The 72,089-nt window shown below is 40.2% G+C and overlaps 3 protein-coding genes across 7 annotated transcripts in view; 2 read left to right on the forward strand and 1 right to left on the reverse strand.

Moving 5' to 3' along the window:
• Positions 1-316: 316 nt before the first annotated feature.
• On the reverse strand, positions 317-45,679 carry Ap3s1 (adaptor related protein complex 3 subunit sigma 1). Of its 4 annotated transcripts, XR_012910292.1 has the most exons (8): positions 45,467-45,676; positions 35,233-35,324; positions 31,616-31,727; positions 11,952-12,023; positions 9,875-9,982; positions 7,020-7,060; positions 2,175-2,222; positions 907-1,023 (listed from the first exon to the last, which is right to left on the reverse strand). XR_012910292.1 is itself a non-coding variant. In XM_075968705.1 (7 exons), the coding sequence occupies exons 1-7, from the start codon at positions 45,533-45,535 to the stop codon at positions 895-897; spliced, it is 630 nt and encodes a 209-aa protein (XP_075824820.1). In that variant the 5' UTR covers positions 45,536-45,679; the 3' UTR covers positions 317-894. The 4 variants fall into 4 exon arrangements, 3 of the variants coding, with proteins under 3 accessions (XP_075824820.1, XP_075824818.1, XP_075824817.1); XM_075968705.1 differs by lacking the exon at positions 7,020-7,060 and having other exon boundaries at positions 317-1,023; positions 45,467-45,679; XM_075968703.1 differs by lacking the exon at positions 2,175-2,222 and having other exon boundaries at positions 317-1,023.
• A 293-nt stretch (positions 45,680-45,972) lies between these two features.
• On the forward strand, positions 45,973-55,672 carry Atg12 (autophagy related 12). Of its 2 annotated transcripts, XM_075968700.1 has the most exons (4): positions 45,976-46,178; positions 50,349-50,485; positions 52,643-52,705; positions 53,261-55,672. In XM_075968700.1, the coding sequence occupies exons 1-4, from the start codon at positions 46,013-46,015 to the stop codon at positions 53,318-53,320; spliced, it is 426 nt and encodes a 141-aa protein (XP_075824815.1). In that variant the 5' UTR covers positions 45,976-46,012; the 3' UTR covers positions 53,321-55,672. The 2 variants fall into 2 exon arrangements, with proteins under 2 accessions (XP_075824816.1, XP_075824815.1); XM_075968701.1 differs by lacking the exons at positions 50,349-50,485; positions 53,261-55,672 and having other exon boundaries at positions 45,973-46,178; positions 52,643-52,704.
• Positions 55,673-60,315: 4,643 nt separating this feature from the next.
• The window catches only part of Cdo1 (cysteine dioxygenase type 1), a 13,847-nt gene continuing 2,073 nt past the window's right edge, over positions 60,316-72,089 (forward strand). Inside the window, exons 1-3 of the mRNA XM_075968706.1 lie at positions 60,316-60,751; positions 64,762-64,839; positions 67,654-67,808. Coding sequence (XP_075824821.1) covers positions 60,582-60,751; positions 64,762-64,839; positions 67,654-67,808 — 403 coding nt within the window. The 5' untranslated portion in view covers positions 60,316-60,581. The remainder of the gene's footprint in view (positions 60,752-64,761; positions 64,840-67,653; positions 67,809-72,089) is intronic.

Here is a 72,089-nt window from a genome sequence, read left to right on the forward strand (position 1 = left end):
CAGCAGTTCCTTCGGCTGTAATTTTACAGCAGGAACTGGAATCCTCACCAACAGGTGCCAGCTGACATCATTGGGCATCATCTGGGCAAGAATGGGAGGCAAAGAGCTTAAGGCAAAGCTATTTATAGGAAAACAAAACAGTTCTTTAACATTTTTGAAAAAGATAATGTCCTCTCGCACTGCAAGCCTCATCGCACAGAACAAACACGCTGAGATACAGTCCTCAGTCTGTGCCACGGCAGCTTCCCAACGACTCAGTGAGCTTCTGAGGAATAAAAACATGAGTGTGAATTGAAAAAGTCAACACTGACAGGTGTTTAACAGTGGTAAAATATACTTTTATTTACTTTGTTGAGTCAGAAGGTTGTAAAAAAAATTATTGCTAAAGTAGATACCAAGCAAAACAGAAAGGTACTTTAGAAGTCCAGCTACCTTGGAGTTTATTTAAACTAAGGAAAAGGTCATGTTTTCATGCAATACATACTTGGTTCTTTAAATAACAATTGTGACAAACAGCAGAAAGAATTAGAGAATGCTGCACTTGTGATCCATACAAAACATCAACATTTTGGGTTGTACATAATTAAAGAAACATCTCACTTTTCGAAATACTGTAATAGCCAATATATAGAGGCATGCCTTTATGTGGGCATAGGAATGCAATTTAGAAAAGAAAAAATAATCACACTGGAACCACTCAATTTCTTTAAAATCACTGAGCAAGAAAAGCAACATTGAACTTCCATACTGATTTTATGCAGCTTCTATACAGTACCTTGACTTAAATCCAAGAGCAAAGTTAAGACTCCTCTCCTCTATTTTTGGTAAACAACTGCATGGTAAACTTAGATGACTTTCCCTCTGGATTTACCTGGGAGTGGCCTTTTTAATATTTTATTTAAAAGAGGGCAGGTTTGGCACTTTTATACTGATGTCACCAATGTTAATATTTCTTGGGATCTCAGGAAGATTCATATTCTTTACAGCTGATACAGCACGGGCTGGAGCTCCTGCTAAGCCAGCCTGTATACAGAAGCAAATAAAAGAAAAAGAAAATGTACAACTCAGGTGTAGCTCTTTACAAACAAACTCAGCAATGGAGGACAATGGTAAAAGGTTTTCACATAACAAGCTTAGAGACCAGATGGCAGTTTGAATCAGTATGAGATGGTTACTTTGAAATACTAATCTATAAAGAGAAAACAGCTGACACATTAGAAAATACAATGAATACATGCAATAACAATGTAAAGAAAGATTTAAGTACAAGTTATGTGTGCTACCCAGATACCACACAGTGTTCAAATAAAAGCTAAATTTTAGCTACAATTTAACAGACATCAGTTTTGAGGAATGATTTAGATTAATTTCCTTATTAAACATCTTTTGAAACAAACATGATAGGTTTGTTTTTATTTTAAAATGGAAATAATATATGTTTATATACAAAAGTAATAGTAATTATTTAGCTTCTTCATTCAGGGCTAAATCCTTACATTTTAAAACAATGAAATTGGTCTTATTACTGTTGGGGCTTTTCCAAAGTTTCTAAGAAAGGTCTAAAACATTAAAAAAATATTACATCTTTAGGGAAGCCTTAATCCAAAAAGAATAATTCTTCCTAAGACTGAAACTGCATGGAGCAAGCCATTAGTGGGAATCAAATGAGTAAGCATGCTTTGTCCTCTGATTAGACTCAACAACGTATGCTGAGTTTCAACCACACAAACTTAGAGAAAGAATAGTCTATATAAAGAAATGAAGTTTAAATTTCACTTATCACTAATGCATATACTTGGATTCCTCTAGAAGGAACCTGTATAATTTGTCAGATAATTTGTTAGAAACTATGATTTAAAATGAGAGAAAACTACATGTATATATTTTTTGAGTTAAATAGGCTTCACTGTCAAGATTTAACATACACCAATAAGATTTCACTGTCTTTAAAAATTCAGACTATATAAAAAGCAAAGCCAACAAATCCATCTGAGTTAAGTGGCACTGTTTTACACAAAACAAACACTTCCCCTTTGCTCAATTACATATATGAAAAGACAATATCCATGAAATTAGAAGCAATAGTTTTAAAGTCCCTTTTCATAATTTACATTTTTCTTCTGTAATCCTACCTCTTTTAATTAAAATAATAGTAATAATAAAGCTGTTGTTACCTGAGATAAATCTTGACTGATACAAAATAGGCCAGTGTAAACTATGTGCTGAATAAAGGATACAAACATTGTTAAGCAATAAAATAAAAGCCACGGATTATCAATTTAGGGTTGGAAATAGAGAAATTCGTTAAACTGTATGACTACTAGAGATGGTCTACACAGGCAATGATATGGTGATAATGGATGAAAGCTCTATGTCCAAGTCCAGACAGAGTGGGAGAATTCAATTTCCATAATTTAATGGAGGCTGTTTTTGATATAAAATTAAAAGTTTGACTGACTTCTTCATTTGTACCTACCTGAAACAAGGAAGTTTATCGTGTACCCTACTTCTTTCCCACCCACCAAAGGTGTTAAAGATAAAACTGAGTGTCATAACTTCAGAATAATAGAGCTGAAAATATATCATATTCAAAAGGATCTTTAATTTGATAGTTTCAAGTAAAAGTCCTAGCTATCAAAATTTGGAATGACTCAGGAGCAAAGAAGATTCCAGTTCAAAGGAATTTACTACCCTGTAAATTTTCTTTTCCCAAAAGTATGTTGGATGCAAGGGAACAGAAATTATTTTAAAGTTGTAGAGATCTGGAACTATCATAACTTTTCCAGGCAAAGGAGGACTTGGTAAAATTTCAAATTCCAAGGTCAATTCATTACTATTTTAGCCATGGAATTTACATTAAGGATTACAAATGAAAAGTTGACAGGAAAGCATTTTAATGCAAATATTTTTAAGGATATAAATTATTAAAAGATTTTATTATTGTAAAAAATACATGTCTTATTTTATTGGTTTTATATTTTACCTTTATAAACAGGAAATCTATTTTTTCAGTATTATCTACCATGAAGCCTTGTTTTCTGTAATACCAGGTGTACAGCTAACTAAGCTCAGGCAAAGGAAAAGAAAACCATCCTGTCATTCACTAAACCATTTCTGTGAGCAAAGATGTTGTCAACTCTTAGCTGCTCATGAAAATATATAAAGGCACAACAGAAAATGATCGCAATGGCATTTACGTGCCATATTCTTACTGTGCAAAACCAGAAGTTTCTAAGTACAACCATCTACATCTCTTCTAAACATATGCAGCAAGCTGTACATGCAGAGGATGGGGGTTATTTAGAACACGCAGATGAATTAGAGAATCAAATTATTTCTCAAGCATGTTCAATGCTTTTGTGTAGTATGTATATCAGGAAAGTAAGTGGTAGTAAACAATGAAATGTATGTTTTAATTTTAATTAAGCCAATATTTAAGGAGCACAGATTCTGCAGAATGTATGAAGAAAAATGGGACTACTGGTCACTACACAAAGCTGGCATGAGCTATAGATGTTTTAATATAAACTATGATTTAAACAGAAGGACTGTTACTCATATAACATCAAAACAGAAAATAAATTTCATTTTCAGACGTCCATGACTGTCAAGTCTGAAACTTTTTTTGCTAAAAAGTAAAATATGGAAAAGGCAATTTCCCATCAGGAAATCAGTTTTCTGACACAGGTGAAAGTAATTTTCATCTTAGTGAAGATTTTTTTTTTCTTTTGGAAAGATGTACCCAAAGTATATGGATAACTTTTACTAACAACTTTTTCCAACAGCAACATTTACAGAAATAAATTTTACCTCAGTTTTTAGTAACATATATATAAAATTTTAAAATGGAAAAATAAGCTATTCTTGGCAGTACAGTATAGCTCGTAAAGGTTTAAGATTGCATAGTGGGCACAAAGCAAAAATACGAAGACTGAAGTTCTACTAGAGAAATAACTTGTTTCCATCTGTTACACTAGCGCACCGCCATGGCGGCTGAGCAGCGGCCACTGCACTAACAGAAACAAATATATGGATCCAAAGCAGCTAAGAGTGTGAACTGGATGACAGAATGAAGTACCGTAGAGAAAAGGATGGTCATGTTTTCTCTCCCATGAGATTAAATAAATTAACAGAATTAAGAGAAAGAAAACAAAATGAAGTCTGCAGGTATACCAAAATGAGGCCAAACAGATAGAGACTTGTACAGACATACTCTTGGAAATTTCAAGCACCTGAATCACAAAGATAGTAATGGATGGATATGATTCGTTTTTGGTTTTGTTTTTAAATTGCCAGACCCAAAAATAAACAAAATATGTGCAAGCAAAACTGAAAAAAAGCAGCATTGCTAAAATATATTTGAAAGAGCCTGAAAATTTCCTTTCCTTCATCCAGTTATCAATTTTCTTGGGAAAATTATGTACTTATTATTTCACAATGTATAAAATACCATACTACCATCTTAAAATATTTTCTTCAAGCTTGAAATATAGCATTATAAGATGGTAGTTGGAATAATCTATACAAACTAAAGTCTTTCTTCACCCTTCCTTCTGGAAACTGCTATGTGAACATTCATAACTTTGATCTAAGAGCCAAATCAAATAAGACCAACATTAACAAACATGGTACTAAATGGTTTCAGACTCAAAATCATTAACAAAATAATGACATGTTTTAAGTTAATGTTTTTCAGTAAAACAGAAAATCCCAAATCTTTTAATTTCTTAATGGAGGCAGTTTAATTTTTAATTTGGGAATTTGTATAGCCTTGTCCTTGCAGGGCACAATGGCACACACCTGTAGTTCCAGAACTCAGTTAAAAGCCAGCCTGAGCCATGCAGCCAGACTGTGTCTCAAAAAAAAAAAAAAAAACAACAACAACAACAAAAAACCCTACACAAACAAGCCAGACAAAACAGGCTTGTTTCTTGTTTTGGAGGCAGTGCTTAACATCACAACTACAAGCACATTAGCAACTGATGACAACTACTGAGTCAGACCTATAGTATTTTATAAACAATTTTAGCAAATTCTCAATGTTCAAAACTTTTCAACCCTAAAAAAAAATTAACTTATATATCATCTTTAGTTTCAGTTTTAACTTCTCTTTGTTCTTACTCTCTTGGTGAGACAGGATCTCACTAAGTAGCCCTGGCTGGCCAGGGATTCTCTATTTAGAGCAGGCTTGTCCTGAACTCCACCTGCTTCTGCCTCCCAAGTGCTAGGACTAAGGTGTGTGCTAAACTTCTGGCCCCACAGTTTTAATATCTGACACAGGATTTGCCTGAGTGAAATAAATACAGCAGACTAATAACCTTTAGGGGTTGATTATAGGTAGTTTTGACAATAACACGTGACCTCAAAGGTCCGCATGGTAATTTTGTAAAAATACAAATGTCCCTATCAAGGTATTGACTCATGTGTTGGCCTTCCCACATCTGTATCTTAGGGCCACTTTTCCTATTCTCTACTCTTTTGAAACAGATACCTAATTTTCTTTTCCTTTTTTTGGTTTTTTGAGACAGGGTTTCTCTGTAGCTTTGGAGTCTGTCCTGGAACTAGCTCTTGTAGACCAGGTTGGCCTCAAACTCACAGAGATTGGCCTGTCTCTGCTTCCCAAGTGCTGGGATTAAAGGCATGTGCCATCACCACCCAGCCAGATATCTAATTCTCTTTAAACTCAATTACAGTTGTAGGGATAGAAGTTAAAAGATCTAAGTGGTTATTGCCTCTTTTGTTAGAAAATAGTTTAATACAAGTAATTATTAGAATATAGAAATTGCTGGTGATATCAATCAATAAAGTGAATGAGGTCACATATTTTCCATACCAGAAAATAATACTTAGATACAGGGACTGAAAGTTGTTTCTGAGCTTCATGAAAATAGCCCCTAGTTTCAGAATAAGACATAAATTGTAAGTATTATAACTCTATTACTGTGCATCACGACTTCTCAGACCCTGCAGATTAAAACACTGTGATTGCTGGGCTCTCAGGAAGGCGTTCGAGTTCTTCAGGGCAGGCAATGGCTGTCAGCTTGGAGAGCATCTTATCTACCGTAGGGCTCAGGAAATTATTTTGATTCAGAAATTTTCAATTGGAAATTTATAACCATCTTAGTTTTTTCCTAACATGGTTTTGTTCAAAAAAGATTGCTTATCATCAGCATTATAAAACTTTTTAAACAGTAATTCACTGTTAATTTATGGTGTGAAACAAGAACAATCAAAGGTGTTTGTATGTGTGTGTTTTAGAGTGTGGGGTGAGTGTGGAGGTTTTTACATGTATAGCATAAACAAGAAAAATTAGTTTTATAAGACATAATAATGCATTTCAATGTCTGGATTTTGGTATATATTTATTTTTCGAGCACTTCGTTCATCTTTTTAAAATTTGGTCTTTTTGTTGGCCACTGTTCTGTTAAGACTTTGGAACTGAAAACCATTTTTGGAGGAAAGGACTCTATTTAGCAGTCATAACTCTACACATTCACTGCTTCCCACTTCATACAGAAAACACAAGGTTTGGCTTTTGGTTTTCAAATTCATAGCTTCCAAAACCCAGTAGGTAATTTTATATTAGGAAATTAATGTAGAATTTAAAAAAAATACAGGCATATCTATATATACTGCCAGAATTAACTGAGATTGGTTCTAGGGGATGCTAAAAATTAACTTTACATATAAAGTAAATTGTTATTTCTACAAATGGAAGTTTTCAATTAAATGACCATGTTTTTACAAAAAAAGCAAACAAACAAACAATTTAAAATTTCCTTTTACAATGCAGGCAGACAAAACAGAACAAACATGACGCCAATGATATACTAGTAAAATACACTACATCCAATAAAAGATGAAGAAACTACAAGGATAAACTAGAATGGAAAATAGGCTACAGGGACTATATGGGTTCATCAACACAAAGAATTTTTGAGTCTGGCCTAAAAAATAATTGCCTTCGACATCATTTTGCTTTCCCTTTGTTAAGTACGTTTTCTCAAAGTCAGCAATACCTTGTCTACCTGTCCTGTCTGGGAGACTGAAAGATAAAGGTCTGTAAGAGAGAAGAATGGAAAGAGCTAGAAAGATCAGGATGTTCAGGAAAAAAGGAGGACTGACTTAAAAAGTAGTAACTAAATCCAGACCCATTTATCCACCTTAAGAATAACCAGAATACATAATTCCAACAAGTCTCCCACCCCACCCCTCTACCACCCCCAGAATTCCTTTTATTCCCTGGCAGATTGCTCAGTGCCTCTCAAATTTCCCCAGTCCCCACCAATATCCCATCTTAAACCCGTCTCTCCCAAAATCCCCCAAAGAAAATAAACCATCTTTTCTCTCACACCACACAGGTGAAACACATCGTCGTGCCTTTGCCTTTCTCCTTGGGACCAGGCAGACCTGTCCTACTTGTCTGGAGGCTGGGAATTAAACTGGAAATGGACTACCTTTAAGTCCCTATATTTGATTTCTGACAGATAACCTAAATAAATTAATAAATTAATATTTTAAAAGCCATATCTTAATTATATTCAGGATGATTTTCAAAAGCTAGAAGATAATCCTAAAATAGTTCATATTTTTAAAATATGATCAGTTCTTTTTACGAATCTGAATTTTATTTAAGTCTTCCTTGTTATTTTTGTGTTATAATTGAAATTTACTAACAATTAATACTTTACTCTCTAAATAATTTTAAATTCATCAGTAGAGCCACCTGGCTGGTTAGGTCTAAATACATGAAGTTAACTTAAAAAATTAAAGCATATGAAAACTTGAATTTTACTGTGTGGTCTTCCAAACATTGAAAAATATAGTTAATGACAACTTGCATGAAGTCAATATAATTTTAATATAATTTCAATAAATAAAATGTCAAATGTAAAGAAACACATGATAACATAATTTGGTGGCTTATTCCTTATCTGATTAAAATATACATTCTTGCAAAGTACACATGCAGAAAAAAAATAATTTGGCAGCAGATAACAGCTGAGTATACTTATTAGAACACAGCCAGTGGATAACCATTATAAACAAGCACCAATATTCTAAACTTTTTAAATAAGATCATGCCGTAAAAAAAAAATCTCTGCATAGCAATTTTATAAAACCACAGCATTCCCATCAAAAAATGTGAATTCTGTATCTTGCCACTCTCCAAAGCTTAAAAAAAAACTGTCTTATTAATATAGTCTACTGAAAAACCAAATATGCAAAATGTACTTCTTATTGATGACTATATATAAAACACTATATAGAACAAAAGTAAACAGGAAACAAAAAAGAAAGAAAAAAGAGGAAAAGGAGGGACTGCCACTAACAGGAGATGAGTCCCTACAATATGAAACAAACCAGTCACATGACCAGTGTATGATTAGAGATTATTACAGAGTTTACAAATTAACCCTTCACTTTAGAGCAATCAGTGAGGCACTGTAACCGTGTCCTTGCATTTAAACCCTACTTTAAAACTACTTTCGCAGTTTTTTGAAGCAATGTTGAACAATTTGCATACATTTCAAGCCAATATTTTAATAGTTTTTTTACTGTACTAAATAATATTACAAATAAATATACTAAATAAAACTGTTCTTTTCCTTGACCTAAAACAAAATTGTCTGTTGCATATTTTCTGCTTTCAAAACTCAGTAATGCACAAAGAGGCGGCAGAACATGCACGATACAGTTCCGAGTCCTGACTTCACACTCTGCACCACTAAAGTCTCCCCTTTGGAAAGCCAACAGGCATGGCAGATTGAGAGAAGGAGACCTGGAAGGCTACTTTTACTTTAAAATACAGGAAAGTGGTTTTATAAGGAGCTTCATCTGTTTCTCATTCAAACCCTGTGTATCCTTCAATTAAAATGAGCATAAAACTGTATCAAACTGAACTTCAAATATCACCAACCAAATATCATATTTTTGGAACTCACCTGTTATAAATTTATTTAGTAACAGTAATCCCACTCTTTTTACAGCAATATGCGTTTGAACTTCCACTAATAATTCTTTTTGTTTTGTTTTGTTTTTCAATCTGAGTTATAAAATGCAAGAATAATCCTTAAAGGCTGGGCATGGTAAACATGCCTTGAGATCCCAGTGCCCACGAGAAAGACACAGGTGAATCTCTGTGAGCGCCAGGCCAGCCAGGGAAACGCAGTGAGACTCTGTCTCAAAAAAATAAACAAAAGAGAGTCTTTAAATAAGGGAAATGCTGAGTACGTTATCAAGACTGCTCATCTTTCTCACTTGTATCAGAAGCAACATCCCAAGATAATGTGAACTTGAGTGGGCCAGGCACAGCACCTGCCGCTCACCTGCAGCCCAGTTCTTGAGAAGAGCAACTAAAACTCTAAAGGAGGGTCCCGCAGCACGGAAGTGTAAATGTTCTTACTCATCCTGTTCAGTTAGCCACAAGTAACAGGTTTCCATCATAGAATACAGTACAATGTATGCATTAATGAATAAAATATACAACTAACTTGTTATTTAGCTTTGGGAAGGGCCTAAAAAAGAATAAAGTACTGAATCTATTTTTCTCAATGTGCAGACTGACTAAACACCTATTACAAAACACGACTTCCTCAAGAATTCTACTTCCTCTCCTCTTCCTCCCTCCAGAAATAGTTTAAAATAGTATTTGAAGGCACACGCCCACTGTGGTTAAAAGAATACATAAGCTTTTTGGAGGTTGGCAGTCTTGGGACATTCTGACATAAAATGTGCTCACTCTGAAACTGAAGGGTACTCCAGGTGTACCTAAAGGTTCTGCTGAAGGACACACAGTGAAGGCTGCAGAGTCAGGCATGAGCTCTGGGGCATGCTCAGAACCTTCACTAACTAAAGCATTTTCCAGCCTTACCTCAGATTTCTCCAGTTTATTTTGTGCATCAATTTGTGTAACAATCTCATTCATGTTGGTCTCCAATACCATTCCCCCCATCACCATTTCTGCAAGAATATTGTGAACCTAAAAGGAAAAAATAATATAAACACAGACAATTCACTACAAAGAGTTTAACTATTTTGTCATTTTTGTTTTAAAATCTGCTGTAAGGGCTGGAGAGATGGCTCAGAGGTGAAGAGCATTGCCTGCTCTTCCAAAGGTCCTGAGTTCAATTCCCTGCAACCACATAATGGCTCACAACCATCTGTAATGGGGTCTGGTGCCCTCTTCTGGCCTTCTGGCATACACACAGACAGAATATTGTATACATAATAAATAAATAAATATTTATAAAATCTGCTGTAATAAACTGTAATCAGATTCCACTTTCATCAGTACTATGAAACTTCAGGTTTCATACAGTCTATGTAGGTATTAAGTTTAATGAGTTGAAAACAGCATTAGTTCTCCATAAGATTACTGAAATGATTTAATTAGACAATCTATAAAAGTAATCAAACTAAATAAGTGATAAATATTAATTACAGAATTCCCTCTCATCTGCATTTTTAATTTTTTGAAAGTTTCATTTACCTGTATTCAATTTTGATCCAAAAATTTAAGGTGGAAAACTCATAGAAATACACAGTTCATAAGCTTTAAATGCATGTTTTACTCCTTTCTAACCAGAATGTTGTGAATTACTGTAAGGTCTTCCTTCCAGACTTCTCTACAGGAAACAACTAACCCAGCCCCTCAGGGCAAAAAAATGGCCAGGCCCTGCTCAACAGGGGAAAAAAAAGGCCCAAGATCAGAGCACCCTGGAAAGCTCTTCCTGCCCAAGAAATCTGTATGAAGTCTGCTTCCTGCTCAGTTATTTCTGTTTCTCACCGGAGCAGAGGCGGCCACCTCCTAGTGTCTTTCCCAATAAATCTCTTGTGTAAAGGTTCGTTGTGCTGTGTGACTTTGTGGTATCCCGTGGTTCACAAACGCCAGGATTTTCCCTTCAGAACTGCAACACTGGGGAAACCTTTCCCCTCAGAGTTGAGACATTTACAACTTACAACCCCCCTTCCTCAAAAATAGCAACAGGGGCTAGAGACATGGCTCTGATTAAGAGCCCTGGCTGCTCTTAATCCAGATTCAACCCCCAGCTCCCACATCTCAGCTCACAACTGTCAGTAACTCCAGCTCGGGGAGATCCATCAGACACCCTCTTCTGGCTCCTGCAGGTACCACATATGCATGGAGTGCACAAACATACATGCAGACAAAAGATATGCAAAATAACAAATAAGTAACTGAAAAATTGAAAAGCTAACAACAAGAAAACACAAAACAAACAAACCAAAAGAAAGCCCCAAGCCATCAGATTACTTACTTAGGACAGTAACCAGTCTGCATTCTTTGGGAGCTCTTCCTCTTAGGACCATCACCTCCAAACACGCAGCAACTGTGGCCAGAAACCCAGTCTCCTCCCCACCTTTAGCTTTAGGAGCCATCGACACTGACCCAATCTTTCCTTAGTCTCCCTTGGTGGAAATTTCCTTCTGACTATTCCAACAAGCTCTTAACTCACTTGTTTTAAATCTCAACGCATACAAAACTAATTTCCATGCTTCAGGGGAAAAAAATGTCCTCCAAACACACACAAACAAAACAACAGCACTGCCAAGAGAAACTTAATTAAACTGCTTCAGAATAAAATCCCAAATTCAAGGCAGTAAAAGCTCTTCAAAACCAGTTCTCTTGATTAATACCAATCCCTATTTACAGAACAGCCTGTATTTTACTTTTGCCAGTATGGTTCTCTCCTTTTCTAGAATCCTTTTCCATTTATTCATTCTTATAATCCAATTTAAATGCAAGTTCCTCCAACCACAGACCCAGGCAGAGGCAACCATGTCCACCAATCCCTGCCCATGTCATTTCCTTTCCTAGGTAGGAATTCTTCTAGCTTTGTTCATTAAATGGCATTTCACTCTAACAAGCACAAATCAAGGCTTTTCCTAAATAAAAAGCTTAAAATATTTGACAATATGGTAAACAGTACCTTGTCTACATGGAATATTAAATCCAGTTCACAGACATTTTCAAAACATTTATCTAATGTTTCCACAAATACCTAAGGAAAAAGAAAAGAAAAAAGATATTTTGAAAAGTATGTACATTCATTCAAACTTCTTATATATGAGGCAGACAATCCTTACTATATAAAAACTTCTATTATCAGAACCTCTTTTGAAAATTCAAGACCATAATAAAAAGCAAATGCCAGTTTCAGATAAACTAAATTTTAGTATTCAAAACAAACTTCTGTAAATTACTAAAATTAAATAGGATCAACACAATTACTTAAAATTTTTAAAAATTCAAATATTCAAATAAGTTTTCTTCAGTAAAGTATTTGAGTAAAAATTCATCAGAGAGTTCTAATGGATAGAGTCCAGTCATTTTTAATTACAAAATTACTCTAACTAACCCCTAGACATTACTTAGTGAAAGAACAAGACCTCATCATCAGATTGAACTCAGTAACTTGTATGACTTTTTGAAGAGTTACCTCAGTAGTCATAGGTTCAAACCTGCACACATATACCCCAAATGACCTCTTTTAGGACTTGTCTTTGGTCAGCTCCTAAGAACTAAGCTCTGACTTTCTAGAATACTCTGTCTGATAATAAGTGTTTTTGAACACAAATGATAATTGGGCCTTACTTTACTCACCTGATCAATCTAAGCAGATATCAATGTAATATGCTTTATGGCCGACACTTTTCTTTCTGGGGGGGGTCTTTAGCTTACATAACCAGTCAGTCACACAGGCACTATACACTTATGTGACTGACCCCTAGGAAAAGTCAATACCCAACTAATAACAGCATACTGACTGGTGGGGGAGTTATATATACACTGTTTTATTCTCTAAGTACATATAGCAAATGTATAAGTGAACACACACACTGCCACCACCACCAAAACAACTTCTGACCTCACTTTCCAAAAGGAAGAACATTATCTTAGTATAAATTTCTTATTACCAGGATGCTGAGATTTTAATATTCAACATTGTCACTATCAAGAAACAAAAGCAGATGAAAAGTTCTGAAAAGATGAACTAACACGAACAACAGCCAAGATGAGATTTTATACTCATTAACTAAAATATCCAGCTATCAATCCATTCTAATAATTCTTCCACTATACATTATGGAAGTTTCTATGGATAACATCTACACCCCACTCTGTAAAAGTGCATCTTCCAAGTGATATTAGCTAGTGACCTTTAATTTCTCGGCTCTACTGTTTACGTGAGGAATATATTACTCAGGTAACAGCTCCAATAGATCTGCTTGTTTTAATTAATACAAAGTTCATTCTTGGCTGCACGGTGGTGGTCACACCTTTAATCAGGAGGCAGAATCAGGCAGATATCTGAGATCGCATACAGCCTGGTCTATGGAGTGAGTTTCAGGACAGCCAGGGCTATAAAGAGAAACCCTGTCTTGACATACAAGCAAACAAACAAACAAACAAACAAAAAAAGTTCATTCTTCAACAATATTGCTAGTATTTTCTAAACCTCAAAATAATTAAAAGGAATAATTCTCTTTTTAACATCTAAAATTGGTGTGTTGAAGAAAAGGAAGAACAAATCAGAACATGAAAGTCGGGGAACTGCAAAAGATTAGCAGTAAGTTTTTCCAGCCAGCGTTGCCTGTGAAGGAAGTTTCACTAATTTCCCTTAAGTCTTCTGTGGGAGAATGTGCACATGGTCAAAGTCCAGTTTCTCCCTTTCCTTGTGACACAACTGGGGCCGTTCTCCACGCACTGACACTGCAATGCTGCAGACTACTAGAAAAGTAAGCACACCCACAAAATTAGAACTCAGACTTGAGGACTGGCCCATAATCGTAGCTTCTCTGCATGTCTTTTCAAATATACTAAGAAAGTGAAACTGAGGGCCAGTTTTTGCTTAGTGCTGATAGAGGCATGGCATTTACTTGTAAGTATAACATTTTTTTTTTACTAAAGATATCTCTAAGGAAAGCTTTTAATTAAATTTTGAGATGTTAATTCTTTTAAAATATGTTTATAAAATAAATAGCATCATCTTTGCCTCCTTTCCAATAAAAGCTTGACTTTTACTGTATTGACTATGAACAAGGTTATTAAATGTATAATACCATGTATCTGGGATGTGTGTGCCTGAAGGTGTTCTTACTTCTCACATCACTAAACCTATTTTCTTAACCCAATCTTTACAGTTTGTGAGTGGTATGTACAAAATGAAATGTATTAATTTTATTTGCTAAATCTGTTGTTTTCATTTTTCATCTAGACCCCAACCCAGTTCTAACAGTATATGAAACCATCTCACAGGATGAGACTGAAATTCAGACAAGAATGGGTTAACATGGGCAGGAGCGCACCTTAACTAAAGTTGCTTAGATGAGCATATCCTTTGCCCTCTGTTTAAACCCTGGTCTATTTCAGGACTCTGACTTGGACCAATGTAACCACATTGAATACATTCTTCTCTACTTTCCACCTTTAATTGCTTTCTGAGAACAGTCCAGACCTAATTTGGGGCATAGATTGGATTATGACTCTCATGTTTGATAAAAGTATCGGCTCAGAAAAATCTCAGGAAATAGATGAACCACAAGATAAAAACAACGAAGACTATAACTATACAGTCTTAGTTTATAAAACTAATTCTTAAGATTTACATATAATCCAGTCAAAACATTAAGTGTGGCTGAAAACATTCAGACCGTCTTCAAAAAACAATTCAGCAATTCTCTTTCCATTCAGCAAATATTATTTAATATTAGAAAACCCAGAGGACACACGTTATATTCTTAGGGTTAATCGATCTGCAAAAAAGTACACAAAGATTTTTTTTATTTATTTAAAGGACCTTAGAGGTTCTGGATCACAAATAATATTAAAGTGCCATCCTATTATAATTTCTCAAGGAGAATGATTTTTAAAAAAGTTAAGACCTAGAAGTGATATGATAAATAGCACCCCCTTGTGTCTCACTTAAAAAAAATCAATATAAAGTTTAGAGTCAGTGTCTTACATGGCAAGAATATAAAATCAAAGACTTAACCTCTGGTTAAGGAATTCAAAGGCTAGTAGGAGATAAATTGTTTTTACTTTACTGTATGATATTTTAACTTCTTTCACTTCAAAAAAACTCCCAGAAAATTAGTATTCAGTTTAATGATGATAGACATAATAAGGAAGGTGACACATCCACATATAAACAGGTCCCACTTCCCTCATTACAAGAAAACCCTTGTGCTGTGGGAACTCCTTCAGCCAACAGCCTTTAAGATACCAGCCCACTTTGGGCATGGTCTCATGTACTATAAATGCAGAAGAAAAGCTCTGGTGAATGAACAATTTAAGATTAGGGGCTGAGAGCATAGCTCAGTTAGTAGAGGGCTTGCTTAGCATGCACAACGCCCTGGGTTTGACTTACATACAGCACTGCATACACTGGGTGTGGGAGACAGAAGCAGAAAATCAAAGTCCAGGGTCATCCTTGGCTTTACAGTGAATGCAAAATAGCCTGGGATACATGAGACCCAGTTAAAACAGAAAATCCAGTAGAACAAAGTCCCCTAAGATTAAGTTAGGCAGAAAAGAAAATGATGCAATTAAAGGGCATAGTAAGTGCTAAGCATATAAGGTTGGTGCTGATAGGACACAGTACACTGTCTTAGGGTAAGCTCACAAAAGAAATAGATAGAGGTGGACTGTAAAACAATAAAAAGGTATGGTGTGATATGCTCAGTCTATCATACAGTTGTCAGTGTCCTAGTTAGCTTTGTGAACTTGACAGTCGAGTCATCTGAGAAGAGACTCTCAATTCAGGAACTGCTTAGATCAGACTGGCCTGTGGGCATGTCTGTGGGGGAATTTTGATTGTTAAGTGATACAGAAAGGCCCAGTCTCAGTCTGTTGTTGTAGGCAGGACCATTCTCTGAGAAGGTGGGAAAAGGAACTAAGCACAAACATGTGGGAAGACAGCAAGCAGTAGTGGCCATGGTTTCTAATTCAAGTTTCTGCTCGAGTTCCCTCTGTGATGGACTGTAACTTGTAAGCTAATATAAACCTTAACCTCCCTTAGTTGTTTTTGCTTTTGGTCAGAGTGCTTCAGCAACAGAGAGAAAATTGCAACACTTACTATTGGGCATTCATTCATATTTCTCTCCCTCTCTCTCTCTCAGGTTTTTCAATCTGTAGCCTTGGCAGTCCTAGAACTCACACTGTAGACCAGGTCAGTCTCAAATTCAGAGACCCGCCTGCCTCTGCGTCCTGAGTACTGGAATCAAAGGTGTTCAACACCACTGCCCAGCACTGTCAGGTATCTTTATACCTGTGTGCTACACACAGGCAGCCCAGGCAGCCCATTACAGCAGCAGCACTGCAAACATGATAAAGGTTACGATTTCACTAGATGATAGTGATTTTTTAAAATCCACTATAGGACAACCGTCATGCATTCGGCTGGAATGATGATGTGTGGCTCGTAACTGCACTTAAGAACACAAGCATCCGTCTATCTAAACTCAAAACTCAGAAATTTGGAGCAGCTACTTACCACCATCAAGTCTGTTTCTTCATCTAGGTATAACAATGATTCCTATATTATAAGGTTGTCATAATAATAAAATAAGTAGCTATAAAAGTGCTCAGAACGGTATCTCATAAGAGAAGGCACCACATCACACCTTGGCTACTGCTAAAATACACACACAGATGGGTAAATAAAAATGTGCTCGAGGAGCTGTAAAAACAAATGTCATAAAAAAAAAAAAAACCCAAGCAATAGCACTATGCGGCAAACCTCTTAGGGTCTCTAGGTTAAGGAAGGATTTTCTGTCTGCATTTAGGAACTTCTGTTAAAATTCATGAGAAATGAATCCTATTAGTTTGGATCTATAAATAATGAAGTAAAAAGTAAAACTGACATGGTATACGGTGAAAAGGGCTAGGTGTTAGCACATGCCTGTAACCATAGCACTCAGGAGGCTGAGGAAGAGAACTATCAGGAGTTCAAGACCAGTACGAAATACATGGTGAATTCCAGACTAGTTGGTAACTGTGAGACCCTGCTCTAAAACAGCACAAAACAAATTATCAGACCTAGAGGCGTACAGCTACAACCACAGCACTACTGAGGCCTGAGGGAGGAGGGCTATAAATCCACGGCCAGCCTGGGCTACGTGCAGAGTTTCAAGCCCTAAACTCAAATAGTCTCTTTTTGTCTATGTGTCTGCTCCTCTTTGAATCCTCAGTGGAAGAACAGGAGATAAAAATCTAAGAATTCTGGGTTAAAGTCAGGGTCTTCTATTCGATTCCATTGGTCGACTTCTCTGTTTTTATGCCAATACCAAGCTGTTTTCAATACTGTAGCTCTGTAATAGAGTTTGAAGTCAGGGATGGTAATGCCTCCAGACGATCCTTTATTGTATAAGATTGTTTTGGCTATCCTGGGATTTTGTTTTTCCATATAAAGTTGATTATTGTCCTCTCAAGATCTGTGAAGAATTTTGATGGGATCTTGATGGGGAATGCATTGAATCTATAAATTGCCTTTGGTAGAACTGCCATTTTTACTATGTTGATCCTCCCAGTCCAAGAGCAAGGGAGATCCTTCCATTTTCTGGTATCCTCTTCAATTTCTTTCTTCAATGCCTTAAAGTTCTTGTCAAATAGATCTTTCAATGTCCCAATGAGGAGCAGAAAGAGGGAGAACATGAGCAAAGAAGTCAGGACCACAAGGGGTGCACCCACCCACTGAGACAGTGGGGCTGATCGATTGGGAGCTCACCAAGGCCAGCTGGACTGTGACTGAAAAAGCATGGGATAAAACCGGACTCTCTGAATATGGCGGACAATGAGGGCTGCTGAGAAGCCAAGGACAATGGCACTGGGTTTTGATCCTACTTCAGGTTCTGGCTTTGTGGGAGCCTAGCCAGTTTGGATGTTCACCTTCCTAGATCAGGATGGAGGGGGGAGGACTTTGGACTTTCCACAGGGCAGGGAACCCTGACTGCTCTTCAGACTGGAGAGGGAGGTGGAGAGGAGTGGGGAGAGGGGGAGAGGAGTGGGGAGAGGGGGAGAGGAGTGGGAGGAGGGGGAGGAAAATGGGAGGCGGGGAGGAGGCGGAAATTTTTTTTTCAAAAAAAAATAAAATAAATCTAAGAATTCTGATACTATTCCAAGTGATATAAACATTCTTTAGTCATATTTTTGTTGTTGTTCTGGGTTTGATTTGGTTTTTCAAGACAAGCTTACTCCATGTAGTTCTGGCTGTCTTAGAACTTGCAATGTAAACCAGGCTGGCCTTGAACTCACAGAGATCCACCTGTCTCTGCCTTTCAAATGCTGGGATTAAAGGCCTGGGCCACCACTGCCTGGCTCAGATATCCTTAAAAAATATATTTTGGTTTAGGTTTAGCCCAAGCCAATAATTATCACTAAATACTGAATGTCTAAAAAAACCAAGGACGACGGAGTATGATGAAGGAGAGCTATCATCTACACACTCTCCAGTACACACCACTGCTGCAGATGCTGGTCACAATCTTCTCAAAACGGGTTAAGGTGTGCAGGTAGCACTTACCTCAGCGATGGTGGACACCAGAGATGATGAATGTGCACTTAACACAACTCAATGAAAAGGAAAGGAAAGCCTGACTAAGACATTAGCTTTTATAATTGAATTAAGGAAAAAAAGAGTCTGAGAAAGTCTAAATATTTAAATGTTTAAATGTAAGATATATTAAACATAAATTCAGTTTAAGATCCAGTTACTCCTTTTTCTCCATGGTACTGTGTTAGTGGAGCTGAGCTAATTAATACCCGCCTGTGCAAAGTGCTGCCCCGAGTTTCTGGGATGCTGTCTGTGTACAACAATGGCTGCTTGTGCTACAGGACTTGCATTATGTTACAGTCTTTGCATTTACATATGGTTTATACTCTGACTTCAGAAGTTAAGGAAGAACTAGTTGCAATTTATAAGTAATAAATCAACTATTAATTTAAAAATGAAGTCTCTAAATACTTAGTATAAAACCTACTCATAAGAACGTTTTTTAAAAATTTGTATTGCCCAGCACCACAAAAACAAAACTTATATTGACACAAATTGTGAAACTATTTTTAAGCTTCTAAACAGTTAATTTTTAAAATGATATTTTGCCTTGAAAAATACTCTTCCATTTGTAACTAAATACAGTACAACTAATTTCTTGATTAAAAAAGAAAGCAGAAAAATGACTAACAAGTATTTATAATCTTTTCCCAATAATAGGATTCAACCTGGAAAAAATACAGAAAGCATGATGTAAAAAAAAAAACTACTTGGGTAAACATCACAAGTAAGTGTTTTAGGGAAAAAATGTTAATGGATGCTAAAACTAATGAACAAATACATACAGAGTAAAAGCTTATATAATTATATAACCTTAAATATTTCTGTAAGATAATTATGAGCACAAAGGAAAACAGAATTTATGGTGGACAAACCTGGTAGGCCCATCTTAACCAAGTGGCTGGAATAAATGCCCTAATGAAAAGGAATGAACTGGCGCCCCTTTCGTCCTGACAGGAAGCACTAAGAAAGAAGTACATGACACCAAGCAGACCGTGTGGGTGGCCATCCACAAACTAACTGGCCAGCACTCCAAAGGACAGGTATGAAAAACAGGAAGGGCAGGACAGACAGGAACCTTTAGAGTAGAGAGACTAAGGAAGCATGAAGACTAAAGACACAGCTTGTGTCCATCCTGGAGGGAAAACTACATTAAAAATACAACTGGCAAATTTTAAACAAGGTATATAGATTTCACAAAGTGTATTTATATCCATTTCCTTATTTTGTGGCAGTTTCTTTTTACTTTTTGAGACATTTTCTGCTATATAGACAAGTTCTTGTCCTAGAACTCAGATATTCCACTTGGTCTCCAGAGAATCAGGATTTCAGGAACAAGCTAAGCCCCCCAGGTCCTAATTTTAATAATTATACTATGTTTATGGAAGATGTTAAATTCAGGGAGGTCGGAATAAATATACATGTGGTATATAAGAATTTTTTGTACTGTGTAGATCATTTTTTTTGCAAGTATAAAATAATTCCAACTTTTAAAAAAAATCTTTAAAAGGTCAGCAAGATGGCTCAGGGGTACGGATGCTTATCATAAACGATGCCCTGAGCTCAACCCTGGGAAGGACACGGCAGGGAGAGAGAGCCCCGGGAAGTGGTCTCTGACCTCCACACACGCCACAGCACGCACACATCTGCTACTATGTGTACTGTCAATCAATAGTGTAAGAATACCTAAATTTTTAGAAGTTTTTTTTAAATTACACAAAGGGCACTTTCCTCTATGTTCAATTCTTTACCTTAAAAACCAACCATTCTATACCAGGAAGCAATACATTTATCTTATGTCCAAATCAACAACAAAAAGTAACAATAGCTCATGTTTCTCTGAAATTTTCATTGAATACAAGAGAATAAACTTTTGTGGTTTCCAGCCCCAAATGTGTGGCCTAACTGCTTCAGTTACTGGGAGTACTAATGATGGACGTGTTATAGTCTATACTACATGCAGGCTGCTTAGATTGTAGAATAAAATACAGCTGGGAGATATGTGCTTAGACAGTTACAGGAAAGAAATCTGTAAAATAAAAATTGAAGCTAAATAATTTCCCCAAAGTTAGCCAATTGTTCCATTAGCTAAGCCCTGAGCCATACTGCTGTGACCCTAAATATCAACCTGATGTTGATATTCCAAGGAACTGAGGCAGCAACACAGTGTGTAAACCAGGGAAGTAGACATCACCAAATTTGAACAGGCGAAATATAAAGTCTAAATGATCATAACATTTCTAATTACTGAAAAATAGCCACTTCAACCATGGAAACAAGATACGGAAGAGATTAAGGAATACGAGCAATTCTAATTTAAAGTGTTTATAAAAACATTTTCTGGTTTATATACAAACACATACGTGCATGCATACATACATGCATGCATACATACATACATACATACATATTTTTTCACTAAAAAGAGAAGGCTTAAAACATTTTGATTAACAATACAGGAGGCAAAATTATCCTGAAATGATTCCTGAAACATTCCCTCTAGACTGCTCATAATGGAAACCCACAGGCCAGCATTCCTTTCATCATAAGGAAATGCATGGGAACTTACCTTCCCATGTGACCAGAGGTTGATTTCATCTCAACGGAGGAATGCAACTATCCACAGTCCTTTGATACTAACTAGGTTGGTATCCCAATCTTTTAAAAACAAGTGGATTCTAAACTTAGATAGCCCCAGCTTTAAACAACGTATCTATCATCCACTAACAAGAATGCTTTCAAGCCACCCTCACTGTAGAAGAGGAAAATGACAGAGGTGGGGACATCTCCATTAGCACATGGCAACAGGCAATAGGCAATTCCACAGAGAAGGAACATCCACCTCAGCATAATTTTCTATAGGTTAAGGGGAGATCATTTTCAGCTCAGTATTCTTTGCTTATCAGTTGCCCCAATTAAGCTTACTATTTTTTTAAAAAAAATATTTATTTTTAATTGTGTGTGTGTACACACATGTGAGTATGCAAGATGTGGGATCCCCCTCTGCATGCTGTGAATGTTTTTTGTTAATGAAAGAGCTGCTTTGGTCCTGTGGCATGGCAGAATAGAGTAAGGTGGGAATTTCAAGCAGAAATAGATGAGAAAGTAGGCAAGTCAGGAAGACATCATGTAGCCGCTGAAGAAGACAGATGCCCAGAAACCTTATGGGTAAACCATGAGCCTCGTGGTAAAGAAAACAAAATAATGAAAATGAATTAATTTAAGATACAGGAGCTAGCTAGCAATATGCTTAAGTGATTGGCCAAGCATGTTGCAGTTAATATAGTTTCCGTGTGATTATTTCGGGTCTAAGTGGCCAGGAACAAGTGAGCAGGCTCCACCATCATGAGCGTGTAAGAACAGTGCCTGAAGAGGCCAGAAGACAGTGTCCAGTACTTTGGAGCTGAAGTCACAGGCAGTTTGGGCCACTCTGATGTGTGCACTGAGAACTGAACTTGAGTCCTCTGTAAGAATAGTACATATTTTTAACCACTAAACCATCTCTTCAGTTAAGCCCTTCTTAGGATATATGTCACCCTGTAAAACTCATCCCAAGACATTATATAGCATATAGAAGAAAAGATGTATAGATACTTCTAAAAATAAGACAATAAAAAAAATACCAATTCAAGTTGTGTACTAAGTCAGTCTTTATGTTCCTTTCTTATAAATATATGATTTGATGATAAGTGTTATACAGGATGTCTTTTCAATGTTCACACCTATTTGGTATTATTTCCCCACTAGAAGAAAATTAGGGTCAAAAGTTGTACACCTAGTACATAGCAAAGTCTGAACACTTTTAATATGAGATCCTATACTGCTTGAATTCATTGACCTTTTTAACAAGCCTATCAACTCTATAAGCAGCATCTTCAAAAGAAGTACATTTAAAGACAAAAAAAAAAATCCCCAGGTCTGTAGAGATTAAGTAACTCCATGAATATTATATTAATTTAGCACAGCATCCATAAATGAAATAATCTCATAAAAGCTTGGCTAGCAGCGCTGTAACTGTGGCAATATTACACATGGAACTTTAAATTGAAAATATATCCCAACGCCACAGTTCTTCCTAACTATACTCAGTGTTTCCACTACAAATGAACCAGGTCAATGCTGTGGTAACTACTAAATGTAGTACAGAAAACCACAGCAGAAATTTAGAATTATCCATTATCAAGCTTCCATTATCTGTGTGGCAATATACAAATTGAGGATAGTGTGACGGCTTATAAATAACTCAAACGACCCAACATTAATATTTAATGAACTTCTGTTCTTACTGTGTAAATATTTTAACATTTCCAATGTACACATGCAGCAATAGAAAAGACTCTTAAGGCCGGCTATTACATATGCTCACTCATCACATTAAAACAGTGCATATCAGGAACAAAAAAGAGACCTGGTGTGTGTGTGTGGGAGGGGGGTACGCCTTTAATCCCATCACTCAGGAGGTGGAGGAAGGAGGAACTCTGTGAGTTTGAGGCATGTCCAGTCTACACAGTGTGTTCCAGGACAACCAGGACTATATAGAAACTGTCTCAAAAACAAAGATTTTGCAAAAAGGAATAAAAAAGGCTATTCTTTCTAGTAACTTATGAGCAATTAAAGAACAGAAGTTCCCGTTCCAGTGAGTGACACAATAGCATAAGTCCCACAGAGTGTGCTTAAATGCTTCTTCCAGACTTAACACAACGCGGAAAGTCAAACCAGGAGACACAAGCACACTGTGAGAACACCAAATCTTTGCAAAGAATATGTGTTTTTCAATGATTATTTGAATAGTACTTTTTTTTAATGCTTGAAGCAAGAAAATTACAAGTATATACTTAGAGCTAGGTTGACATTTTCTTTATTCTCTATGGAACATGCAAGAACAAGTTTTTCATTTTCCACTTTTAATTTTTTACATTAGAGTTGTAGTCTCACAACCAGAGGGTGAAAACAATCAAGAAAATCAGCTCCGAATAAGCTCTGAATAGCTGTTTGATGAAACAGAAGCAAAAATGATGAGCTCCTCAATCATCTTTGTCCACTCGGCCGTGTTTTCATGGCAACTGGCTCACACAGTTAGCACTCCCTCTTAAGCAATAAAACAACTGGTGACCAAGAGCAAAGACACGAACATGTTCAAGGTAATGACAGACTTACTACCTGTTAGGTAAATTACAAACCTTTTCTTTTTTGGTAACACAGTAAGTTGATGCGTAATATGCTAAAAGTCTTATAAAAATAGCTCTAGGTTTTTTATAGAATTTTATTTTTATTTTTGTACATTCATGGGTATCTGTATGAGTGTGTATCTCCTGTGTGGGTGCCTCAGGAAGCAAAAAGAGGGTGTTGGACCCCTTTGAGGTAGAATTACCTGCTGTGGGATAATTCTCTTGTACACTGTAAACATTTGTCACTTGGATAGGTTTAATAAAATGCTGACTGGTCAGTAGCCAGGTTGGCAGGGTGACCAGACTAAAGACGATGGGAAGGAGAAGAGCTGGAGTTAGGAGTCACAATCCATATTCAGAGGGAGCAAGAGATGAATGTGCCATGCTAATAAAGGTACCTCCACCACATGACAGTGTAAATAAGGAATATGGGTTAACTTAAAAAGTGTGAGCTGGTTAGTAATAAGCCTGAGCTATTGGTTAAGCATTTATAATTTATGGTAAGCCTCCACTGTGTGGTAATTTGGGAAGCAGCCACCAGGTATTTGGAAACAGCTGGCTGGGTTAAGAAAGTTCCATTTACAGCTACAGGCAGGTGTGTGACAGTGAAGGTAGGTGCTAGGAACTGAACTGAAAACTCTGCAAGAGTGCCTTTTAACTACTAAGCCATCTCACCAGCTCCTCTAAGTCTGCTTTTATAGTAAGCAAAATGATATAACTCTCCTGAAATGCTCTTTTCTGCATTTTATATAATATCAAAACAAATTATCAGAGTGGAACATGTAAGGCTCTGAGTTTAATCACACACACACACACACACACACACACATACAACTACTACCACCACTAAAGTTACTATTGTTTGAGAAATAAAGTCAAAAACATTAGTAAAACACAGTAGACATTTTCCTTTTCCAAAAGCACATGACAGAATTACTTCAGTTCTGATGCACGATTCTTGTTCTTTGGCAGTTCCTCCTCTAACTCCCTTCCGAGATGTAACAGCTGTCCTGTAGATGTGTCACAACATCGAAAACCAAAGCCTAAGGCTAGAGCACGGAGTACTTTACTGCTAAGTAAATTCAAATCATTTTAATCTTTCTCAGTAAAGCAGACTGAATTTTAAAAGAGTTCTTTCTCTTTTTTTTTTAACTCTAGAGACTCTAATGAATGGCTACTATAGCCATTCATTAAAAATCAGAACTTTAATGTAGCACGTCTCTACCATTCTCTTCAGTCATGGACAGCCAATAAAGAAACAGAAAATTACTTTCTTCAGAGACACAAAGTTTTAAAATAAAGCTATAACTGTATATCAAATAGATTAGTAAGTGTCATAATGAATTCAGAAGGCAATGCAATATATAGTCCGGGTCATTCCTTCTCTGTTACAAGCCATATAAAACAAAATACTGTCTCTTCTTTCTTTTCAAGGAAAGTATACAGGGAAACAAAATAGTGACTCTTTAGTGGTTCTCAGAGATTAAAGGACAAATAACCAAAACTTTAAGTCAGTTATTGCAGGCTCAAACTTTCTTTAAAGTCTCTGCTTAAAGCTTTAAATATTATTTTTAAATTAAATTCAACCTTATCTGCTGTGGGATGTCTTTCTGTACACTGTAAATATGTGTTGCTCTTATTGATTGATAAATAAAGCTGTGTTGGCCTATGGCAAGGCAGGATAGAGCTAGGCAGGAAATCCAAGCAGAGATACAAGAGAAAGGCAGAGTCTGGGAGATGCTATTTAGATACCCAAGGTACAACATGCCAGACTGGTAACATTATGGACATGTGAAAATACTTAGATTAATAGAAATGGGTTAATTTAAATATAAAAGCTAGCTACTAATAAGCCTGAGCCATTGGCCAATGATTTATAATTAATATTAAGCCTCTGAGTGGTTATTCAGGAACTGGTGGGCAGGAGAGAAATGTCGGGTTACAAATGGTGCCCAACGTGGGACTTGAACCCATGACCCTGAGATTAAGAGTCTCAGGCTCTAATCTGTGTATGTTTGTATATAGTTATTATACTTATTACACATAGTTTTTCTATGTTAGTTATAACCCCTTTTTATTTTAGACAAAAAAGGGGGAAATGTGATATTTTGTTTGTGTTCTGACAAATAAAGCTTGCCCGAAAATTAGAGGGTGGAGCTAGCCACAAGTTAACCATAGAAGTCTGGAGGTCTGTACAGACAGGAGACAGAAAGTGATTTGATGAAGCAGAGAGAGGAAGTGATAAGGCAGGGTGTAGACAGGAGCTCGGCCTTTTCAGTCTGAGGAGTCAGAAGTGAGAGGTGATTGTGGCCGCTCCTTTACTTCTCTGATCTTTCAGCTTTTACCCCAATATCTGACTCTGGGTTTTTATTATTAAGACTAATTAGGATTGCACCTCATTTATTCTATGTTTATCTTAAAATTATCATTTTTCAACAACAACAACAATTTAGGAAGAAAGGAATGAGGAAAGAAAGAATAAACAGACATATAGCAAATGCTTACCACGATTACTTTGTGCTTTCGTGTAACTGATACCTGCCAAGATACTCAAAAACCAGTGTAAGAAATTATAGACTTGGGAGCCAGAGCGATAGATCAGCAGTTAAGAACACTTAAGGCTCTCTCAGAATCCACATTAGGCAGATCACAACTGCCTGTGACTCCAGTTCCAGGTGCTCCAACACTTTCTTGGCTTCCTTGGGTACTCATAAGCACATGCATAGACATATACATAAAAATAAAATACATCTCAGGACAAACAAAAAAGAATTACACACTTGTCAAGTATGGTAGTACACACTTTTAATCTCAGCACTCATGAGGCAAAGGCAGATGGCTCTCTGTGAGTTCAATACCAGCCTGACCTACCTACTAAGCATGAAGCCAGCCAGGACTACATGAGATCCTGTCTTTAAAAAAACAAACAGACAAACAAAAAAAACCAACCAAAAAAACAAACAGAACAGAACAGAATTCCAGGTTTAAGAGGAAAGTGATACACCAATACCTCCACCATCATTTATTGTTTTTACTTATTAACAATTACACCAAAAGCTTTAGTCTTACCACTTATATTTCTAAGCGTGGTCATTTAGAATTTATTACTTAAGTTTTCTTCCTAGTAATTTCTCATTTAAAATCAAGAATATTTCCTTCCTATAGACTTAAAAACCATAACTCGATTGACAAAGAAATCTTTTTACATGTAGCTTTCCCCAGCTTTCAATTTACTGATGCCACATCTATGTGTACTATTCAGATAGGAAACAAACAATTATGTGTATTTCCTCTTGATAATCTTCACCCAAGACAATTACTTGTAACAATTACATTTACATTTTTTTTTCAAGACAGGGTTTCTCCGTAGCTTTTGGTTCCTGTCCTGGAACTAGCTCTTGTAGACCAGGCTGGTCTCAGACACACAGAGATCCGCCTGCCTCTGCCTCCCGAGTGCTGGGATTAAAGGCGTGCGCCACCACCGCCCGGCTACATTTATATTTTTAAGAATTATTTACTAGTGTGTGTCAGCCTGCGTGCCCACACGGGTATGTGGGGTTAGAGGACAATTTGATGGAGATGGATCTTGCTACTGTGTGGGTTCTGTCCAGCAGGCCTGCATGGAAAGTGCTTTTATCCACTCTCTGGCCCACAACTACATTTTTAAAGGTAGTTTGCTTTTCTTCTTCTTCTTTCTTTAGTTTTTAGAGATGGGATTGCATATGAATTGAAAATACATATGTGTGTGTGTGTCTTAATGATTCTCATAAATTAACACAGCAAGCAAAACTCAGATAAGAAAATATCAATAATATGTAGTCATAGCTATATTTTATTTTGGTAATTTTCAGTATAACTATTCTAATTAAACTTTAGGCTTTATTGTCAATTATTTTATATTGTATACTGGACATGGACATTAAATCCATTCATCAAACAATTATTTCTTGAAGACCTTGTATGAGATAAATCAACAATAATAATGCAATGCAATATACAGTTCTGGTAGATAAGTCAATAAATAACATAACCTCTAGGCTTCCATAGAGCTTTTATTCTATTTGCAGTAAATGATTAACAAAATATGTCAACCATATGGCATATAAAATGGTAACGTGTGCTAAGGAAAAGAAAAATACAGATGTATGTTAGAAATGTAGAGGGGAATTTTAGAAAGCATAGCCAGAGATTTCCATACTGAAAAGGTAGTATTTGGGTCAAAACCTGGAAGAATGATATAGAGCCAGTCAAGTGGGTACCAAATGAAAGAACATTCCAGGCACAGAAGCCAGCAAGTACGAACTCTGAAGTAGAAGTCTGCTTGTTAGATCAGTAAGAGGCTAAGCACGTGAGACGGAGACAGAAGGAAGATAAGCAAGCAATGGGGGGCGGGGTAGAACACACAGGCCCCTGGGTAGCCAATGACAGATGTGCAAATGTGGCACATTTCTCCAGGAAGTTATTATGGAGAGTCTAGGATAAAAGGTATGAGATGTGGCATACTGCAATGGCTTCTGACTGATGCACCAAGTGAGGACCCAAAACAGCAGAAGCAGGGAGAACAGCCAGGAAACTGCCAGAATACAGATTAATTGTGGAGGCCTGGACCAAGTGGTAACAGCCAAGAAGGTAGTAAGTGGTCAGGCAAGGATTCGCCTAAGATGGAGGCAGGGTGCAAAGAGTGAGACCTAAGGACAGTGAGACCTAAGGACCTAAGGACCTCAGGTTCCGACTACAGCACTGGAAGAGTAAAGTTGTTGCTAACAATAAGACAAAATCCATAGGAAATACAGATGTCAGATCTACCTCAGAGTGGTACACAGGAAGTTTGAGATCTTTATATAATACCCAAAAGGAGAAGTCCAGAAAGAAATTGGGCTTCAAAGTTATTTACTCAAAGAAAAGCTCTGGGCTAAAGATTAAATTTGGTACCACATAGATAATAATATTTGGATAAAATAACTTAGCAAAGGAATAAACCAACAAAAAGAGAAGATACTCAAGACAGAACCCTAAGACATTATCAACAACTACAGTTAGGTGAGGTGATGAGGCCACGATGAAGTAACTAAAGATGCAGGACAAAAACCAGGGAAGAACACTACCCTCAAAATCAAGTAGAGAAAGTACTCATCACGAGTGAGCAAACTGAATCAGGCAGAGGAAGACTGCTAAGAACCTTGCAATTCAGCAACAATGGTGCAAGAGAGCAAAAAGGGTTCCAGATATATTTTTATAACTACGTATTTTGTTGTCAAAGGAGAGAAAGAAATAATGTCAGTGACAGAAGGGGAGCAGAGGTGGGAGAGCACGGTGCTGGCTGCGGGGATGATTTAGAAGAGGTGTGCGGGTGCTGGAGAAGAGGAAGTGAAGACTACAACAGCCTGGTCCTCAGCTAGGAGCACCGTGAGTGCAGCCTCCACAGAACAAATAACAGACAGGCAGGTGGACAGCAAGAGCTGGCCAACGCTCTCTTCTGACTGCTTCTTCTTGTTAGTGCTCTAGGAAGTGAGGTCTTGCTAGTTTAGAGGAAGTGATGTCAGGGTGAAAAAGTGGGCCACATATGAACTATGACTAGTGGACAGTACTAAGGACTTCCCGAGATCAGTAGTCTAAAGTGAGCAGTAAATAGCATTGTGCTTTTCTTCAACATCTTCCAAGTGGGGGGCTGGAGAGATGGCTCAGAGGTTAAGAGCACTGGCAGCTCTTCCAGAGGTCCTGAGTTCAATTCCCAGTAACCACATGGTGGCTCACAACCATCTGTACTGAGATCTGGCGCCCTCTTCTGGCGTGCGGGCATACATCGAGGCAGAATGTTGTATACATAATAAATGAATAAATAAATAAATCTTTAAAAAAAATCTTCCAAGTGTATTAGCACAGGCTGGGAATGAAGTGCACAGAAGGCTATGCGTACTGTGACTCTCCTTGGAATCTAAACTGAATAAAGACAAGCAAGACCCAGGATTAGGGAAAGTGAAGAACACGCCAGATGTTAAAACCAGAGGGAACAGAAACATGGAAAGATACGAAAGCAGCTGAGAGAAGAAACCGAGACTGAGAGGACAGACTGATTTGCAGTTGTCTAAAAACGAGGCCTACACATGAACAGGAAGCTGGGGCAGAAGGCACTCTGAAGATAGAAGGCCATGGAATGTTGTACGTGAAAACCCCAAAGTCCAGGTATGAAGATAGAAGGCCATGGAATGTTGTACGTGAAAACCCCAAAGTCCTACACATGAACAGAAAGCTGGGGCAGAAGGCACTCTGAAGATAGAAGGCCATGGAATGTTGTACGTGAAAACCCCAAAGTCCTACACATGAACAGAAAGCTGGGGCAGAAGGCACTCTGAAGATAGAAGGCCATGGAATGTTGTACGTGAAAACCCCAAAGTCCCCAAGAGCTTTCACACATGCAGCCCTGTACTGAATACTAGTGAGGAAGAAGCAATTTGAAAAGTCTACAGATTTTAGGTTTGTACAATCCTGTGAACAAAGGTGATTGCTATCTGTGTCTAGGACTATCTTTTCAAATCTGTCACACTGACAAACAGTCTTGGAAAAATAGTGTCTTCCTTTACAGCAAAGGATACGTTTACTTTTTCCCTTAAGGAGAACCTCGTTCTCCCCAGAGCAGACATGATTTCCCCATTATAAAGAAAGTCAGCTCCCAAGTCTGGGGTTCCCCACCCATGTGATGAGTTACTGGGGTGCAGGCATCGCCTGGCTCCTTCACAGCATCCTCTGAGACGAGAACTAGTGCAGGCAATTGTTAGTGTGGATCGGGGTGTTTTCCGGATAATGCTTCTGCTGTTAGTAATGCAAGAAGTCTACGTCTCATCCTTTGCTGCCATTCTTTATACCGTAGGTCAACTTAGCAACTTAGCTTGCAAATGGAGGACAATCTCAAAGCCTTGACAGTTGCTGACAAAATCCCCAAGGCATGGGAGGTAGAAAGAGATGAAAACGACTAAATTCAGGCTAGTCTAATAATAGGAGATGAAATCTAGAGAAGGAAAGATGCTGGAAGAAACAAATACATCTCTAGGCTCAATAAAATGAAAAAGCACACATGCACACACACAGGCACACACACACACACAAGCACACACATACAACCTGTTGAAAGTTGAAGGCAGTAATAAAAAAGCAAGATTTAATTTAAAGCATCAAAGAAGTATTAACAGATGAGGTTCAAAACATCAGTTTTCTTATGAATGACCTTCAGTTCTATGGACACACTTCAAAAGCTTTTCAGAAGCCTGGGAGAGTTAAGTCTTCAGGGTCAGATTTGGACATATGCAGAAAGACTCAGAGTCTTGGGCTCCTTGTAGTAACTCACACGAACAGAAAAGGCATGACGAAATTAGTTGTAATTAGTCCTAAATAGATTAGTTTCTCCATCCTTTAATATGGTTTGAACTGGATCATGAGGGTACTGTTTTTCTAGATAAAATAATCTACTTCCAAGTTCATAACTAAACAGTCTACCAAGAGGCGGAACCTAGCTGGAGGAAAGGGGCCACTGGAGGTGTCTTTGAAATGTTCGTCTTGTCCCTGGCCCTTTTGCTTCCCAACGGCCACGAGGACAGCAGCACTCCTCTGCCATGCTCTTCCGCTGCGCTACTGCTTTGCCATGACATAATGCAATGGGATGGAGCAGCTGACAGACTGAAACTTCAGAACTCTGAGCCAAAATAAATATTTCCCCTAAAATGATTTATGCCAGGTAATATGTGACAGCGTACCCACCTGATAACTATGGAACACTTATCAAGCAAACCATCATTTTATAAAGTTTGAATCTTAAATTTACAAAAATATAATCAAAATAACTAATTAAAGGTAGTTAAGATCTAACTGTTAACTTACTTGAATTAGGTCTAAAATGCCAAGTTCACTTTCTGAGGAATCCACACAGAAGACAAAATATAGTGTTGCATAATGTCTATAAATCAGCTTGTTGTCAGAGCCTCCGATTAATCTAAATGACAAAACAAAGTAATTAAAATGGTGAACAAAATGCAGAACATTTCATTAGTTCAAGCAAAATGGCATTTGTTAAGACCTTTTGTAAAACAGAATGTAACAGTGGCATAGCGTTCAAGTAAACTTCAGAAGCTAAGTAGATTAAGACAGCAATTTTCTTCAGAAATGTCAAGTAAAAAAAAAAGCCAGCACTTAATTTTAGTTAATTATTCATTAAAGTATTCACTGAGTTAAGTGTGGTGTGTCAGGCACTGATAGCAGGTAAAGAGACGAGAAAGTCAACAGGTAGGGGAAGGTGCCACACAGAGAACCAGGGCAGGTCTAGCACATCCATGAGCTTCCCACTTCAGAATGAACAGGGAGAGACAGACAGACAGACAGACAGACAGACAGAGAGAGAGAGAGAGAGAGAGAGAGAGAGAGAGAGAAACAGAGAGAAACAGAGAGAAACACACACACAGAGAGAGAGAGAGAGAGAGAGAGAGAGAGAGAGAGAGAGAGAGAGAGAGACATTTAGACTGACATCTAACTAATAGGGTGACCCACGGAACAATGAAGAGAGGAGCACCTTGGAGTCAGGTAGCAATGGCTGAAAAGGGCTTTTTGTCATGACAATATGCACTTTCAGGGAGACATGAGGCCAGTAGACAAGAATAGGTTAGTAAACAATGAGGCTGAAGGAACAGGCAATCCAGATCACAAAGCATGTGCAAATGCTTACAAGATATAACTTCATAGGTCACAGTAAAATACACAGCTTAAGACTGATTATCAGCTAGGGGGGAAAAAAAAGAGTATTTCTTAAGTTTTAGACAGACTTAGCATCAAGATGCTCTCCAAAAACACTGCTCTTAAATCTAAATGTAAGAACACTGGGCTAATGAATGCTCAACTCTTTCATTAAATTCTTTTATTCATATGACTAGAATTTAGCATTTTTAAAAGAATAATTTAGGAATTATCTGAGGCATCTTCTATTTTTCCAAATACACTTTAGCTGTATAATAGTCAAGTTTATAATACCAAATTCACCTTCTCAAGACCACTTCCACATTAACATGATTTAAAACAAGATTATACACAATCAAAATTAAGAGAGTATCCACAAATATGGTACGACATTTTTATCAGTCCATAAATATAACACTAAACTTGCAAGCTCTATAGAAACAACTTCTAAGTACATTCTACTTCCTTGTCCTGTAAGAGCAAAAACAAATTATATGGGGGGGGGGGGGGTTCCAGGGAGGATTCTTAATATGCTAGGTTACTTGTCCAGAGAGGATTTAATTTAAAAGTCTGTATGTACACTTTGAACATTCTGACACTGGTTATGACAACAGTTACAAATTATTCCCTGAAAGGGAAAATAAACACATCAGCTATTTTACTGTAAGTTGTCTTTTGTTTTGCTTTAAAAGACCATGCTTCTGAAAATGTGTTACAAATTAGATTAATGCTCAGAGAAACTAAGGACCTGTGCAAAGCAAGAACATAATTGGCCTTGAAAAACATAATTTCACTTTAAACCAATCTAATACTATATAAGTTATTGTATAAGTTGTCTTAGTCAGGGTTTCTATCGCTATGATGAAACACCATGACCAAAAGTCAAGCTAGGGAAGAAAAGGTTAACTTGGCTTACATTTCCACATAGAAGTCCATCACTGAAGGAAATCAGGACAGGAACTCAAACAGGGTAAGATCCTGGAGGCAGGAGCTGGTACAGGGGCCTTGGCTGCTTACTGGTTTGCGGCAAAAGGCCTGCTCAGGCTGATGTGTTATAGAGTCCAGGACCACAGCCCAGAGATGGCACCACCCACAGTGGGCTGGGCCTCCCACACTGATCACTAATGAAAAAAAATGACTTTCTGCTCAATCTTATGGAGGCATTTTCTCAATATCTCCTCTCTGATGACTCTAGTTTGTGTCAAGCGGACTAAAAAGTATACAGTACAGAGGTGAAATGCAGAATGTAAAATTTTATAAACATAAGTTTCTAATTTTTGACATCTTCTTAGACCTAATATTTCATTTTAGAGGAAAAAACGAAGTTCCAAGAATTTGAACAATCTGACCAAGAGAACTGGCTAACCAGGATCAAAACTAGAATGAGGATGGATGAACAGCTTCATCTTTGGCACAGTAAGTAACTGCCTCCCATTTTTATATGGTTAGGGAAGAATGTCAATTTCAAAGCCTAATTTCCGTCCAAACAGGGTCCTCTTTCTATCTACCATGTGAAACACCCTGCGCCTGCGGGAGGTGAGATGCCTGTGAGATGGTAATAAGCTAAGAGAGAAGCAATGGCTATGGCAAAGACGACCAGATTCCCACAGAGGTTAAACAAAAGCAGAACAAGTGGCTGCCCTGCTCATTAAGTTAGAGTCTGGGGGAGCTTAACACCAAATCTACACATCATAAACATGCATTACATGTTTAAGTACAGTATGATATAACTTTTTAAAATGCAAATAAACTTTCCACATGATTAAAAAAATATGGCCAGACAAAAATGGGTTCTGTTGCCCTGATTTTTTTTACAATATGCATCTTATCATTCATGTGACTTTGCTGATACTTAGTTTTAATTCTCAATAAGAACATATTAAGTGTACTAGTTACATAACTGGGGAAGAAAACATTTTGAGGTAAACTGCTGCCAATAGAACCCATTCATTTTAAAGGATTTACTTAGAGCTTGGGATGAACATGAGTAGGAAAGCACTTGCCTAGCAAGCACAAAGCCTTGGGTCTAATTTACAGTGCTGCAGACAATGAAAAAGAAAAAATAAATATCTACAGTATTTATTTAGTTTTCAAGCTAATTTTTTCATTTTAAAAACAGAAACATCTACTAGTTGAATTTATATAGGGATATATTAGACTCATAGATATTTGAAAAGTAGACTTTGACTTTGTTTATAATAAAATAAAGCATATGATCTGAAATTTTATGTGCATTCAAACTAGGAATACTACACCCATTAGAAAGAATGATCTCCCAGAATTTTTAAAAATGTATTACACTTATTTGTGTATGTGGATGCACATATGACAAATGACAACTTGTGGGAACAAGTTCCTTCCTATGTGGGCCCTAAAGATCACATTCAGGTCATCAGGGCTGGCAGTCAGCACCTTTGCTAGGTAAGTTCTATTTCTCCAGATGAATTTACAGGCAAAAGTTTACAAAGTATTAAGCAAAAAAAGGCAACATGCAAGTAAACACTGTGATCTCATAAGTAAAATATTTTAAGGCTATATTTTTATGTCAGTAAATATAAAATGCACAAGAAACTGGGTGAAAGGACTAAGGCTGGGAGGGGAAAATTTTTAGAAAGACTGAGTATCTTAAAAAGTCTATAAATTAGAGTTATGCCTAACAGTGATAGCAATTAATTCACCAAATTTAATGAATTACGATGAAGGATTTTCATCAAGTACATACTTTCACCACACACTGGAAATCAGAAATACCCACGAAAAGCTCTACTTACAATCCTCCTTCTAGGAAATTACACACATTCTCATCTCGCTTCGACACCAAATGGAAAGTCTCCCTGATGATCTGCTGTTGCGTATCTTCACTCTGAGAAAGAATAATTCACACGCATTAGGATCGAGTTTGCAGGTTTAACAGCATTGCAAGATATTTTGAAAATAAAAGATAGTAATTGTAATCTGGAAACAAAAAGGGGGAAAGGTCTTTGGGAATTAGATTCAAACTACAAAGGCAAAACCCAACACTGTTAGATAAAAGTGTGGGTAGGGAGCCTTATTATAGTTTACCACTACAATGAAAGTAACTTATTTCGACCTTCAAAACTGAATGAGAAACAGAACACTCAGACACACTGGTGAAAAAGGAAAGTAGATATCAGCTATTCAAAGACGCTGCTTTTCAAATGGCTAAAGTAAGCAGGGAAGTAACGTTAGGTAACTCATGGAGCTATAGTAAGTAATATTTAGTGCAGGGACAATAGAGAAACTTGAGTTTACAGGTAAATTGAACCTTGGTAGAATACAGATTGAGGTTATGAGTCCACCTTATTCATCTTTATGTAGACCAGATCCCAAACCAAGAATTGGCTCCATAGATATTTTCTAAACTTAACCAAGCAATTCCTATCCCAGTAAAAAAGAGCTACTTTCCCAAGTCATTCAAAATGTAAGCAAAATCATGAGCAGAAACTTCACAAGAAAGGAAGTAAGATGGTTCATAAACAATATAAAGATGTTAAGCCTCAAAGTAATCCAGTGACATTCAGTTAAAGTAACAATGGCAACACTCCAAGGAGCCACAGTAGAATAGGCATGAAATAGCACAAAAATTCAAAGCACAGAAACTCTCAGCCCACCAGTGTGGGGGTAAAGGGCACTAGCATTTCACAAGTTTCATTCATCAACACTTTTACTCCTTATACTCTTCTAACCCCTGTGAAATCAACCTTTGAGATCAGAAACAACTATCAGCAATGGCATACATATAAAACTCTTAATATGTCCAACAGGAAAGCACTTATAAAATGACTTTTTTAAAAGCTGAAATAATCCAAATATCCTCCATTCACAGAACAAATTTAACATGTTCTTATCCTTAAACATTTAAATTTCCAAATCATAATGGGAAAAATAAAAGAGCCTTGATTCAATCTGTCGCAACAGCAAGGGGCAGACTGGATAGCCTACGTACAACTGTTTATTTTTGACAGGTCTGGGGCTACAAGTCCAAAATCAAGATACCAGCAGTTCTCTCTGTCCTCATGCAGCAAAGAAAGAGGGCAGAAGCTCGCTCTCCAGCCCCTTAGGAAGACACTAGCCCCACAAGAGGGTACACGGACCCACTCTCATGCCCTCATCTAAACTCAATACTTTTCCAATCTGCAGAAACCATTCCACTGGAGTTGGAGCTCCAGCACGGGAACCTGGAAGAGACACACTTCAGTCCCCAGCTGAAATAGAAAGGGCAAGTAGCACAAGGACACACAATCATTCCATTAGCATAAAATTCAACTAAGCAACACTAAACATTGCTTAATACCATATATTACAGGAAACAGAAACAAAACCATTGCCAGAAATACTAGCACATGTCTGCAATGCAAGGATGTAGGAGGCTGAAGCAAGAGCGCTCAATTTCAAGACAACGCTGGTCTACATGGACAGTCAGATGATAACCTGATTACACAGCGAGACTTCATGTCAAAGAAAAACATAATTAAACTATAAGAAAATCAAAAAGATGAGTAACAAATACTAGAGGATTGGTTTCACAAAAATTATATTCTATAATCACATTACAACTAGGTAGAAAAAATCAACAATTAAATGCAAGTTATTTTAGTTTTCAATCAAACTTTTTTTTTAATTCTTGGAAGTTTTTATTTATTTATGACACACACACATACTGGGATTTTTGTGTGTGTGTGTGTGTGTTTCTTTTTTTATGTTTCTTTTTTTTAATTTATTTATTTATTAAGGATTTCTGCCTCCTCCCCGCCACCGCCTCCCATTTCCCTCCCCCTCCCCCATCAAGTCCCCCTCCCTCATCAGCTCTAAGAGCAATCAGGGTTCCCTGCCCTGTGGGAAGTCCAAGGACCGCCCACCTCCATCCAGGTCTAGTAAGGTGAGCATCCAAACTGCCTAGGCTCCCCCAAAGCCAGTAAGTGCAGTAGGATCAAAAACCCACTGCCATTGTTCTTGAGTTCTCAGTAGTCCTCATTGTCAGCTATGTTCAGCAAGTCCGGTTTTATCCCATGCTTTTTCAGACCCAGGCCAGCTGGCCTTGGTGAGTTCCCGATAGAACATCCCCATTGTCTCAGTGTGTGGGTGCACCCCTCGTGGTCCTGAGTTCCTTGCTCGTGCTCCCTCTCCTTCTGCTCCTGATTTGGACCATGAGATTTCTGTCCGGTGCTCTTATGTGGGTCTCTGTCTCTGTCTCCTTACATCGCCTGATGAAGGTTAATATTCAGGAGGATATCTATATGTTTGTCTTTGGATTCACCTTCTTATTTAGCTTCTCTAGGATTGCGAATTATAAGCTCAATGTCCTTTATTTATGGCTAGAAACCAAATATGAGTGAGTACATCCCATGTTCCTCTTTTTGGGTCTGGCTTACCTCACTCAGGATTCAATCAAACGTTTAATGAATAGATAATAACACAATAGTTTCTCATCTCTGTATATAAAGACTGCAAGCTTCTGAACTGAGAGGTCAGTCCTAGGTAATGACTCCTCTGTGACACCGAAGGCTGCTCAGCAGCAGCTTCAACCTCAACACTCAAACTAGAGAAGTGAGCTCAATGTGCCCGCACCCTCCCCTGCTCTGGGAAAGGTGGAAAAGTAGGGCAAGATCCCTCTTCCAACTCCAATTAAATGAAATAGATATGCTTCTGGAGGTACTTGCAGATGGGATGGAACCCAACCTGTGGCCCCTGGAGAAAGAGATAGGCAGGATACAAGGAGGCTCCCCTCAGTACCTGGCCCCACAGGGCTCCTTCAGGTGGAGGAGGGGAGCTCTAGGATCTCTCTTTGACCCAAGAGAAGTCTGTTATGCAGTATTTTAAGATCAATAAATTACAGCAATAAAAAGCAAGGTAGGATAAAGGGATTTCCTATTTGAAAGTTTAAGTGGGGTGACATCTCCACTTCCTAGAGAGCATCCTAGGAAGGGGGTTTGGGGCATCCTTAGCTGCCACAGCTTCCAACCACCTCCAGTTGGTGATGTCAGACTGAGGCTTGGGTCAGATCCTTCTCCATCCCACATTCCTGGTCTCCACTTCACAGGTTCAGCAGTGCTAACCCCATCACGGCTGGGAAAAAGGAAGACCTTGGACACTGGAGCACAAAAGAACTTCAGAGCATATCTGCTCTAAAACCAGGTTCTTAAAAAAAGAGAAATTAAAAAGCACTAATATAAACCCAAACGAGAGAAAGACCTAAAAAACTATTCCTTTTCAGTCTTTTCAGAGATGGTTCATGTGTGTGTGTGTGTGTGTGTGTGTGCGTGTGTGTGTGTGTAAGCTACCAAATTCAGCAAAGTGGAAACATATACAATTAATACACAAAAATTCCTTCCATACCATAAACATTTTCCAAATTTACTTTTGAACTACCTATGGAGTTTTCTCACCTGCTGTTTCTCCCCACCCACGCACATCAGCCACAGTGAATGCTCACTGCTCTCTTGAGTTCCCTGCCTCTGTCTCAAAACACAGTGTTCACCCCACTTAATAAAGCTGTTCCGGCCAATGGCTTAGCAGAGGAAAGCCAGGCAGAGACATAGAAAGAGAGAAGGCAGACTACAGGGAAGCTGTGGGACTGCCCAATGAGAAAGACACCACTAGAACCTTACTGGTAAGCCACAGCCTCGTGGTGATATATACTCAGATTAGTAGAAATGGGTTAATTTAAGATTCAAGAGTTAGCTAGGAATATGCCGGAGCCTTTGGCCAAACAGTGTTGTAATTAATATAGTTTTGTGTGATTATTCAGGTCTGGTGACAGGGAAACAAAAGCAGTCTCTGCTTACACCTTGGTATCATTCCCACTCCTGTTACACACTTAAAATAACATATTTGAACTTCCTTTGTAGATTCCAACAGGATCTGAGCTCTGTATCTGAAACACTCGGGAGAGATGTAACCTACGAAACAAGTACAATTCAGAAATTAAGAAGGATATCATGAAAATTATAACACAAGAAATTTTCAAATTCCTGATATAAACTAGAAAAAAAGCTTGAGGAAAATGCCTACAGAAGAGATTGGAGGCATAGAAGAAAAGAAAACATTTTAAGAATTTACAATAGTCTAGAAGAATCAAGAATTAAAGACTCAGAATAGAGAGAAGGACCAAGGATATAGCTAACTCTGTGATAGCCCTTGCCTAGCACACTCAAGGGCCCTAGGTTTAATCCCTGCATCAAAACAGAACACAAAGAAACCAAGAAATGCTTCCAGTAGACAATTAGAGCTTCCAGAATAATAATACCTGATGGAGTATCCCACGCTATGGACGTGAACAGTCTCACAGCAAGGAACTCTAAGACTTTAGAAACAGAAGTCTACGCATTCCTAGTAAGTCATAAAGTCATCATACACAGAAAGGGAGCAGCCAGAATTACTACAGACTTTTGAAAACCAACAATGGAAACAGAAAGATGGCACAGCATGCAATCATGAAGATTAGAATTCTAGATCTCAATGTACTTATTAATAAGACTTTCAGAACAGCAAGCTCTCATAAAATCTACTTCTTGTTACACTTTACTCAAGAAGTCACTGGCTCTACCATGATAAGACAACAGACAAAGAATCAAGCAATTGAAGATCTAACATAGAAAACAGCCAAGAGGAATCTCGCAGATAAAGTCCAAACATGACTGCCAGGCAACTGGCAGAGACTGATCCTAGCCAAGAGGTTCCAGAAGAGATTTCTTAATGAACAGGAAACTGACAGACACATGCTGGCAGAAACATAAATTAGAAATAAGTAAATAAAAAAAAACTAGCTCAAAGGAAAAGCGATTATCTTCGAGGAAGATAAAATGTCAGAAGGAAAAAAAAAAACTAAACAAAATTTACAACCTGGCTCAGCTGAGGATGATTTACATAAAAAACTAATATGGACACTGAGGACGGACATAGTCTGAAGTATAAAGTAGCTTTGAGGGACTGAGACTCTGATACTGTAAGTCAGAACTAAGTGATTATTTCCAATAAGAGAATAGGTCATGTCTACAAATGAAAACTTAGCCAAATGCACATTATTTACACAATGCCATGATAACCAGATAAAAGTAGTCACCGTGGGAAAGGAGATATAAGGAAAGGCTTTTTATTTTTATTTTTGAGATATTAATTTGATTTCAACATTTCTTCCTTCCTTTCCTCCCTCTGAACCTTCCCATATACCTCTCCCAGCTCTCCTTGAAATTCAGTCTTTTTTTTTTACTGTTATTGCATGCATATATGTATACATGTATACATACATATATTTCTAAATACAACCTGTTCAGTTGGTATAATGCTACCTGTATTTTCAGGGCTGGCCATTTGCTACTGAATAACAAATTGGTGTGCTCTTCCCTGTGGACAGGGCTTTTTTTAAAAGGCTGAACTGTGTAATAATACATATTGATATTACTCAGAACTGCTGATAATTACACCTTTTAAAATTTCATTTTGTTTCAAATTTTGAAACAGAGTCTCCCTATGTTGTCTAGGCTGGTCTCCAATCCATGGGCTCATATGAGCTACCTGCCTCAACTTCCCTCCTAGCTGTGAGTACTGGGACTACAGCTGGGTGCCACACCTGACTAACAACTGGCTGGGTGTAGCTAAGTGGTATGGCATACCCGAGCATACATGAAGCTCTAGGCTTCATGTCCAGGATGGGGAAAGATGAAAATCAAAATGCATCTAACTATCCTGCCACATTGTCATAAGTCACTAAAGGAAACCAATAAGCACAGCTACAACTTATTAAAGATGTTTAAAAGAAAACGTCATGTTCAGAACTTCATATTTGAGGATTTAAAGAACAATCTTTCTAGTGCTGGAAGTTGTTAAACAGCCTAATACCTAAACACAGCTTAACGTACTTATATTGGGGTAACTCATGCATTTTACAGTTTACAACTGTTTCTGCTTGTACTTTAAAGTGTGGTAATCTTTAGTATTTGCGAAAACAAGAACAGCAACTCACAATGTCCTTCTACTTTATCAGCATGATTCACTAAATACATTTTGATTTACCAATAACACAGAAATCATATAGCCCAAGAAGGTTTTGTTGTTGCTTTCGTGTTTAATAGCTATGTAAAAAAACATGTGTTTTAAATGTTAGTAATATACAAATAATTTCTAGGTAACTGTTAAGACTAAAAGTTACTATTGCCAGATTGCTGTGGGTAAGCATGACTTGAAAGATAATGTGCACACACACAAATGCTAAACTTGCAGAAGTTTAGAAATGACAAGGATATAGCAGGCAAAATAAAAGGGGAAGTAATCAGCCCAGCCGTTCTTAATATCTGACTTAAGTGGAAAGAGCCACAAGTTTAACTCAGCAAAGACTACAAAACACGTGTTACTTCATGTCTCACAAATGACACCAACCGAGAGGCATGGCCAAGGCTACAGTACAAAGGGGCAGAAATGACCACACAAATGTGATATCCTGAGGAAGCCTAAACGAAGAGCGAAAACCCATCGTAGTAGGGAAACATGCCAAAGTAAAGCAATTTTCAAACTGTTAGTATTAACCCAAAATGTTAAACTTAAACCTCAGCATCCTGTCAGAGAACAGAAACGTTGGCCTAAAAATATCCTGAAATATTGCTTAATTTATTTAACTCTAAACTGACCTTATTGGATATACTTTTAAATAAAGTACATTTTTAAATTTATTTGTGTGAGGAAGACACCAAAGGGTCAGAGGTTACCATAAAAGAGGGCTCTTTCCTCCCACTACATGGGTTCTGGGCATGGAACTCAGGTTGCCAGGCGTGGCAGGAAATGCCTTCCCAGATGAGCCACCGGACAGACCTGAAGAACACTTCTTCAGAGACGTCTCCCAGCTTTACACAGGAAAGAAGTAACAGCTACTCCACCTACGTTCATGCTGAAGACAGATTCTGAAAATCTCTGCTTAATGGACAACTAAATTGTAACAGTTAGAAGGAAATTTAACAATCAATTTTAATTCAACTTTTATCCCAAAGCTAGATTCCAAAGGAAAGCATTTAACAACAGTTCCTTAGGAATTCACTGCAGGAGCCAGAGAGTTAAGTTAGGTTAAGAGATCTGACTGCTCCTGCAGAGGGTAACGCTTGGCTCCCAGCACCTACTGCAGGCAGTTCACAACCAACTGAAACGCCAGTGCCAGCGGATCCCACTCCCGGCCTCAGCGGTCACCTGTGCACATGTGGTACACACAGACATAGACAAGCACATGCACACAATAAAATTTAAAAAGTTCAGTACATTAAAGACTCGATGTTGACTGCTGGAAATGACACAAATATGCTTAAATTTCATCTTCAAACAAAAATTCAATAGGATGTCCCAAGGACTTAGGGCTGTGAAGCAGAGTATCATACCATAAAAAGGAAGTTCTAAGACAAGAGCAGCAGCAGGGTAAATTCCTTCAGAAAACACTGTACATGGTGTCTGGGCTAAGCAAAGACAAGGACTCGATTTGGGTTCTGTCACAAAGAGAAGAAAGGAATTTCAGGCAACGCAAAAGGGCTACATTTGGATGACCATTTTCTAGCGTGCTTACTTGACAGTCTCCACTTGTAAGGCGTGTGTTTGTAATATTCCTTCTCCAAACATCAACTTCTGCATATGTGCACTCCTTAATCTCTGCCTGGAATGCCCTTCCCCGCAGGTATCTCTCTACGAGGCTGCTTTTCTTATCACGCTCAATACTTGGCTTAAACATTACTTCTTGGTGAGAATGTAACCGGCTGCAGTATTTTAAATTGTCATGCTCACAGTCCCTACTTTGTCTTGATTTATTTTCCACATCATTTATTTCTATTAATACCTGTAATGTCATACAGGCTATTTTTTAGCCATGTCTACATCCTCCTACAAGCAGAAAGTGGATGTGTTTCTTCACTTACAGTGCCTACATGTGGCAGGCATGAAGTAAACATTTGATGACAATGGAATAAATGAACAAAAAATAGAAAAATACAACCCCACATGGGTTATAGTCTAGTGCAAGAAGCAAAGAAATAAATTACTTTCAACTATTTCTGAAAGACCATTTAGCACACGGTCGGGAAGATCCAATTTGTAGCAGCTGACAGAGAAACAGTTCTGGCACACCACCTCTATATAATCCACGTCCCTTTAAATTCCGTCCAGCCCCACGCCACCGGCAGCACTGTCACTCAGTGACCAAAAAAGTGCCACCACGGCTGCTTCAGCTGCACACCTTCTCCACATTAGCCGTCACTGCTACCTAATAATGAAAGGTAAAAGACAAGTCTGCTTCCACTGCTGGACAAAGCTGTATTTCTAGATTTCCAAGTTAAATTCATACTTCATATGATTTAAGTCTACCTATAGTAGTGATTACGGTGAAATTATGGATTTATCCAAGGGACCTATTATTCTGAATAGTGCTTAATAATTAAATTTATAATACTAGGGATTGAAGCCAGGACCTTGTGGATGTGAGAAACACTATCACTAGCCCACTTTTTACTTTTTATGTTGAGACAGGGTCTCACTAAATTGCACAGGCTGGTCTTGAATTCATAGCCTAGGTCTTGACCTTCCAATACTCCTGTCTCAGCTTCCTGAGTAGCTGGAATTACAGATCTTCATCACCAGGCAAGACGGATTACTACGTAAATGTGCAGATTTAAATGCAGAAAGAAAAACAAAACTCTTCAATGTGATCTCACTATTGGAACGTGCCTTTTCTCCACAGCAAATGGACTCAACAAGGGCATTTTATGCAATCAGGTAATGTCAAGCTAATGGCATTGTTTTCCTCAGAAGGAACAACTAGAATTTTATGTTCGACTCAAGAACGATCTAGACTTTTTAAGCAGCCCATTAGCGTTTAGTTATACTAACGATAAAAAACCACGCGGAAAGTAGAGCAAAGTGTTCTTTAGCATCAGGGAAAGCGAAGCAACTTAAGGAAATGCAGCAGCTCTATTTCTCACTTCAGCCAACACCTCCACAGACTGCATTATCACTTCAGGCAAACTGACATTTTCACGTTTCATTTCTAATGGCAGGAATAATTTCCATCTGGGGCCATGCGCATAAAGTGTCGGTGTTGGCATATTTTCAACACTAAATTCAAAGTCCATGTCTGGCTATACGCAAAACGTCCCCAAGACAGCTACAGAGCTCACCCTACAAATGACAGCTCAGAGCATGACCTAGTCTGAGTTTTGCCCTCAGGTAAGGCATAGGAACCTATCACCTCTCCTCCATCGTTTAGATCTTCGTGACTTGAAAGTCTCTGCTCCTAGCAATATTAAACAATGTTCACAGTTCTAGAAGAGAACTTTCTCAGATGCTATTTCCTGTCAACCAAAACTCAGGGCAAATGCCCTTATGTTTTGGTTTAAAGAAGAAAAACCACACCAAGATGAAATCGTTAACTCCGAGATGCAGAGTCCCTTTCTGATGGGCCAATGACTTACGCTGCCAGTTAAGTCAAGAGTAGATTCAGACGGTAGGTTAAAACCCCAAAGGCAACGCCGATCGCAACCCCAGGTTCCCACTTAATTTCCTCAACAGTCACACGGGGGCTTGGGAGGCTTCCATATGGAAACACACTGCACACACTGGCCAGGGCGTGCGGCGAGCCAAAGTTGCAGAGCTCGCCGGGGGATTAGGGCGGACAGCACAGTGGCCCATCTGTCCCCGAGCGACAGAAAGCAATCCACCTGGCCAGGCTGGGCGACAAGGGAGTGGGACTGGGAGCGGCGCGGCCGCCGTGCTGGAGCGGAGGTGCCGGGCAGGTGGGCAGCGCCCCTCGCGGCGGACAAACCGCCTCGCCCACAGACGGCGAGCCGCTGGCGGGGAGTGGCAAGCGGCTCCCACTGCCCGAGGTGACAGGCGGGCCAGCGGTGCAGGAGTCGGACGCGGGGAGGGCCGCGGCGTCGCGAGGGTCGTTCGGAGGAAGCCGCTGGGCGCTGCCCTGCGCCGGCGCTCGCCCTCTCCCCGGGTCCACGGCAGGGGCATACTCACATAGGGCTGGTAGAACTTGGAGAGCCGCGGCTTCCCGTGGTTGTTGAAGATGAGGATGGCCTTGATCATGGCTGGGCCGGGCCGACCGGGTGGGCGCTGGGGCCAGGGCGGGGGCGGGCGTGCGAGCCTCGCCTCCGGGAGCTTCGCTGCCACTGCTTCCCCACCCGCCCCCTCTCGCACGCGCGCGCGCGCTCCCCCGCTGTGGGGCGGGGCCTGGAGGCGGGACCTGGGCGGGGCAGGCCGGAAGGAAACGGAAGCGTCCCTGGCCGGAGCCAACTTGCTGGAGGGAGGGGGCACGTACTCATCTGGTGGCCCGCGGAGCCGCGTCGTGGAACGTTCCGGAAGCTCGCTGCGACTAGATGACACTCAGAACTCTTTTAAATAATGTTTCCAACGGATCATCTAATGTACCGCTCTCCAGACACCCCAAAGTTCACTGTTGTCCCGGGTCCCCCCACCCGGCGCCTGCTTTGCGACCCTCCGTGGAGCAAGGCCCAACCTCTGCACCGGGTACGTCACTTCCGCCATCCACTCTCGGCGAGCAAGATGGCGGAAGATCCCGAGGCTCTGCTGCAGCTCCCTCCTTCAGCGGCTGCAGCCGGCGGCGAGAGCCTTTCGGAGCTCTCCCCGGAAACTGCCACCCCAGAGCCCCCGTCTTCGGCCACAGTCTCCCCGGGGACGGAGGAGCCTCCCGGTGACACCAAGAAAAAAAGTAATGTCAACATCCATTTGTGTGCGGAGGCGGGAGATGTAATAGAATTTGTAAGGAAGGCGGCCCGTAAAGAAGCAAAAGCTAGAGAAGGGCGCGTCCCAGAGGTGCTCTTTCTCCTCTTGCCGGTGTTCGCGCCTTTTGGGTGCCTACGTGATCCGGGTGGTACCCGGATTCGCCATCCTTCGCACTTTTTACGGGGTCTTGGAGGTAGTCAGCCTTCGAGCAATTTGAAGCTGGGTTGCGAGTGAGATCTTGGTACTTCCGGGTAGAACAGAAGTTACTGAAATCAAAATGTAAGGTGACGGGCGACAAGTGGAGTACAGTCCACGAATTGTGACGAGTTTCGCTATTGGCTTCCCCCGATGTGGATATGAATGAAACAGTAATGGAATGAATTTAGATTCATTCTGTAGAACGAAAACCTGGAACTTGAGCTACTGTGAAGAATGCTAAGGGAAAACTCAAGGTATAGGTGCCACCTTTTAGTTAGCTATTTATTTGGGATGGGGGGGGCAAGCCTTTTTTTTGTGCAACATTGAATATTTCTTTTACCTAGCTGTCCTCAGCCTCTGTATTGTCATATATGTTTGCCAGTGGAAAGTAAGGAAATTGAGGTTAACTTGCCCTGAACACTGTAAAGTGAGATTTGACTATAAGAAAAATCAGCAAACTAACACGTATCGATAAAAAAGGTAGACCTTGTCCTTGATTGTTCTCCTTTCAGGGACATAAAATTTAGATCCGGGTGTCTCTGCTGCTCCTTAATCTCACCAGCTTGTTTGTGCAGCACAGGAGAATTGTTTCCCAGCACTGCTCCTGGGGGAAATGCAGGTGTATGTCGCTCAGTAGTAAAACGGTACTAAAGGTCCAGGGGTTCAAGTCCCAGCTCATCTAGACAGAAAAAAAAAAATGACCTTGTGGTTGGAGGAAATCTGCCATGAATATATATGCTGTACTTAGTATTTTGACAGATGGCCAGTCAACCTGGGAAAAAAAAAGTCCTAATATTTTTTTCCTCCAGTTAGTTGTAGCAAGCTCACTTTCAAAGGTTTCCTTTAAGATGGAAGCACCGGGCCGAGAGTGGTGACATACACTCTTAATCCTAACATTCAGAAGCCTTTGACTAGCAAATCTCTGTATGGTCAAAGCCATCCCTGGGCCAGAAACAAACAAAAACACCTAGCCATCTCAGGCAAAGTTTTAGTCTTTCACACTGATGATTGCTATACAAAAATCAAAGAAAAACTAGAAAATGACCCATAATCCAAGATGATGCCTGAGGTGGCTGTGTTTGTTTGGGTCTCCATATTTCCTTTCTTTTTCTTCTCTCTCTCTCTCTCTCTCTCTCTCTCTCTCTCTCTCTCTCTCTCACTTTCTCTCACTCTCTCTCACTCTGACAAGTTGAATTCCTATTTTCATCCTTTTGTAGACAATTTCTTTATCAGATATTTCACATTTCCACTGTAATTTGCCAAAGAAAGATGGCATGTTCTTGACCCTGCTGGCACAGGCTTCCCAGGCCGAGCGTTTAAATACCAGTGCTAAGGTTCTACTTTGCAAAAGATTGCGATTTAATTGCTGTGTATATTAACTTCTCCGGTTGATTCTAATGTGTAGTCAGGGTTCAGAGCTACAAGCAAGTCATTTTGGGAACTAAGACTACAGCTGTAATTACTACATAATTACTATAAATTACTGTGTCTCCAGCTTCTTGCCCTCTGGCTCTTCTTTCTTCAGTAGTACATTTCAGTGCCTAATTGCTGCCGAGTTATTGATTGCTCCAGGGGTCGAGGGAACTGGGGAGGAAGGTATGAAAGATAGACTAACCAAAATCACCTTTATGCCTTCCCGACTCATCCTTATTCCCAAAATAACTGAAAGGGCATTTACATAGTTCTTTTCTAGGAAGATGAGCTGCATCATATGTTCTAGATCCTGTGTTTCATTTCAGGAGCAGATGTGATCTCCTGGAACTCATTCTGTAGACCAGGCTGGCCTCAAACTCCCAGAGATCCATCTGCCTCAGCCTCCTAAGTGCTGGGATTAAAGACCTGCACCACCACACCTAGCTTCAGGAGGAAACTTGAATAAGTTGATCCCAACTTTGAATGCCAAACAAATGGGGCAAGAGTGTGGTAACAATTGGACAGTTCTGCTCTCGGGGCAGCTTTGGTTGTAGGTGTCTCTTAAGGGAAATAAACTTCATTAAGATCAGTCTTTATTTGCATATCTGTGTGCTGTGGGATAATGTTCTAGTACACTGTAAAGATTTGTTTAAAAATGCTGATTGGCCAGTAGCCAGGCAGGAAGTATAGGCCACTTACAGGTTCTAGGAAGATGAAAGGCAGAGACACGGTCACCAGCCAGACACAGAGTAAGCAAGATGAGAATGCCTTACTGAGAAAAGATGCCGAGCAGTGTGGCTAAACTTAGACAAGAATTATGGGTTAACTTAAGTTGTAAGAGCTAGTTAATAATAAGCCTGAGCTGATAGTCCAGACAGTGTGTTTCTTTGGTACTGAACGGCTGTGGGACCAGGCGGGACAGAAACTTTCATCTACATCTGTGTTTTGAATCATTGAAATATTACTGCTTTCTTTGAAACTTTTTTGGGCCCCTGATTTTTTTTTAATAGTGTGTAACATGAATAATAAAAACTCAGAGACAGATATTGGGGCTCAAGCTGAAGATCAGAAAATCAAAGCAGCTAGCCACTTGGCTCTTACCCCTACCTCAGACCAAAAATGGGTGATCCTGCCTCCAGAGATTTTCAGATTGAGACAGCATGAGACCTGTCTCCTCCCGTTTTATATTCCTCTCTAGGGCTGAGATTAAAGTCATGCACCACCACTGCCCAGCCTCTATGACTATCTAGTTTGGCTACTGGGATCAAAGGTGTGAGCCACCACTGCTTGGCCTGTATGGCTGACTAGTATGTCTGCTTTGCACTGATCTTCAAACAAGCTTTATTTATCAAAATACAAATAATATACCACTATAGTAATAGGGATTTTTTTTTTCATTAAAAAGTTAAGTATAGAAAATTTAGTATTTACAAAAAGCCATATGTCACTACTACGAAGTAACATTTTGATGCTATACTAATCTGAATATGTGTATGTGATTCTGAATGAAGTTGGGGTTGTATACACACATTTTTCTATTTTGCACATTTTCTCAGCTTCTTAAACTATTAACTGCTTTTAAAGTGTGTTCTTGAAGCCAGACTGTGGTGGCACACGCCTTTAATCCCAGTACTCGGGAGGCAGAGGCGGGAGGATCTCTCTGATTTCGAGGCCAACCTGGTTTACAGAGCGAGTTCCAGGACAGGCTCCAAAGCTACAGAGAAACCCTGTCTCAACCAAACTGTATTCTTGAACATCTCTTTATAAGCTTAAGCTTCTATTAGTATAACTTATGGCCTGGGTACTGCTGTGAACGTGCATTAACTGACTTAGTCCTCATATCAGCCCTGTGAGGTAGGTGCTGTTATAGGGGTTTGAGAGTGAAAGAGTTTAGTGCTTGTAGCTCTACAAGAGACAGAGCCATAGTTTGGACCCAATTTGGAATGTGTGTCCTTTCTCTATAAATTCTGCCATAAAGCAGCTCATATTTTATTTAATCCTACCTACATATATGTGTTGAATATGTAAATTTACTGCTTTTTCCCCCCTGTAAAAATAAATGTTTTGATAAAGGTGACATCCTTTTATATGAATATAAATCTCGTGTTTTTTTAGATTTTAAGTAGTATATTATTGAGTCAAGGTGTATCTCCAAGTATCGGATATGTATTACCATATTGCTTTCCAGAAAGGCATGCCATGTTACAGTGGCGGCGGCAGCATTACCTACATTACCACCTTATTTTTACCACCAATTTTGTAGGTGAAAAATGGATGCGTTTTTTTTTTTTAACTTGGTTTGGGTATTATTTATATCATGGGCTAGATCGATTTATTATCTTTAGAGTTCTCTTGTGTCGAATGTGTCTTAAAGATTAATCTCATTAGAAAGAACTTTGTAGGATTAAGGGGGAAAATAGTAGAAAAGAGTCTAATATTTTGTTTTTCCCACATAGCTCCAGAAAAGTAATTGTAGATAAAGTTTGTTTTCTGAACGGTTTCACATCACCTTCTCATCAAATGTTTCAAACCGATTTTTTTGAAGTTGACATCCTGCTGAAGGCTGTAGGAGATACCCCTATAATGAAAACAAAGAAATGGGCTGTGGAGCGAACCCGAACCATCCAAGGACTCATTGACTTCATCAAAAAGTTCCTTAAACTCGTGGCCTCGGAACAGTTGGTATGAATACAATAATGATTGTTTGCCTATAAAAATCCACAGTAGTTCCTAGGCAACCCTGAGTAACACGTGTACGTACAAAGCTACACGTTGCTTTTGTTCTATGGACTTTTGAGCAGATTCTTCCTTTGTTCTCGAACTCAGTTGTTTTTATTGTTTACCTCTGGAGGTGGTTGCCATGTACATGCAGTGGTCGGAACAGTGCTTGGGAGTGGATTCTCGGTCCACCATGTTCCTGGAAATTATGTCAGGTCATCGGGCAGGAAGTGTGATTACTTATCCCAAGCCCTTAACATCATGTTTGTCATTACAGTTGTTGCTTTCCATTCTGTTTGTTTTGTATTTTTTAAGGCTGGCATTTTAGTTAGTTTCCTCAAAGTATCACTGAATATCCATGCAGAACTATTTGTCATAGAACATTATATGAACTCTGTATATTAGTACAGTTTGGTGTTTAAATTACTTTGATTCTGTATTACTTTTGTCCTATTGTTCTTGAGGTAAGCAATGTGTCTTTCACATATGGTTAAAGAACTAAGACTCATATACCTATTTCATGGTATACAATATAGTAAGCACTCCATTTAGGTTTTAGTTGTGATAAGGGTTTTGTTTCTTTGAAGAACCTCAGGCATCATGCTTCAGTTGCCATCCATCTTGTTCTTTGAGACAGTTTCATTGGCCTAAAGCTCACCAAGCAGGCTAAACTGTCTAGCCAGTAAGTCCCAGGAGTCCCTGTCTCCCTCTCCCTATTGCTGGGAGTATGTGAGGGTAGAACTCTGGTCTTCACGCTTGCATATCAAGCACTTTACCAACTGAGCTATCTCCACAGTTAGCAGTGGATACATTTTGAGAAATACATTATTAGACGCTTTTGTTTTTGTGTGAACATCTTAGAGTATGGTTACACTGATTAAAATAGCATGTCTCATGAAGACAGGATCTTACAGGACCATGATCATGAACACAGTCCTTCCTAAACTAAATCATCACTAAAGCACATAGCTGTGTTTGGCATTATATGTTATTTGGTGTGGTTTGCTCTGAGTAGCCCCATGAGATATAGATACTATTATTTTCAGTACTGCTCATATACATAGAGTGGGCCATGAAATATTATTTGTGTTTAGGGCCAGGACTCTTAACTGTCTCATTCAGTACTGAAGGAAAAAACTTAACCAATATTTATTGTTGTATAAACAATACCTGTTGACTAACTGTTCACATACTGTTTCTGTTTAAAAGGGAGAGAGTTGTTACGCCTAGAATATTTTATCCTTAGATTTTGAGATGGATGTTACCTGCCAGTTTTCTTCTATTTTCTAAAAAGAAGTTGATCAAAAGCCTCGATACTATGACCTTTTGCTTTAATATATTTAGGAATTCTTTAAGCACTAGAAATATTTTAATTTAAAATTGATTAAAAGTCTAGAACAATGAATTCTTTTTTTCTCTTCAACTAATTTAATACTGAGAATGTCCAGCTTAAAACTCAGTACCTCAGAAATTTTTCAAAAGTAGTAAAGATCAAAAGAAAAAAAGGAGAAAAAAATGTATATAACATACCCGAGGAAAATGCCCAATATCAAATGTATTGATTTTTAACTGCAAATGTGAAATTAGTAGAAGAAATTTTATCTTGGCTCAGTGGGAATTATTTTTCTTCTTTTGGGATAGTCTCACTGTGTAGCCTAGGCTGGCCTTGAAGTCATGGGCAATCCTGCACTCTCTCACCTTCTGGGATTATAGTCAGGAGCTGCTATGCCAAGTAGGCATTTTGTTAATGTAGTGTTTTGAATATCCTTCCAAAAACTATTTGTGAAAAACTACTTAAAACGTATTTATCTAGGGAACTGGTTCAGTCTATAAAGGCCTTCCACCCACAAAGATGAAGATCTAGTACCTAGGGACCTCAGGGCCCTGTGCTGGTCTATGTGACCCCAGTGCCAGGTGGGGAGATGGGCAGACTCTGGATCTCAGTGACCAGCCGGACTTGCCATTAGGTGAGTTCCAGACTCAGAGATGGGCTCAGTCTCAAGCAGGAGAGCCACCAAGGATGCCCAGTGTTGATCTCTGGCACAGACACCGTACACAGTGTTTAAAAATGTCTTAGTTACAAAAAGGATACCATTTTGAATCCATTTTTTTTCCCTTTAGTTTATTTATGTGAACCAATCCTTTGCCCCTTCCCCAGACCAAGAAGTTGGAACTCTATATGAGGTAAGTAACCTGCCCTCATGGGTATTGTGTCTATTGAACATTGTGGGCTATTGATTCGCGTCTTTAAGAGCTTGCATGCCATCTTAACTATCAGTGGGGGAAAGCCCTTTGTTCTCTTATATCATGAACACCTTTAACATAGTAGGATCTTTATAATTAAGCTTAAACAGTCAAGGGATAAGTTTTATTTAGAAGTAATTTTTGCTTTTCTTAGAAATTTTGTCTAATCTGTATCACTTCTGCATTGTTCATTGTCATCCATACTTGACTTGATAAAGCCACACTAGAGTGACCTTCTCGACAGTGCTGCTTCATGACAGTAGTCATGAGTAGATAGACTAGCACTGCCAGGAAAGAGCTGAGCATACCTCATCAGAGATGTCACGAAGGCAGTGAAGGTATTTAAGCCCATACCCAGGTACCCTAGTTTTGTTGAATGTGTATAATGTTGATATGTATGATAGAGGTATCCTTTGGAAAATGTAGTATGTTATAGAACTCTTTCTTAATCTAAAAAGAGTTAGTGTTTAATGTGTTGTTTTTTTCTTTCTGTAGTGTTTTGGCAGTGATGGTAAACTGGTCCTACATTACTGCAAATCACAGGCGTGGGGATGAGCCACAGAAGAACAGCTAGATATCATCACAGAAGAAAGGGCTCAAGAGGCTTATGACTATCAGATACTCAGCATGAATCTGCCATGAGTTGTGCTTATGTGTAAGAAGACAACATAGAGTAAATGGACTAAAAACGAGATTTACATTACCATAAAATCATGAAAGATTAGTGTGCCCATTACCCCTGCCCACTCCTGTTTCAGATCTGCCTCCACGGTTAGAAAGGGGGCTAGAACTCTATTGTGGGTTCTCAGGATGACTGACGTTCCTTGTGGAGTTGGCACTGTGTTCTTTCCATGGTAAAGACTAACTGAAGGGTTTGTGTTTCGAGGTGTTTTTTTTAACTTATTCAGGGAACCTCTGTTTGGAATATGGAATGTTTACATTTGTCTGTATTGCTTTGTGAAACCAAGCGCACTGACTTGTCTCAGTGCCTTAAGTTATCCAGTAGAGGGCAGCCCAGTTGATAAAATGAGTTGACAGTTGTGACATCTTTGCCAGGTGATTGGAGGAACAACTGTTGAACCTAGTTTCTAGTTAATGTGTAATCAGGAAAGCAACTATGTTGACAGACTGGAAGAATTGGAGGATGTGCATAGTTTAAAATTAATCATGCCGGAAACAATTGTACGGATTGTGAGCAAATGAGTCCTCAACACTTTTCAGTCCTGCCGTTTATGATGCGTGTGCCTGGGCATCGTGGTCACACTTGTAATTCTAGCACTCAGGAAGCCTGGGCAGGAGGATCAGGAGTTCAAAACCAGTCTGCGCTGCAAAGAACTTATTCCAAACAGACTCTTGACCCCCCACCCTGTGTATTCCTAGTGTCCGCTATCTGTGTCAGAGCAATTGACTTAGTTAACCCAGCAACATCATCAAGCTTTCTATTCATCCCAGCCCTCATTTGTAAGCTGTGTGTTTTTAGTTTGTTTCTTTGCTGTGCTGGAGATCAGTGTACACTCGAGGCCATGGCTCTGCACAGCTGCATCTCCAGCACTCAGTGAGTGCTTCATAATGTGTTTTCCAAATTGAAAGCATTCAAAGATAGTGATTTAAAAATAGCCTGCATAGGCCAGACAGTGGTGGCGCACGCCTTTAATCCCAGCACTTGGGAGGTAGAGGCAGGCGGATCTCTGTGAGTTCGAGGCCAATCTGGTCTACAAGAGCTAGATCCAGGACAGGCTCCAAGGCTACAGAGAAACCCTGTCTCAAAGTCTCCAATTTTATGTGTCTTTCATGCCATCATGGAAAAGAGTATTACTGTTAGTGGTGTCATTAGACTGGTCATTGCTTGAGGTAAGATTTAACTTTTTTTTCTTACGTACCGTATTTGTTATTTTTTTTTTTTTTTTTTTTTTTTTGTGGAGAGAAGGGGTGGACTCTGCCTAGCCTGGAACTCATAGAGATCTGTTTACCTACTCTGTCTCATGATGCTGAGATTTGAGGTATGGATCACCTTACCCTGCTCCATACGTGTCTAAGAGTATTCGAACCAGAACCAGACATGATAGTGCACACTTCTCCAGCACTCAGAAAGCTGAGGCAAGAAGATTGACTATTTAAGACCAGTGTGGGCTAAAGGGTGAGACTGTCTGAACACAACATGAAAATAACCCTTCCCCTCCCCTGACAAAAGCGTTCCAATAAATTAAATGTCTAAACCGATTACAGGATTTAAAGTATGTCAGAATTTCAATGATTTGCTTTCAGAAGTGATGATAGAAATGTATTTTTTTATCAAAAACAAAAAAAAAATTGAAGACTTGAATTACTTTTTTTTGTTCTTTTTGAGACAGACTGTGTCGCTCAGGCTGACCTGCCTTGGGCTTTTGGGTGCCAGGCTTATGCACCACTGTTTCTGGCTCATTTGTAGCTCAATTTCTAGCGTGTGCTTTATAGTAGTACTCATCCATGTGAGCCATGGAGGATGCTGTGTAAGAACACAGCACAGTGCTGTTGGCTTCTTGTTTCTGCCCAAGAATGAGTTTTGGATGTCCCCTTGTCAGCATTACCCTGGAATGAGTTAATACAGGTAATAGTTCACAGAGGGAGGATGTGGACAGTGAGATAGATGGACAAAATGTAGGCTCAGGAAAACACCTGATGTACTAATTTATGAGCAGTGTCAGCTGGATAGGGGAAAGGTCTGTTCTACCTTTGCCCGCTACGAGGTTCCTGAAAGAACACAATGGTAGATACTTAACAGGAGAAATAATGTTGGATTTATTGTTTGCTGATGTTCTAGATGCCAGAGTGCTTATTGCCGCCATGAAATGAGAAATACTTGAGTTTTAATTTGTAATTTTTATCAAAATAACTTATTGCCATATTAAAGCAAAAGTTAACTAAATATGTATGCCTTATTTTCTTCCCCCGGTAGTTTTGAAGACTATGTAGGGATTTATACTATCGAATTGTTTTACATTGTCTATTGGTCTTTGCCCAAATAATTTTCGACACTTGTAAGCAGGGAGCCCATGACTGATGGGGTGACTGGACAGTTTAAAGCATCTCAGGGGCAGTTGAAACATAGGAGGAAAGGAGAATGAACCTTGGTTTTTATTTCGGTTTTCCCTGTGTGTGATGAGTATATGGTAGTATCGGCACCCTGTGCAGAGGTACAGCAGCACACAAGTATACACGAATATTCCACGCCTATCCTTCAAATTATTTATGCCAGGGATTTCATAATGAGTTTTCAAATATTTAGAACATATAGCAAATTAAAGTGATTTGTTGCTAATCAAAATAAGATTGAATTCTTCCTGAAGGCTGATTTTTAGAAGTTTTAACTTTAAAGATTTTGGTTTTTTCTTTTCATAATAAATGTTTTAATTTATGATTTATTATTATAAATTAAATATTTATTATTTATTATATATAGTCTTCTGCCTGCATGTGTGCCTGCAGGCCCAGAAGAGGGCATCAGGTCTCATTGCTGATGGTTGTGAGCCATCATGTGGTTGCTGGGTATTGAACTCCGGCCCTGTGGAAGAGCAGCCAGTGCACGCTAATCCCAGTGCTTGGGAGGCAGAGGCAGGCAGATCTCCGTGAGTTTAAGGCCAGCCTGGTCTATAGAGCAAGTTCCAGGACAGATCCCAGATCCCAAAGTTACACAGAGAAGCCTTGGGGGTGGGAAGAAAACAAAATTGTAAGCTGTGCCTCAGATTACTAACTTTAGTCAGCCAGTTTACTTGTGTGTAACTTAACGGTAGGGTAGCATTACATACTGCAGGAGTATGAAGATGAAAACGGCTTGTTAACGAAGCTCCCACTTCATTGTCCAGGTATTGTAATATGCTGAGCAAGCTTCGGGCAGGAAGAGAGCTGGCTCTAGGAAACTGACTGATGGGAAAGCTGAGAAAACTTACCTTACTGTACTCACCACGGCAGTTTGCAGCCTGACAGGATTTGTTACTCCCTGGCTTGCCTGTTCTTTGTTTCCTTGCCTCCAAGGATTCACTAACTCTTCACTCCTTCAAGCCCCAGCTCCTTCAGGGTCTAATTGGGACTTTGAACTCTTCCTTACAGTCTTGAGTGACTCAGGAGACCCTCCTCCTCCTAAGAACACGTGAGAAAGCCACGACCGTGACAGCGCTTAGCTGTGTGCTGCTGCGGCATACATGTCCCCATCACTCCATGATGGTGTGCTGCTGCGGCACACATGTCCCCATCACTCCATGATGGTGTGCTGCTGCGGCACACATGTCCCCATCACTCCATGATGGTGTGCTGCTGCGGCATACATGTCCCCATCACTCCATGATGGTGTGCTACTGCGGCACACATGTCCCCATCACTCCATGATGGTGGGGCCTGCAGGTGGAAAGGAGGGCTGCTTCTGTTTCTTTTCCCTGACTGAATTAAGAGGGATTTAACTTCAAAAGGAACAAGGAAGGAAATCTGTAGCTTTCGTACAGCAGAAGGTAACAGAAAAAAAAAACAAAACAGTTGCAACACATGGAGAGGTTAATGATGTTAATATATGGATTCGTTCTGGATAAGGCAAACACTAATCAGCAAAACACCACAGGGCCTGGCGTAACAGTGATAGAGTTCTGGGTGATCCCTAGCACCCCAAATAATTAAAAAGTGGAAAATGACTAATGAATGTGGGAAGACCTTAGGTGGTTAAAGAAAAATCTAAAAACTGCAGATACTAATCATTGCCTTTGATCCATGACACCTGCAGTGGAGTAGCCAGATTCCTACTTAAATGTAAGTCCTACAGGTTTGGGGGCATTGGGTTTTGGGTTTTGTTGTTGTTTTTCTTGTTTTAGAAATACTGGAAAGTGGAAAACAAAAGCATTGGGCAGCACTGGTTTCGCTTGCTGTCTTCAGTGCATGAGAGATCAAACGTGAACGGCCATGAGGAGAATCTTAGAATTTAACTCCCACAGTCCTTTCACATCACAGGAAATGGATACTAATCCTAACATTGGTTACTTCGAGTCTGTCCAGTGTGAAATGGCTCTTTTTACAGAGCTACCTGTAACAAGCCAGTCCACATTCCTGGCTCTCCCGTGGGATTCACAAACCATGCCAATCGGCCTTTCTCCGGTCTTTCCATCTTTACTCATCTTCCAAACCAGCTCATCTGTCTGCAGATCCTGAGAGCTTCCCCTTCAGAACTTGTTAGCGCTCAGCCATTGTCTCCTCTAGCTCCTCTACCCTGCCGAATCCATTGGACCTGCAGCCCTCCTCCCTTCTCCACAGTCGGCCAGTCACAGCCAGTCTGTGCTCTGAATTCAGACACTAAGATTGTGTCCATTCCAAGGACTTTTGTCCTTGGTTTTCCTCCTCTTGGAAGAGTCTCCTCCAAGTTAAATGCACTTGACCTCTCTGGTTCCTGCTCAAACGTCACTTTTAAGGACATCTTCCCCGAACACCCTCTAAACTGGCAATTCCTCACTACCCAGCTTCCCCTGCTTTGTATTTCTCCACTGTGTATACTGCCAGTGTCTGTCCATCTCTCCATGTACATTGCTGTGACTCAACCCTCCCCTTAGACTATCACCCATCTGAGAACAGTAATTAAAACATAGGGAATTTGGATTGTGTGAACAAGCTTGGCTCAGAGTACATGCTTTTTTAATGTTTTGCATTCGTGGGTAGACACATTATTTCCAGAACTCTATTACTTGTAGCTCCTTTCTCTTGGAGTGCTGTCCCAGTGGCAGTATCTGACAAAACTACAGCCGTTGCCCTTAGTAACAGATCTAACTGAATCTTGACATTTCACTTATATAAATAAAAATAATGCAGGTGACTATCACAAGCTGACTTATACAGTCCCTTAGGAAGAATTCAGCTGCCCTTTACCAACAATAGCATTGTCCTAGCCACTTGCCAGCTCTCTCACCACCTTTTCTGTGTACCTCCCAACATGCACAAAGCACGGTGTGCTAGGAATTGACGGAGATGGGAGGTGTTGGCAGTCCTGGTGGCCTGTGTCTGTAGTTACATCTCATGGGAAGCTGATGATGTAAGCCAACTGCGACCCCGGTCAGCCTGGGCAACAATAGACCTAATTTCAAAAGAGTCCTGCACATCCTAGTCCTTCCTCTCTGATTCTTGTCAAAGAACCGGGCGGTGGTGGTGCACGCCTTTGGTCCCAGCATTTGGGAGGTAGAGGCAGGAGGATATCTGAGTTGGAGGCCAGCCTGGTCTACAGAGGAAATCCAGGTCAGGCTCCAAAGCTACAGATAAACCCAAGTAAAGGCGGGGAGGGAGTTGTACTTTTCCTATAAAATCGGGATGGGGGTATGGACAGGCAATAAAGTCATGAATGAATGGAAGAGAGAATGAGGGAACTCAGAACAATGGAAAGTAAAAGAAGTTTTGAGTAAGCTATAAAGTTTCATGTAAACTCGATCCCAGATGCCTTAGAGAAGCTTTCAGAGAACCCCACAAAGCTGTTTTGTGTGTTTTGTTTTTTTCTGCCTTTTGTTATTTGTTTTGTTGCTTGCTTGTCCACAAACAGCAATTGGGCTAGGATTACAGTTGAGACATGTGTGCTGTGATAGCATTAGACAGGGGTGTTCCAAACCATGCAGCTCAAGTAAATATTAACGTGTGGACAGTGACAGGGGTGGGGGTACAGAAGTCTATACCTTTAATAATCCAAATCATCATTTATAATGAAAGAATGAATATATACTTTGAGCTGTGTCTGTTCCTTTTTCAGCCACATGTAACCCCTGCTGTTCCCAGAGCATGCTAAGTGCAAGGGGGTAGAACTCTTTGTGTGTATGTGCCTAGAATTTAAGGATTCAAGTCATCCAATTGCAGTCTTTTAAATGACTGTACACTGACGAACATCACCACCACCAGCCCCGCAAAAGGCCCAGTCCACCATCTCTTAGTCTCCCAAGTGCTGGGATTAAAGGCCTGTGCCATCACCACCGGCTCTTTGCACTGGATATATTTTACCAAGCGATGTATAAGATCAAAGCCCCTGGTCTTACTAAAAGCTCAAGTCAAATATTAATCCACAGTACACTACTGTACATTTGAATTTAAAAAGAGAAAAACCCGAGCACTCTGGAGGCAGAAGCAGGCCGGACCTCTGAGATCAAGGGCTACAGCCAGCCAGCGCTATGAAATGACTCTCAAAGCAAAGATTAATTATCACCTAGCCCGGGGCTTGTATGTGGGCCGTTTATAGTCACCTAACAATTACTGTGGCCAGGGAATGGATTCATCGTTCATCTTCCCGACCACCTTAGCTGCATTTGGAAGATGGGTTCCATTTCCTCAGTATCCACCCCTCCGAGACCTAAAACCCACAGGCATTCATTGTAAACCAAGCCCTGGAAAGGGATGGGATGGGCGGCCAAAATCCGCCGCTAAGGCGGGGAAGAAATTGCTCATATAGAGCAAGGGCCACAGTGGGGCTTCTGAGAGCTGGCGCGCACAGGCAGCAGGGTCCTGTGCCAGAGCCTTCCCGCTGGCGCTCTCCAGCTCCAGCCCCTTTCTCAGGTCTCTCCGCCTCACTCCACCCCCTGAAGGCGGTTGGTACGTTCTGCAGGACTCGAAGAGCTTAAAAAGGGCCCGGGAGGGCGGATTCCTCAGCTTTGGTCTTGACCGGTGCGGTGCACTAGGCTGGTCTCCGGTGACTCCTAGACCTGAGTCTCAACACCCTTGCGAGCCTTTAGTGCGGTGGGTCCCGGGCGTCCCGGGTCCTGGGTGTGTCGGGTGTCCAGCCTGCAGCCGGGGTCCTCCGCAGCCGGCCTGGAGGGGGGTGCCGCAGCCCTGCGGGATGGAAGGGACGAAGCTGCTGAAGCCCCGGACCCTGGCCGACCTCATCCGCATCCTGCATGAGCTCTTCGCGGGCGACGAGGTCAACGTAGAGGAGGTACAGGCTGTGCTGGAGGCCTATGAGAGCAATCCCGCCGAGTGGGCTTTGTACGCCAAATTCGACCAGTACAGGTGAGCGTGCCCGGCCTTCTGCAAAGCTAGGTCCCCGCAGTCGGAAGGGAGGTCCCCGCACCACTCTCAGGTTTTCCGCTGTCTCCCGCAAAACCCCGCCACCCCCAGCCCTAGTCTCCAACACAGCAACACCACGCCCCACCTCCGCAGCCGTCTCTGGCACAGCACTAAGAGACCCCTCCCGCCACCTGGCACGCTGGAGCTCCCGCCGGGCAGCCGCCTGGGACTGACGGCAGATGGTCGGAGAACACTCCCGGAGATCACCCTGGGTGCTGGTGGGACCCAACACAGCCCCAAGTCAGTCCTTTGTCCCTGACCCTGGAACAGCGCAAGGGTTTTGCGAACTGTTCCTATCCAATGTTAGTTCTTCCACCCCACTTTCACCACCCCGACTAAGGATTGGCTCGCACACTTGTCAGATTTTGTAAATTGGGCACACCGCGGCTTTTGCAGCCACCCAAGCCTTTGGCCTTCTCTCTCCCTTGTTTCCCAGAACCTAGAAGGTAAAACTAAATAAAGACCGCTACTTTCCGGACCTGCTTGAGTCTGGTAGGCTGAGACCTTTGGAAGCTTTGACTTAAGGATTAAGTCTGCTCGTCAGCCCTCAGGAGCCAGAGCTCTTAAGGTTTCTGTGTGGAAGAAAGAGCAAGCCTCAGTGCTTGCGCTTGATAGACTGGCTGGTAGGAGGAAGCTGGCTGGAGGAAAGGGTGGCAAGAACGGGACTTCTCGGAAGTTCTCTCCTTAACATGTAACAAAGTTCTGTCAGCAAGGGCTGTTTCAACAATATTTTTAAACTTAAAGTAGTAAAAACTAAGGACAAGAAGGGTGGCATTTTGTGTTTGGGAAGTGGTCTGAAGCGTTTCCTTTGATTCTGGTCACTCAGGTCTGGGCTGGGTCCCGCAAGGGTACACCTGAGATGTCTATTTAAATGCTGGCAGGTAATTGCCCGTTTGTGGACCAAGTGCTCCTCCAGTCAGGTCACACGGTGTGAGAAGAAGCTGTTCTTATCTCAGTGTTACAAGCAAAGAGCAGAGGAAAAGGAGTTGGGTATCCTACACAAGGTCGTTTCCCCGTCTTTGTTTAGGAGCCTACAACGAACAAGGCTGCCTACAGCGCCTTTGGCCTGAAAAACTTTTATAGCTCCATATATGCAGGTGTTTAAAATAAAAATCAAATATTTACTGAAAATCATCCACAGTTTTTTTTTAATTTGGCATACATATAATTCTATCATTTATTAAAGATTAAAGCAAATGTGTATGTTAATGAGGAGTGCTTGTTTATTTTTACATGAATCTTGGTCCAATATTTGTTGTTTTGATTTTGCATTTGAATGAAATATTATTAAGCATGAAAAAGAACTGAGGCTGGGCATGCTGCTTGCCCTTGGGAGGTGGAAGCAGGTAAACCTCAGCTGCCCTGTGTGCTCACAGCCTGGGCTACATGAAAACTCCACAAAAATGCCATATCCTTCACACATGCATGCCCGAACACACACATGACACACACAATAATAATACATTTTTTAAAAACTGGTTGCTATGGCGTCATGCGATGACACAGGCAAGTGCTGCCAGTTACCAGTTTATTACGCATGACATTTTATTTGGTATTAATTTGGGGCTGTACCTTCAGGAATCTTACACTGTTCCGATCTTCTATGCGCCCACATTCCTCTGTGCAATGCACAATTTAAGAAGCTGGACTGTAAACCTCCAGGCAATTTCCTCTAGACCTGTGACAAATTCTTCTGTTACTGTAACATATCTGGAGACATAGCATTGTCCAAGTGAAATTAGTCAGGTTTGTGGCAACAGCGCCTGCTCTCCAGAACAATGGCATTGCCAGGGATCTCTCCCTACATCCAAGCACAGCTCCTTTGTGGGAGCCTAGGCAGTTTGGATGCTCAACTTGCTAGACCTGGATGGAGGTGGGGGTTCCTTGGACTTCCCACAGGACTGGGAACCCTGATTGCTTTTTGGGCTGAGGGGGGGGGGGACTTAATTGGGGGAGGGGAAGGAAAATGGGAGGCAGTGGCGGGGAAGAGACAGAAATCTTTAATAAATAAATTTAAAAAAATATTTTTGAAATAACAAAATAAAAAAAAAAGATAGAGGTGAAGTCCTGGGTGGGATATGGGTGGACTATAGAGAGAACAAGAGACAGAGAGTTCTATTGTATTGTCCTTGGTGCCCAGAAGGATTCCAATCTGACCTGGGGGTGGGAGCAAGGCTATGTGTGTTCCTTTCAGTATATCCAGACGGTGGGTTCTTTGGAGAAGTGGGGTATTAATACAGGAACTCTGTTTACTGTGGCTTAAAGGCTGTGTGTACAGCCCCTTCCTGGGTCATAAGGTATAAGGGAGACTAACAGCTAAAAAGAAAATAATAGTACCTGGCAACTCTCCAGAGACCCATGGCCTGCACGCACTGGGCCCTGAGCCTGGGGGACAGAAGGAAGGACAGGACAAGAGGAAAGCTGCAGTGCATGGGGAGCTTGGGTTAACAGATGACGGAGTGAGCAAACAGTACCAAGCAAATGTGTACAACGCTTCCTTGCCCATAGAGACAGCGGTCTAAAACGGGTGTCACAAACATCAGACACTGCTGGCCAAATGCTGACAACAGGATCACTGGACCAAATTACAACTTAAGAGTTCAAGTGTCCGTAGGATAGTTGTTTTGGTTTTGATGGTTTTTTTTTTTCTTGACAGTTATAATAGTAAAAGGTTTGGCAGTATTCTGACCTAATGTAGCCTTTGTTCTGGTATTTACTTCAAGCCTCGGCTTATTTGTGCTTTTGAATGTGTTTGTATCAGGGCTTTAGCAGTAAAACTGGGCAGAGTTCTAGAACAGTCCTTTAATGAAACTTCAGTCCTCAAAAGCTACTAGAAGGGAAAAAAAATCCCAAAACAATAGCAACATTCTTCTCTGGGTAGTAATGAACTCTCCAGATACCTTCCATGAGAACACTACTTTTTACTAGTTTGAGACTGATAAGCATGGAGAAACAGGAGATTCCCCCCCCCCCCCCGGTATCATTTCATGCTGGTATTAAAGACTAAATTGCTACCTCAGGAAAGTCAGCGAATCAAAATACAGAAAGGTTTTGTCATTCTTTCTAGACCAGAAAAAAATAAAAGTACACAACGCAGAAAAGTCAAAGCTCAGCTGTGAAAACAGTTTTTATTTGTTCTGGGCTCTGAATTCGAAAACCATGTTCAAGTTTTATTGAGGTGGAAGCTGGGGGCTGGGATTCATGCTCCTGTGCACAGTGAGTTAGGGGGTCCACTTTGAAAGCCCCAGAGCAGCTTGGCCATTGGTAGGCATCTGCCTTTCCTGGGAAATGTATCTGGAGGCTAAGTACTGCTTTCTTTGAATAATGCCTCCCTTGTTTTCAAAAACAGAAAGTGCATATTGAAGTGGCTCACAATTTGACTGGGCTGAAGGAAGCAAGCAGTGCTTGTTATTTTCAGGTGGCTTTGTGGTCAAAACTGAACTATGGATTTAACTCAGGAATACGCATTAGCATTGAATGGCCGTGAGCTATTAGTAGTGAGAGAAAGGGGTTTGTTCAATTAGCTTGTATGGCTCCGTGCTCTTTCCTTTCCTTGATAGTTTCTGACAGTTTCTTTGGTTTGGTTTGGTTTTGGTTTTTCTCCTTGGCTGTTTTTGTTTTGTTTTGATTTTATATTTCCCTTATTCTTGTTTTGTTTTTAAAAGAACAAATCCCAATCCCTACAAATGGCTTCTTCTGAACTTTTACATTTGAATGAAAGATTATGAAACAGAAAAAAAAAAAAAAGTAAGGTTGGGCATAAGTGATGCTTGGAATCCCAGCCCTTGGGCATGGAGATAGGGGGACCAGGAGTTCACAGCCTGGGCTACATGAGACCATTGTTTAAAATGAGAATATTAGTAAATAAAAGTAGATGACACCGTGTTATGATTCTTTTTTCTAGTACTTATCTCAGCAGCCAGACTCAGACTGGCATATGTCTGTCTTTTCAGGTACACTCGCAATCTTGTGGATCAAGGAAATGGGAAGTTTAACCTGATGATCCTGTGCTGGGGAGAAGGGCACGGCAGGTAACACAGCCACTCGCTCACTCAGTCCTGGCTTTCCCTTTGAAAACTCCGCCCTCCGGCATCCTTCCACCCTCTGGGGTTCTTTCTTACTCTTCTTTGATAAATCTATGGTTTGGCTGGCCATGGTGGCACACACCTTTAAACCCAACATAAGAGCCAGCAGGTGGATCTCTGTGAGTTAGAGAAAGTTACAAAACGCCATATGTCCCTACTGTGAAGTAACATTTCGGTGTGTACACTATACTAATGTGACTATGTGTCTGTGATACTTTGTTAATGAAGTTGAGGTTAGATCCACATTGTTTTCTGTTTTGCACATTTTGTCAACTTCATTTTGTCAACTTCTTGAAGACCAGAAATCACAGAAATCCACCTGCCTCTGCCTCCCTGAGTGCTGGGATTAAAGGCGTGTGCTACCACCACCCAGCTGTTAAATGCTTTTATAATGTGTTTTAAAATAGGTATTTAATAATCTCAAGGTTCAACTAGTATTAGGTTGTGATATACACAATGAGTTCTAGGACAGCCAGGGGTACATAGTAAGACTCATGGTAAGTCTCAAAATAAATATTCAAAAGTAAACCTGTATTCTACAATGCCAGGACTCAACTGCATGTCTCATGCATACTAAGTAAGCAATCTACCCTCTAACACTGAACTAACACCCCAGCCCCATTCACAGTATTTCTTACAGTGTCTGGCCTAGTGTTTGAACAATGAGAGCTCCAGGCTAGTCACCAACTTCACAAGGACTAGCAATTCACATTTAGAGTTATTTGTTTACATTGTCCACTAATCTCAGCATGGAATTAGCACGGGGGTAGGAGTCAGGCATGAACTACATACATTAAAATCACCCCTCATCTCCTCCCTCAGCAAGCAAAATGGCTCAGTGCATAAATGCGCTCGCCCCCAAACTCGATGATTCTCCCCAATTACTGGAATCCACAGAGAAAGCCAACTCTTACAAGTATATGCACATACACAGAGAGACGGGGGGGATAAATAAACAAACCAAAAAGAATATAAAAAATAAAAATAAGTCCTCCACTCCAAATGAGTAGTAGTAATTCAGAGGAAGCAAATAGTCACCTTAATTCGACATCTCTGTCTCCTATGGAGTTAAACTGTTTTTGGAACTGTGCTTAACCCTGACCTTTGACCTTTGTGGCATGTGAGATGTGTCAACAACTGTGGGACCAAAGACCAAACTGGCAAGATTTGGAGCTAGAAAAACGTCACAAATTCAGAAAAATTCTGTCCACCTCTAGTTAATCGTTCAACTTCTTTACCAGGAAAGCAACTTAAACTGACACCAATACTTTTCAAATCTGTTTCCTTGTCTTTAGTTTGCACATTGGTCAGCTTTGTTGCCAACTGAATAATAACTGTATTTTTACACAGATCTCTCGGGTTCTGTCAAAACAATAACCAGACCCGTTTTGGTGAGAGAAAAGAAATGCAGATTTCCGAGGTTTAGGATGTTAGGTCCATAGGGAACATTTGCTGATGAAATGGGGTAGGGGTCATTCTCAGTGCTTTTTAAAAACAGATCAGCAGGGATAGGGCTAGTCTGTGGGCACAAGGAACAGTTCTTTTTATGACACATTAAACATTACCAGAATTCAACGGGATGCAAATGCTAAAAATTATATACATTTACAGATTTTATTCAACCTTGTCCCTGTTATGACCTCATATGCCTAAATTGTTGGCTCTAAGATCACATGAATAAATTCCTTTTCACTTAATATGCAGTTTGCTTTCTCCCACCACTATTGGAAGATCATCCCAGGTAGGCTACTCCAAGCCTGTAAGATGTTAACGCTGTGTATACATTACATCATCATTTCAGTATAGTGAGTATGCTATGCTCACGTACACATTCTCCCACCCACACAAAGAAGAAAAGAGGAAAAGCCTATGGGGAAAAACATAAAATATCAAGTGATCCCAATATGGTACAATTATTACAAATGACTGTCTTCATCCTTTTCAAAATATCTTTAATAAACCCTTCCTCCTGTGTGCCCATGCATGCGTGCATGTGTGCGTGTGTGGGGGATGCCAGAGATAAAATTCAGAATCTCACATACATGTGAGCCCTCCTCCACTTCTAATATTCTTTCATTATCAGTTATAGCACAGTTTATATGTCTTATTAAATGCTGCGTTTCCTGGGCATTGTGTCGCACCTGGAACCCCAGCAAGCCTGTAATCCTCCCTCCTAAGGCAGGAAAAGCATGAGTTCTAGCCCGGCCTTAGCTGTGTAATGAGACCTGTCTCCAAGACAACGATCAGCAAAACAAAAAGACAAAAACAAACAAACCAAACAACTGTATGGGGGGGGGGGGGAAGGTTTCTGGGTTTGTGTTTTGTTACCAGATTACAGTTATAACATTTTTAAAAATGTAAGCCAATCTTTAGTGAGAGTTAACATCTAAACTGTTAACTACATGCCTTGCTGTGGACGCTGTGTTGTTACTGTGCCCGGAACCATCGTGCTGAAGTCTACGGCTAGATGTAAAACACAGCAACTGAAGTGAATCTGGTTGAGAGCTTCCTAAGGGTGTATCAGTTTCCGCCCAGTCAGTGGAGTGCTGGACCAACTACTGAATTCATTTGTCATTCTGTGCTCATATAGCAGTATCCATGACCACACGGACTCCTGAATTCATGTCTCATTCTGTGCTCATATAGCAGTATCCATGACCACACGGACTCCTCTGAATTCATGTCTCATTCTGTGCTCATATAGCAGTATCCATGACCACACGGACTCCTGAATTCATGTCTCATTCTGTGCTCCTATAGCAGTATCCATGACCACACGGACTCCCACTGCTTTTTGAAGATGCTGCAAGGAAACCTAAAGGAGACATTGTTTGCCTGGCCTGACAAGAAATCAAATGAGATGATCAAGAAGTCAGAAAGGACCTTGAGGGAAAACCAGTGTGCCTACATTAATGGTAACATCCTATTCTTTGTCTAGGAGAACGCAGGAACTGCTGAACTCTTATCTATGCATGTTGATGGGAAATAGTTGCAATCTGGCCTGAACACAATGTGTTTCTAAGACTTTAAAAGCAGGGTTGGAATTATTCACTCAAAACATATGCATGAAGATTGTCATTCATTGGAAAGTTGTTTACCCCGTCGAAACTTAGAACAAAGAGAGCGGGATATGAATTTATACAAAAGAGTCGTGTCTACTTGCAAAATGTATAGTGTGTGTGTATCAGAAAATGCAAGGACGTGTTCTGGAAGAGATTAAGAACATTAGCCAGTGCCTATTTTTGTAAACCGCATGCAGCATACCTAAAAGACTTTTCTCAAGGGAAATTTTGTAATGTATATTGTTGGGCAATGACTTAGTGATATCGTACCAAGAATTTGTTCTTTCCCCCAATGTCTTCTGGAACAGCCAAATGCTCCCCAGGAGAGGCAGTGAATTTATTTATGTTTCTGAAAAGGACCATAACGTTCCCAAAGTTCATTAAAACATATGAGAGTCATAATGTTTTCATGTATAGATGAGATTGCCAGTACATATGAAGATTAAATAACTTGTCTGGAGTCACTCCGGTTTTAAATATTTAGCCAGTATTTGAATGCATGCAGTTCAAGTCCAAACATATGCTTTTAATCAAAAAACTGGCCTGCTTATATAAAATAAAATATTATAGCTTCCCCTGGCAAACACAGCATTTCCTTCGTATATCTTAAAGTCTAGTATTGACCTTGCTACTTGGCTTAAATTTATTAGATTATTAGTTTAGGAATGCAGATCACTTACAGAGATCAGATTGTGTGGGAAACGTTTTCTCTTGTATTCACTTCACACGAGTCTGTCGGGTTCCCCTGTAGACATTTTCATTTTTCTCAAATGTTTGAGGGTTGCTATATAGAAGGCGCACACCGGCTTTATAAGAACAGGCTTGTCACTTATACCCTAGCGCAGTAAAGCTAAACGTCTTTTAGGGTAATCACTTTCAGCTGGACCCAGAGTCTCTAAGAATGTACATTCCATCTGGAAAAGAGCTCTGTCAGGGGTCTCCAGTGAAGAAGCCTGTAGCAGCCAAACATACGGGTGAAGGAGGGAGATGCAGGTAAAGGGGTAAAAGATTTTGGTGAGGACCTAATGAACTCTGAAAGGACAGCAGTGGTCCCCACCCCAGGAGGAAAGTGAGTCCTGGTTCCTTATCCATAGAAGTGTTAAATTCTGGTTGCTAATGTTAATTTTTGCCAATCAGCGAAAGGTGGGGTGTACTATTTTTGTAGACTAATTAGTGAAAAACATTAAACGCTTTCCAACCTCTGATGTTTACAGATTAGGGGCAGACATGGGTATGATAGGGAAAGGTTCCCTGTCCAGGGAAAGGTACAGCTCTTGTGGAGAGTAGAAACTTGAGGAATGGGGGCAAACGGAAAGGAAGAAGGAAGATAAGCTTGGGCAGGATGTAGTAGGAGACCGTAAACAAGATCAAGACACAAGGCTCCGCAAGCAGCAGAGAGACGAGCTCTCGCCCATCAGCAGAGCTGTAGCTGGGAATGTCTTTACACATCCAGGAGTAACAGACAACATAGGCGGAAGTGAGCAGAGAACCGGGACAGACGCTCAGGAGCCTGTTTCAAGCGGGAGAGGTCCAGAGAACGTTGACAGAAACACCAAGAAAAGTCCAGCGTGACTGTAACAGAGGGAGTACAGACACATAGGGGAGAAAGAGGCAAAGATTCAAATGCTGATACTGTGAGGCTCATATAGGAACCTTGGGCTCTTCTAAAGGACAGGTGATTTGATCTGAGGGCCTTCGATTGTTCATCATGAGCCAGCTGGTGTGGACACCTGCAATTAGAAAAGCAAAATGTTATTCGTATACAGCATTCAGTGTTAACTGTTAATGCTCATTCCAGATTGTGCATAAGCAGGCACTAGATCGTCTTGGTTTTCCTACGGCACAGTGTTCATGTACAGCGTAACTCTAGCACTCAAGAGGCTGAGGCAGGAGGATTTGTTTTCTGCAAGTTTGAAACAAGCCTGGGTTCAATGTTAACCTCAGAGACACAGAGAAATTCTGAAGGTTGGGCCAGGCATAGTGGCACAGCACTAAGAAGCAGAGGTAGATGATCTCTGTTACTTTGAGGCCACCCTGGTCTACATAGTGAGTTCCAAGACAGCCAGAGTTACATAGTGAGACTCTGTCTTGAAAAAGCAATGAGAGAGGTGGGGGGGGGGAGGGGAGAAAGAGAGAGAGAGAGCACACTGGATTTTTAAATCTTCCTGGACATAATTGCCCTGTCTAGACTGGTTATTTCTAAGCCAGGGTTCACAGTCAGCCTTCCCTTTGCTTTTTTTCTGCATTTGAGCTTATTTCCCGAGTTCATGTTGCCTTTGTTCTTGATTCACATCCTTGTTTGGGTAAGCGTCTCTTCCGGTGTCTCTCTAGGGAAGGCGTCATGGATGCTAGATTTTTGAGACTTCCTAATATCTAAAACACAAAACCCCATATTCGAATCTTATAACTTGATGGATAAACTAGCTGAATTTGGGTTGTGACCTCAGAAGCCTCTGTCTTCGTCTTTAGTGTATCCTGTCCCTGACCCTGTTGAAAGGGGACAAGTGGTCATTCTGACTCTTAACTCCTTCTCTGAAGTCTCTTCTGGAAATGTTTGGGATCTTCTCATGTGGCACCTTCATCTGTCCCTTTCTGTCCCACAGTGATAAGGTCACCTAAGGATTCCTCGTTCTGCCAGGTGCTTGGTTTCTCTCGGTTTGACCACATGAGCCTCAATCCAAGAAATATCCTCAAGCCGTCCCTATGAGCTGTGTTTCTGAAAGGCCTCTTGTTTGGATATTGAGCTCCCTGAACTTGTCCTTTGATCTTTGTCCCCTTTATTATTTTCATCTTTGTCCTTTGATTTTTTTTTTAATTGACCTCAACTTTTTCTACCAGCCCTTCTGTTCAGGTTTTATTTTATTTGGCAATTCTCCTGCCTCTGCCTCTTCAGCATGCCCTACAGACATGCATCACCACATCCAGCAGTCTTTTTATTTTGAGAAGCCTTTTTGAGGCTGGGGTTGTAGTTCAGCTGGTAGAGTGTTTGCCCAGCATGTCTGCACAAAGTCCTCGGTTCAACCCTACCCCCAAATAAAGCAGCCCCAGACTTGGGGTGGGGCTGAAGAAAGGAAGATCAGAAGGTCAAGGTGACCATGAGCTGCATGAAACCATCTCTCAAGAAATAAATAAGCAAAAACAAAAAATCTTTTGATTCCTGCCCCCCCCCCCGGTGTTTTGTCTCAGTTAGAATGCTAATAATAGACTTCCCCAGGTCTTCTCAGTGTCCTGTTTCAACTTGCTTTTCCAGGCTGCTCAAGCCCCCCTCTGTCTTCTGTACTAGAGGCTAATTCAGTTGTGTGCTCATGTGTAAAATCCAGGGACAAAGAAGTTCACTGGTGTCTCTGTGCACAGGACGGGGCTTGTTGACAGGATCGCTCTCTGGGGGTCAGGCAGAGCCCTTTAGCAGAGGAACTGCTGGTGGCAGGATGGGGAGGGCTTTTCTGGTGAGACTCCTTACGGAGGTGCCCGCATCTCTGCCTGGAGAAAGAAGTCCTGGATGATGCTGGCTGGTGAAGGAAGCAAGACCCTTGCCATTCACATGTGGCTTGTTGCTTCATTCACTCGCTTGTAACCTGGTATCCACCAGTCCCGAGTTCAGCCACGGTACTTTTTCTAGATAGCCAATCTCTGTCTTCTACAGGGGTTGGGAGTGTGTGTGTGGGGGGGGGTGGTGGTGAAAGGATTTGAGACCCTACTTCCTAAACAACCTTTCAACCTGTCAGTGTATTAGCCCTGTCTTCACTTGTTTCCAGAAAGTGCCTGGGGCTGCCAATTCCTGATCTGTTTGAGAGTTTCAAATTATAGATTCTTTCTTGGTTTTCCCCCTGAATGGTTTAGGGTTTTGTTTTCTTTTCCCTAATGAAACTATCTTTTAAGCTTTCAGGTTCTTACAAATGCTTTCTTTTTTTCCTCCCTATATTGTATCTAGTTTTAGTCTTTCACTGTAATGTGAGATGGTTTGCAGTAAGAATGCCTGCGTGGCGCTTTCTATCCATAACAAGGAAATTAAATCTAATGTACATTCATGCCATATTCATCGATATCAGTTAAAGACTGTGGGTGGTTAGGAAACTCTTTGCCTTCAGCCGCCATCTCCATCTCTCCGCTGTTTCCCGCCCCCTTTGTCTGCAC

Source organism: Microtus pennsylvanicus, chromosome 4, assembly GCF_037038515.1.
Source record: "Microtus pennsylvanicus isolate mMicPen1 chromosome 4, mMicPen1.hap1, whole genome shotgun sequence".
NCBI classification, from domain to species: Eukaryota; Metazoa; Chordata; class Mammalia; order Rodentia; family Cricetidae; genus Microtus; species Microtus pennsylvanicus.

Bases quoted from the DNA above. Each gene is read 5' to 3' on its own strand.
- Atg12 (XM_075968700.1), top strand. From the start codon at position 46,013: ATGGCGGAAGATCCCGAGGCTCTGCTGCAGCTCCCTCCTTCAGCGGCT. The intron at 50,486-52,642 runs GTATGAATACAA...TTTTCCCTTTAG, and splicing joins TCGTGGCCTCGGAACAGTTG to TTTATTTATGTGAACCAATC. The intron at 52,706-53,260 runs GTAAGTAACCTG...TTCTTTCTGTAG, and splicing joins AAGTTGGAACTCTATATGAG to TGTTTTGGCAGTGATGGTAA.
- Ap3s1 (XM_075968705.1), bottom strand. From the start codon at position 45,535: ATGATCAAGGCCATCCTCATCTTCAACAACCACGGGAAGCCGCGGCTC. The intron at 31,728-35,232 runs GTAAGTAGAGCT...TTTGTCATTTAG, and splicing joins AATTTCCTAGAAGGAGGATT to ATTAATCGGAGGCTCTGACA. The intron at 9,983-11,951 runs GTACTGTTTACC...TTTTCCTTTTAG, and splicing joins TAATATTCCATGTAGACAAG to GTTCACAATATTCTTGCAGA.